Genomic DNA, 59,250 nt, shown 5'->3' with positions numbered 1-59,250 from the left:
CCTGAGGCCAGCCCCAAACCCAACTGACCTGCCTGCTCTTCCTTTGAAAATGTACACACTTCACGCCTCTGGGCCCTCCTGTTCCTCCCCACCCCACAGCATCCCTGTGGTGGGTTCCATCACTGGAACCCCAGGAGATGCCTCTGTGTGAAGACCAAGCCCTTGACAGCATGGGCGGCCAAGAAACCAGGGAGAAAGGATTCCTGGTCCCCTGACCCTGATGGGAACAGGTGGTTGGTGTAGCATCCTTTCGGTTTCTCTGCCCATTTAGCCATCCACCCACGCTCAAAATCCAAAGCACTGAAACCTGAGTTAACTGTTTTCTTCCCCAAGAGTCGCCAGTCAGCCAGACCTAGGAGGGGGCCAGAAAAGAAGCCCCGAGGTGGTCTTTGCTGCCTCTGAAGGGGAGGCCCCTGCTTTAGCGTTGGGCTTGATTCTCACCTCCCTTGGGCCTCAGTCCCCAATGCCCGGGGGTTAGCGTTTTCTGAGGTTGTCTGGTGCCAGCCCAGCTGTGCCCATGGACACATTTGGATGCCCTGGAGTCAGGGACAGTAACTCCAGAGGGGGCCAGATGGGGGCCTGTGGCTTCAGTTCAAATGCATATCCATCTGCCAGAGTCTCCACCAGTCAGGCCCTGGGGGGGCAATCCGAGGGGGCGTTTCTTGGACCCAAGAAAAATCTGCTCAGGCCACACCTGGGTTGCCTGCGATTTCAAAGAAGAAAGCCTGGGCCAGGGGTGTAGGAGGAACCTGCTGAACAGGTCCAGTTGGTGGGCGGCAGGTGTGGGCTCCCTGGGCGACAGGTCTCTCAGGGGTCTGGGCCTGGACCGTATCTACAGAGATCTGTGGGCTGTTGTTCACCGAGGCTGTGACCGGCTGACTGTGGTAGCCAAGCGGTGCCCCTGGCACCCCTAATGTGGCAGTTATCCCATGCAGATCCCCAGGTTATTAACAAACCTCCCCCCACACATACAGAGAACCCCTGGAGCAAGCATCTCCCCATCCCTGCGTGGATCTCGATGAATATGAGCAAACGGAGTCCAGACACAAAACCCTGTTGGTCCAGGTTGTCCTCCTCGGTGAGTTCTTGATGTCGGCAGTGACGGTCGGTGCCCCGGCTGGGCTCCAGTAGCTCCCCGCGCTCTACAGCCTCAAAGACCAGCTCAGCCCCGCATCGGGCGCTACTCCTGAGAGCCAGAGTTCGACCTGGTGACGCCTGCGCCGTGCGTCCCTCGGCCGACCATCTCCTGGCCCCACTCCCGGTGGCTGGACTCCTGCAGTCCACGGCCTTTGGTCTCGATGGGCAAAAAGCAGGAGGCCAGAGCAGCCAGGAGGCAGCAGCCACTGTAAACAGCCAGCGTCAGGTACACAGAAGATTCCAGCATCACCTGCAGGAGGGAGACGCCCGCTGGTGAGCGCATCCTTTCTGAAGCATAGGCTCCACAGACCATCAAGATGATATTGACAACGCCAGGCCCTCCTGTGAGCATTCTGTGTGACTGAACCGTCTAGTCCTCCCGACAGCAACATGAGGTAGCACTTCATCCTCACTTTACAGCGGGGAAAACTGAGGCTCAAAGAGGGTCAAGTCGCATCCCCAAGTTCATATGGATACTAAGGATGGGGCTGGGATTTGAACCCATTGAACTTGTGCTCAAAGACCAGCTCAGTCCCCCATCGGTCGCTACTCCTGAGAGCCAGAGTTGGACCTAGTGATGCCTGTGCTATGTGACCCTCGGCCGACCATCTCCTGGCCCCACTCTCGGTGGCTGACTCCTGCAGTCCGCGGCCTTTGGTCTTTATGGGCAAATCCACTGGGCTCAAGAGTCTATATTCTTTATAACTACACTCTCCTCTGGAGAGTCCCTCTGCCGACTTTATGGCACGGGGCAAATCACACAGCAGAGCTAAACCTCATTTCCTCATCTGCCGAATGGGCATAAGGGCAGTATCCACCTCGTAATGAGAGCATCACTCGGGAGCACTTTGGCACCATGTGGGCACACGGCGAGCTCTCAACCAATATTAGTTAGTAGTGACATACAATGGCCAAACCCTACAGCACAGGACAGAAATACTTGGCTAAAACACGTGCTGGAATTCTACTTATATGAAATATCCAGAATAGGTACATTTATACAGACAGAAGGCAGATTGGTGGTTAATGCTTATGGAGTTTTATTTGGGGTGATGAAAATGTTTTGGAACTGGATGGAGGTGGGGGGTGCACAACATTGTGAATGTGCTAAATGCCACTCAGTCGTTCACCTTAAAATGGTTAATTTTATGTTACATGACTTTTACCTCAATAAAAAAAAGTAAGGGGCTGGCCCAGTGGCGTAGCAGTTAAGTTCGCAAGCTCCACTTCGGTGGCCCAGGGTTCGCAGGTTCAGATCCCGGGCGCGGACCTACGCACCACTCATCAAGCTATGCAGTGGCGGCGTCCCATATAAAGTAGAGGAAGATGGGCATGGATGTTAGCCCAGGGCCAGTCTTCCTCAGCAAAAAGAGGAGGATTGGCAACGGATGTTAGCTCAGGGCTAATCTTTCTCACAAAAAAAAAAAAAATGATAAAAACAGAAAAAAATAAATTGGATATTAAAAAAAGACTGCAAAATAAGATTCTCTCATAATGGACAGAAATGCTTCAAGACACACAAAGAGCTGGCAATTCTGAAACTACATCTAATTATCAGAAATGGAGACTGGACCTTTGTTTCCCACTAAATCATGATGGCCTACTTGTTTTCATCCACGCTGTTTTGGGCCAAATCATATGACACTCCCCAGGATCTTCTGCACAGGCAAGACCTGGGTTTTTGTTTTGTTTTGTTTTGTTTTTGTGAGGAAGACCAGCCCTGAGCTAACATCCATGCCAATCCTCCTCTTTTTTTTGCTGAAGAAGACTGGCCCTGGGCTAACATCTGTGCCCATCTTCCTCTACTTTATATGGGATACCGCCACAGCATGGCCTGACAAGCCATTCGTTGGTGTGCGCCCGGGATCCGAACCTGCAAACCCCAGGCCGCTGAAGCGGAGCACGTGCACTTAACCGCTGTGCAACCAGGCCGGCCTCCAAGACCTGGGTTTGAGCCCAGCTCCTTGCCTTCCCAGCTGTGTGAACTTGGGCAAGTCCCTTTACCCTTCTGAGCCTGTTCTCTCATTAGCGAGCATTATGACTTCTTTCATAGGATGGGATGTTAGGAGAAAATGAGATAATGCACACAGAGGGCTCTGCAGAGGCTCAGCATATAGTAACTGCTCACCATGCGTTGGTTTTGTCATGCCCCCACTCTGGATTTGGGGGCGACCCCTACCTGAGCGATGAACGGAGTGATGAGAGCCCCCACTCTCGCCATGCCACTGCAGGTTCCTAGGCCCAGTGCGCGCGTCGCCGTGGGGTAGACCTGAAACACAGCCACCAACGTGGGCTTGAGAAAACGCAGATGCCTGCCTCTCCTCCAGCTCAGGAATCATGGGACCAATCCCCAAGGGCAGGCTTGAAGTTAGGGTGAATCCTGTGGGTGTTGGTGATCCCATTAAGAGGTGGGAGACCAGGGTGGGGATTCCCACCCCAAACGGGATAGGAAGTTCAACTGAGAAAGAGGGCAAGAGGCCAAGCCGTGGGTGGGAACCCAGTAAGGGGTTCCTCCCTGCCCTGGGTGGTCCCCAAAGACTCCACCAGGAGCTACTGCACTTTCGGATCCGGACACCGTTCTCCCCGCCACTTTTCATTAGCTCCCCTTGGAGCACTGGTCATGGACTTTCCAGGCGTTTCACAAAGAGAGAGACTGAAATGTTTACACAGCTTCTCAGTTCATACCCAGGAGTGGCCCCATGCCTAGCTCTCCCTTAGGCAAAGTGAGAAGGGACTGTGCATCTTCCAGGCCAGGGTAATCAAGAAGTGGGCATGTCTTCTCCACCTCCTTCCCCAGTCTGTGGGCTGGAAGGAGGACTTCGAGGCCCAGGGGCAGGGTTTCTCAACCTGGGTGCTATGGATGGTTTGGAATGGGTCATTCTTTGCAGTGCGGGGCTGTCCTGGGCATTGTCGGATGCTTAGCAGCATCCCTGGCCTCCACCCGCTAGATGCCAGTGGCACTCCTGTACCTGCCATTCCAGTGGTGACAACCCTAAACATCTCCTGACACTGCCAAATGACCTCTGGGGGCAAAATCACCCTTAGTTAATAATTACTGGATGAAGAAGTCGCAAGATGCAGGGATCTTGGGTTCTTGAGTCACTGTGGGGATAAAGTTCCACCAACCCTGAACACCCATATTGGACTGTTTCATAAATGAGAAACTCCTGTTGTGTCAACACATTCCATTAGGGGAGCTATTTGTTACAGCAGTCAGCATGCCTCTGACAAATACAGCGCTCAGTGCAGAAAGCTTGGACAGAATGAAAAGCATAAAGGGAAAAACAGAACTCATGCATGAGCCCAACACTCGGAGATAACCATTGCCACATCTGCACGTATATTCTTCTAGTTTTTTCTATGATTGCATTCAGATATATATTCATTCATTTATTTATTCGTTCAACAAATACTTTTTGAGTGCATACCATACGCATTTATATATGATATTTAATTCGCTTAGTGACACAAGTGATATATAAATATGAATTCCCCTTGTAAAAAATCACAACACCTAAATTCCATTTGATCCACTCCCTCTCTCAGGAAAATTCTCCCCATAGGACCCCACTACTAGGAAGTTTGGAACATATCCTCCCAGAGGTGTTCAAAAATATGTGTATAGAAAATATATAGCATTGTTTTGTAAAATATAAATGGTATCGTACCAGATACATCAGCCTGCAACCTGCTTTTTCCATTCAGCAATGTGTCTTAAACTCCTGTCCACATCAGTATATAGACATGTACCTCATTCTTTTTAACTGCTGTATTGTATTCCATAATGGATATTCCACAGTTTACAATTCAATAGAGATGGACAGACATTATAGTAAGTGTGTGTGCATTATACATATAACATAACTATATATTCTATTATATAATAATAGAATGTAACTGTATATTATATATAGTTAGGTATGTTAATATATCAAGAAATAATTAACACATTGATATTAATATATAACTAATATATTATGCATTAATATATATTAATATTATATTGAAAGATAACTATATATCATATATAATATAACTCAGCAATTATACTTCTCGAAATTCATTTTAAAGAAAGCACACGTGCCCAAGAATTTATAAAGCTGTTCATCTCAGCACTGTTTGTAATAATTGAAAAATTGGAAAACAATCTAAATATCACTTAGTAGGAGTTATATATTATATACACTATATAATATATGTATAATTTATCCACTTCAAAAAAATATATGTATATTATATACATATATATAACACATTATATATATTTAATTGCATATATATTATATATGTAATTATATACACTGTAATACAACATATGCAATTGCATATATATGCCATATATACATATATAATATATGTAATTATATATAGTATAATTGTGTGTGTGTATATATACATATGTAATTGCCTAGCCTATGGGTGGCACTCATTATAACTTTTTAAACTGGATGGGTGAATAAGGAGTGGGATCCTATTTTTGCCTTACTGTCATGGAGAATCTTAAGCAGAGACTGAAGTGGAATGGTACCAGGAATTCTCTCGTACCAAGCACAAGGCCCTTCGTCTGTCTCAGTCTCACCCTCTCACTTCCTTCCCCTCCTGAATTATACTGAAGCAAATCCCAGAGGTGATATAATTTCATCCACTAGATATTTCTGCACATGCTGCTTTGAAGACTTTTTTCCTCTTAGAAAAAGACTGTGGACACTTCCCATGTCCAGATTTGGTCTTCTACAATAGCAGGATTCTTAATGGCTGCACAGAATTCTCATTGGGATCAGGCATCATTTGTGTAACCAATTCTCATTGTTAAACGTAGCTAGTTGGATTAGTTTAAGCCAGGAGTCAGCGACCTTTTTCTTAAAGGGCCAGAGAGCAGATAATTCGGGCTTTGTGGGCCATAGGGTCTCTGGCAGCTACTCAGCCACTGTAACACAAAACCCTTTGTGGACAATGACAGCAGATGAGTGGGTGTGGTGTGTTCCAGTAAAGCTTTATTACTGAACACTGAAATTTGAATTTCCTATAATTTTCACATGTCAAGAAATCTCCTTCTTTCGATTTTGCTCTCAGTCATTTAAAAACACAGAAACAATTCTTAGCTCTTGGGCTGTACAGGAGCAGTGGCAGGTTGGATATGGCCTACCGGCCGTAGTTTGCTGAGTCCTGGGGAGTGCCATTGTAGACCTTGGGCCTCCCAGTCCTTGCAGGGCAGGCAGACTTCTTGTGTCTCCTCATGCCCTTCTGGGAGGCTCCAGGAATCGATTCACAAGTCTTTGTTGAGGAGACTCTAGGCCAGAGGCCACGAGGCAATTGAAGAGTAGGAGACCCAGGCCCTGCCCACCGGGAGCCTCCGTAAGAGTCGCCTTGGGGGACAGGCTATCTGGCAGGACTAAAATACCAGAGGGGCACAGACACTGAGGAGAAAAGGAAGTCAGGAGAGGGGGAGATCTGGGAGGGCTTCCCGGAGGAGGCAGGATTGGAGCTGGGCCTGGAAGGTGGGGTGGAGGGAGCAGAGTTCAGGATGATGACCTAGAGTGAGGGCTCTGGGGTGCCGTGCAGACCTGCGGGCATGAGGGACAATCTAGACCCACTCCTCCCCCTGATACAGCCTCTGGTACATAATATTTCTGCCTCCCTGTGCTCCTATCTAAAATAAGATGAAATAAAACACAATAAATACAAAATAAATAACTTAGAATCCCTGAGTGTGGGAAATGGACAAGCTCAGATGCTCCTGCGTGGAGTGTAAGTTGATGCAACATTTTAGAGGGTGGTTTTTCAATTTCTCTCAATGTTTGTAATGTTTATAGGCTTTAACTCAGCAATGCCATATCCTGATATTTATTCTAAAGGAAGCACACACGTGCACAAGAATATATAAGGCTGTTTACCTTGGCACTGTTTGTAACAATGAAAAGTTTGAAAATAACCCAAATATCCATTAGTAGGAGAATTGTTCTAAAATTATGATTTGTCTAGACTATACAATATAGAATAGTAAAGTATAGTATGTAATATATGTGTGTGTATAGATATATAGTATAATAAAGTACAGCATATATTATAAAGTATAGTATATTATATACAGTAGAGTATACAATATATATGTGTACATACATAGTATAATAAATTATAGTATATAATATATAGTATATATCCTATATAATAAAGTATAGTATATAATACATATAGTATATACACTATATAGTATAATACAGTATAGTATATGATATATAGTATATATACACTATATAGTATAGCAAAGTATAGTATATAATATATATAGTACATATACTATACTATAGTATACTATACATATAGTATATATGTAGTAGACGATATACTATATATGTGTATATATATACACTAGATATAGTATAGTAAAGTATAGTATATAATATATGTAGTATATATATGCTATACATAGTATAGTATATAGTGGAGGATAGTATATAACATATAGTGTGTGTGTGTGTATATATATATATATGCTACATAGTGTAGTATAGTATAGCAGCTGTTAAAAAGAACAAAGTAGATCCACATGTCCTGTGCTCATTGTCCTCCATCTTCCTGTCCAGAACCTCTCTCTCCCCTTCCCCACCTCATTCTCTGCCCTGGGGGCTGGCCTATGTGGATCACAAAGGGATCCTCGGCCCTCTGGCTTCTGGTTGGATTCAGCCAATGGGAAGCCCCAGTGGGAGATGGGCGGGAAGTGGGAGAGAGAGGCTGGGGTATTTACTCCCCTGCTCCTTCCCCTCCAGGTTGCCTCAGGCCACCTGTGTCCCTCAACTAAAGGTCACGGGTTATCTCTACACAGCTCTCTCCTGGGACCCTGTAACATCCCCCTCTCCTCGCCCCACTGGCCCTGGGTGGTAGCAGTGTCCCCAGCCACCTCCATCGGTTTCCCTAAGCCCTGCCCCAGACCATTGTAATTAGTCCCTTTATTAAACTCTTCCCAACTGCTCAGTTACCCAATTTGACACATGCACTAACATATATTAGTATATGCTGAGAAAAAACCTGGAAAAATACACACTTGAACAATTCAAGAAGGTTGTCTCTAGGAAGGGGGCATGTGGGGCCCTATAATTTTTGGTTCTATATTCTATAACATTTGGAACTTTTACATCAAACATAAGCTTTTATGAGCAGAAGAAAATGATTGAAAAATAGCCTGAAATAATGAAGAGCTTCACAGGCACCACTCAAATCCCAACAAAACCTTCATTCGGAGGGCCCAGGCTGGCATTTCTGGAGGCAGAGCTCCCTCCCTCCCTGCCCGGCTGCTCCCAGACACCCCTCCTACCTCAGGCGTGTACACATAGGCTGCCTGGAAGCCTCCAGAAATGAACGCTCTTGCAATGAAGAGTAGGAGAGTGAGCATGTTTCTGCAGAGAGAAGAAAAACAGATGAGCAGGTATTTTTTTTTTTTTTGTCAACTTGTTTCAGCAAAGTCCTATGTGCAGAATTTACACCCTAGAAATTGGCAAAGCCCACCCCGACCCGACACACATTCTTGCACACACATCCCAGCGCCCTCTCTAAAGGCCTGCTTTTATAGGTTTATCATTCCCCCAAGCTCCAGGCTGAGATGGAAACATCTGTGGCGCCCAGGTTGGGGAGCAGTGATATAAATAATCGAAGACCCAGACAGCACCTTGTAGGGGCAGGAATTGAGCCAGGAACCAGCTGAGCCAGGGAAAGTAAACTTCTATTCAGTATTTTTAGGATAATCCTGATCCCAAACCTTCTGTTCCATCGTTCCCATAAGTGTCTGAGAATGCCGACATTTCAGGGTCTAGGCTACGTCTCCAGACCTTCTACAGATTCCTCATCGGGTTTGGTCTGGGGCCTCTCAGAGGTCAAGAGAGGCACAGGCCACGTCCGCATTTTGAGGCTCTTGATAGATGGGAAAATGGAGAAATGCCAAAAGGGGATTACAAACAGGACCTTGAAATATCTCCATTGAACAAATGAGCACTTTTAACCCACACATAAATTAAACAGCTATATGGATGATCTCATTGGGAGATGACGTCCAAGTCTGAATGTGATGGTGTTGGAGCAAAGCCTGGACTAAACTGCCCTCCCACTTCCACCCCCATCAGAGGCCCCAACTCTGAGCCTGAGCTTTTGGTCAGTTATGAGGCAGCCAAGACCCCAGTCCCAGGGAGAGGCTGGGGGCACCCCTCAGATGACCCCCCGGGGGTATAATCCACAGCCTGCAGCCCCAAAGAGCCGCTGACCATGACCTGAGAAATAAGCCTGCTGGCCAGAGAGCTGGTTTCATGACCCACCTTCCAACACAGATAAACAGCAGGAGGCTGCAGAGGGAGAAGGTGACGAAGCACAGCGCCATGGTCTTCTTGCGGCCCAGGCGGTCGATGATCCACAGAGTCACAAGGACGCCTGGAAGGGAGCAGGGGCACCACGTAGGCAGCTTCTGACGTGGCTCCCAATGACCCCCACCTCTTGGTTTTCATACTCTGTATAGTCCCCTCCCCTTGAGAGCAGGCTGGACCTGTGACTCCCCTCTAATGACTATAATACAGCAAAAGTGGTGGGATGCCACTTCTGAGATGAGGCTATAAAAGACGGTGACTTGTGTCTTGCTGGCATTCTCCCTCCCCCTGGCTCTTCTCATGCACTTGCCGTGATGGAGAAGGCCATCTGGCAAGCAGCTAAAGGCGACCTCTAGCCAACAGCCAGCGAGGAACTGAGGCCCTCAGTCCAACGATCGTCGTGGAATCGAATACTGCCAGCAACCAAGAGAGTGAGTGTGGAAGCACATCCTGCCCCAGTTGAGCTTTCGGATGAGACTGCAGACCCTGGTCCAACACCTCCATTGCAGCCTTGTCGGATATGCTGATGCAGAGGACCCAGGTAAGCCACTCCCAGGTTCCTGACCCACAGAAACTGTGAGTCATAAATATGTGTTGTTTTAAGCCATTAGAATTGGGATAACTAATACAGGCACCAAGGGGGAGTGGCATTCACTGAATCCAGGCAGCAGACACCTGGAATGGGAGTCAGAAACACCTGGTTCTAAGGCTTCATCTTGCCTCTAACTTGCCATGTGGTCTTGGGCTAGTCTCTTGCCTTCTCTGAGCCTCAGTTGCTTCATCAGCAACACGGGACTAAATGAAAAGAACACTCCCTACCTCAATAGAGACAGTATGGTACAGTGCTTATTATTAATAAATATAATTAAATCTGGGCCAAGCACTTTTACATCTATTATCTTGTTTAATCATCACAACTATCCATAAAAAGAAAAAGATCATCACAACTACCCATAAAAGAAATGCTGTTAATAGCCTTGTTTTCCGGGCCAGCCCCAGTGGCCCAGTGGTTAAGTTCAGCGCGCTCTGCTTCGGCGGCCCGGGTTTAGGTCCCAGGCGTAGACCTACAGCACTCTGTTAGTGGCCATGCTGTGCTGGTGGCCCACATACTAAAAAATAGAGGAAGACTGACACAGATGTTAGCTCAGGGTGAATCTTCCTCAGCAAAAAAAAAAAAAAAAAAGTCTCGTTTTCCACATTTATTCAATCAATACAGTTCCTGCCTAGTGTGTGTCAGGAACTGTTCCAGGAGCTTGGGATGTGTCAGTGAACAGAAACAACAAAACAATAAATGTAATTAATAAGGAAGAAGAATCTGGGTTTCAGAAAGGGTACAGCATGGAAAGGATGAGTGCTTGAAGTCGTGGAAATGGTGTTGGCAATGCTGAGTCTAATTCCAGAGCCTTTAATCTTACCTACCAGGTTATGTGGGGAGAGGGTTTTAGACAGCAGACAGACAGTGTAATACAGGAGGGAAGACTCTGGGTCCTGGGGTGGGACCACAGGTCTTAGCTCTCCCAGCTGCAGGATGCTCAGTATCTTAGTTGGGTTTTCCCAGAAGCAGACTGTGGTACAAGGGTCCAAGGGCAAGGTGTTTACTTGGGAAGTCTTCCAAGGAAGCACCAGCAAGAGAGTGAGGAAGTGAAACGGGGAAGGGAAGCAACTAATAGTAGTGCATATCGGGCAGGTCACCACTGTGGGCAATGCTGCCGAATTCCACTGGGGGACTCCGGGAGCCAGTGTGGAATAGGCACCTTAGAATTCTCCTGCCTGATGGGCAAGGAAGCCGCGGTATTCATACACCATCTCCCACAGTTATCGTTTGAAGGCTCTTCCCAGGGGTTAACTCCCTGGCACTTGCAGCCACCTTGCCTGCTTTGAGATACTGAGGCTTACCATTCTTCCTGAGACAGCCCTCAGGCACGGAGATGCAGGTACTGGCAGCTGCAAGTTGCAGGACCAGTTTCTGCTACACCTCTCTGAGCCTCAGTTTCTTCAGCTGTAAAATGGGACTAATTATATTACTTCACAAGATTAAATGAGGCCATACTTGTAAAACATTTAGCACAGTGCCTGGTATACAGTAAGCACTCACTAAATACTAGATATTATTACTGTCATAATAACCATTATTCACTTTAAAGGAAAAAGATAGATCACTTTTGCTTTATGTGCCGGTTTGGATTTTTGACACCCCACTGATCCTTTCCGGTGTGACGGGCTGGTGCACAATTCTCCATGGGTCTCCTGTATTTCTGCACATCTAGTGAGCAGAGGCACTAGCTGCCCTTTTGTTCCAGACTATCATTTCCAGGCTGTTTGTATAGCAAACAGCCTTGGAAGATAGAGATACAGTCTCTTTCTAGAGCAAAAAGCAGGTCTATTTACTGTCTGAATTAATAAAGATGATGTCTTCCTCTGGGGCAAAAGCTGGGCAGATCCCTGGCAGCCCATTATAAAAAATTTGGGTTCCCAAAGCTTGAGACTCCTCAGCTGTGTTGCAAATCCACTGCATGTGTAGCATCCACCTGGGCCCTTCCTCATCATCCCCATGGAACTTGGGGGCCAGGGGAGCTGACGCTAATATACTGCTCATGCTGCTTCCTGTGCCGTGAGTAATAATCTTTTGTCTCTGACCCAGGAGTCTTGTGTCTTCTGCCAAGTATGGACGAAACTGGGCAGCTTAACGCGTCAGCCTTCAAGTAGATGACACTTCAGTCCCTTCACAGTTCTTGACAACTTGTAGCTAAGGATTTAAAAAAATTATCCCCAGCTCCCCTAGAAATGGGATTTGCTTCCAGGCAGCATCAGGTAGAGCCACCAGCTGAACAGCTGCCACGTCCTCAGGCTTCCCTGCCCCAGCCCCACCTTGCACAGGTCCCTTACCTGGGAACTCCGAGAGGGTGGTCCACAGCAGGTCCATGTAATCCTCCTCACTCAGGTACTCACAGGCCAGGCTGCATTTTGCCTCTACCACCTTCTTCCGGCTGGAGACTGGGAGCGGGAGACAGAGAGAAAGAGAGCAGCCATGCACAGAGCCTTGAATCACACCCTCCTGCTCCCCACACCTCCTTCCCTGGGTGTGAGTCAGCTGGGGTGCCACGAGAAGAGCCCAGACTCAGGAATCAGACAGACTTGGTTTGAATCCCAACCAGCAGTGCTACAGCACCATCTCTTGCAGCCCCAGTTTCCTCGTAAAACTGGGGCTAATCAAACCACTGGGCAAGGTGGTTGAGACAATGAAAGCAGGCTGTGCGTATGAATGTGCTTAGTTCAGAACTGGCACATACTAGGTGCTTTTGTGGCAGACAGACTCTGGGATGGCCCCAGTGATCCCCTGCCTATATTATCTGGCCCACATTACCTCCTTGACCCCACCTTCTCTTTCTGTCTCCCTTCACCTGCTCACTCTACTCCAGCCACACTGGTCTCCTTGCTGTTCCTTCAACAAGTAAAGTCCTGCCTCAGGACCTTTGCACCGACTGCTCCCTCTTCTTGGATTGCACTTTATCTATCCCCATGACTAATTTCTTCACCTCCTTCATGTCTTTCTTTAAATCTCATCTTCTCATTGAGGCCACCCTGACCATCCCATTCAAAACTTCAACCTACCCATGGTCCCTTGCCCTGCCCCATACTCCTGACTTCCCTTATCTTGTTCTACTACCTTTTTTGTCTCCCATATCATTTGTTAAGAAATAGTGTGAAAGGGTTGAAATGGGCAAAAATGTCTCGTCTAGTGCACCCTTATGTGTTATCACACCTTTCGTGATCTTTGAGCTATTTTACAGCTCTGCACATTATAGAATACTGACACTAATGCAAATGATTCTTATCCATTGAAAAGCAAACTGTAGCTGGTGGTGATATAGTTGATTATTGCCCTGTGCACACTGAGAAGTTTTGCCTCTGATTGTAAATCCATTTCAGCATTTCTGATTGCCTATAGACGTGAGTGTTTTGAATTCTCCTTTGAACCAGTTGCAGCCTCTTCCTGGTGTGAGTAGACAATTCTCCATGGGTCCCTCACATTTCTGCATGTTTTAGAAGCAGAAGCACTGACTGCCTTTGTTCTGGACCATCTTTTCAAGGACTTTTGTTTAGCACACAGCCTTGCAAGATAAAGAGTATGGAGCAAGGGTTTGCTTACGGCCTTCAAAGATACAGCATCTCCCTGCAGGGCCAAGGGCAGGCAGGCTTACTATCCAGTATAAAAGATCTGGGTGCCTTAACCTCGGGATCCTCTCTGGTCACACAACCCACTGCTTTTGAGGTGTCACCTGCCCTCTTCACATTGTCCAGTGGGAACTGGGGCTCGAGAAATTGATGTAAGAAAATGCTGATACTCTAGCTACTGCTATTACTGTGAGCAATAAAGTCCTTTGTCTCTGACCCAGGAGTGTTGTGTCTTCACAGACTGTCTGTAGAAACTGTGAAAGGCTAACTTGTTAGCTTACAAATAGGTACAATCTCAGACTTTTCACAGTTCTTAGCAACTGGTTCATTCATTAATTGATGAGTTAAATAAAATAAAGTCTTTGACATATATTCATTTTATATGTGTATGAGAGGCATGATATTACCTTTTCTTTGAAATTTTTCCTTTAATACACCTATCACCTTTGACAAGAGATTTTCACATATTGAAGTATATGGGGTAGCTATTCTGGTTTAAAACTGATTCAGATTGAACTAAAGAAGCCTGACTTATGGCCTATCAAACAGACATCTGCTTTAACCATTAAAGTGAAGAGTGCACTAAACATTATCTCAAAGTAAAAGAATGCACTCTTTTAAGATAAGAATGCATACTTCCCCTCCTACACACCAGCATCCAGCATCGGTAATGCCATATCAGTACTCCAGAAGATAACTTCCCCTGCCTGGACATCAGGGTCATGTTGACCTGCTAATTTGCAACTGAATACCTCTTGAAACTTTGATGAATATGTATCCTGGGTGTGTTTAATGTACATTCTTTATTCTAAAAAGGCATAAAACTGTACTGAAACCATGCTTCTCCCGAACGATTTCTTCCTTTGTGGAGACCGACTTTCCAGACTCTAGTCCTCAGCTTGGCTCAGGTGAAGGTCACCTTATCTCTCTTATCTACAGAACGGTGATTGATTATTTGCATTGGCATCTTTTAACACACCATAAAATTTCCTTACTTATTAGGCTATTTTCTCTCTCTCTTTTTCTCTCTCTCCACCAAAATGTAAGCTCACGGGGCAGGGATATTTGTCTTTTGTATCCTCTGATACATCCTGACAGCTGAACCAGTACCAGGCATGGAGAAAATACTTATTGAAGGAACGACTTGCCCAACATCACACAGTTACTTGCTGCCAGAACCCAGGCTCCCTGATGTCCAGCTGTGGGCTTTTCACAGTACCACTTTCCCACCCAGGTACAACAGAGAGCTTTTTGGTGTGTGTGAGGAAGATTAGCCCTGAGCTAACATCTGTTGCCAATCCTCTTCTTTTTGCTGAGGAAGATTGGCCCTGGGCTAACATCCATGCCCATCTTCCTCTATTTTATATGTGGGACGCTGCCACAGCATGGCTTGACAAGCGGTGCGTAGGTCTGCACCGGGGATCCGAACCCCCAAACCCCGGGCCACCGAAGCGGAGAGTGCGAACTTAACCACTACACCACCAGGCCGGCCCCCAAGAGAGAGCTTTTAACTGGGCTTGGCAAACTGTCACCTCTGGGCTAAATTTGGTCTCCTGCCTGTTTCTGCCTGGCCTCCATACTAAGAATGGTTTTTACGTTTTAAATGATTTTTAAAATCAAAAGAAGAATAGCATTTCATGACACAAAAATGATATGAAATTCAAATTTATGTTCATAGACAAGGTTTTACCGGAACAGAAGTAACGCTTGTTCCTTTCCATATTGTCCATAGCTGCTTTTCTGCTACAGTCGCAGAGCTGTGTGGCCCACCAAGCCTAAAATACTTACTATCTGGCCCTTTATAGAAAGTTCGCCAACCCCTGCTTTATAACATTCCACTGGGACCCCTGCTTTGCTTAAGCAGGCCCACTGTTAGGGGCATGCAATTTATGCTCAATCAATACCAAATCCCAAATTTACACTCGAGCTGCTTGCTCAGAGCAGTTTATTTAGACTCTCTCACACACACCCCACGCCCCAGTGAGATGTGACTCTGTTATCTTATTAAAGCCTTATGCCAATAAACAAAACTATTAACTAAGATTACAGAGGCTTAATATGAAAAAGATAATTGGGCAAATCCTGCAGACAAGCAAGAAATTGAACCCTGTATCCCCACCGCGGGTTCAATGCTAGGAATCTAGTGTTCTCTTAAAGACAGAATGGTTTGAAAGCCCAGACATCTACTTATAGGCTTTGCTTTTTATTTATTCCTTTTGTCCAGTGGTTCCCACCTCCAGCGGCACAATAGAATCACCTGGGGAGCTTTTACAACCCACTGATGCCTGGGCCCCACCCCCAGAGATGCTGATTAAATTGTTGTGGGCTTTGTTTAAATGGCACTGGCATCCTTGAAAAGCTTCCCCAGGTGATTCTGTTGTGTGGCCAGGGTTGAGATCCAACCCGGGTCTCAGACTTAATGTGCACCTGAGAATTGCTGCATGGGGTCACAGCCATCAAACTTGGCGCTGTACTTCATGGAGCTCTTTAGGGGACGTCAGATGTGACTCAGCTCTAACGTCAGTTCTATCAGGACAAGACTGTCCAGGTTTCTACAGAGTGCCTTGGAACCACAGCCCAGATCTCCGATGCTCAGATTGTGCAGAAACTTTCTCTCTGGAGTTTGTGGGGTAGAGTCACTGGAATTTGTGCAAGGCCAGGCCCTGTGAGGGCAGAACCTGGGGTGGGAGTGTGTGTATGACTGTGTGGGTTGGGAGTGGGGGTAGCCAACTGGTCGAGAAGTCTAGATACTCACGGCTGCAGACGTCTCCCGCCTGGAAGAGCTCAGTGGTGAGCAGAACTAATCCATAGTAAGAAAACGCATTGGAAAACCTGCGAGGAGGGAAGCACGAAAGGTGAAGAAATGATGAGGGAGGTGCAAGTCCCCTTTCCCCATCCCCTCGGGGACCAGTCTTTGGGCATCAGCCACACTGGGCCTCTGGGGGCTTTCCTGGGGCCCTCGAGCAGGAAGATGGCAGGTACAAAGCATGGCGATGTGATAAAGGGAAGTGATCCTGTGTCCTTTGAAAGACCAAGAACTGTATTATGTGACAGAGACATGCCACCCCCAAGGCTGTTTACTCAACTGGCAATTGAAGGGGAAAAAAGTTCGGGGGACCAAAATTTGGAAGAAAACAATCACTGTTGACATTTATCTGTCAGGGCTTCCGGGTCGAGGTGGTCAACTTGGATAGGGGAGAGGAGAGAGAAGCTTTCATAATATGTGAGACTGGGCTCCAGCTCTGCCCCAGCATTCCTGAGAGCTGAATCAACTCACCAAGCATTTATTAAACACCTGCTGTGTGCCCAGTACTAGTGTGGAGTCTGTAGACTTCACTAGAATTTCAGATCAGAATGACACAGTTAATTCCCGACTGTCCCAGGAACCAGAATACTCAAGTCTGTAGGACCAGAACATTCTCGTCCTGTAGTAGTTACATGGGAACTGGGTTATAATCAGACATCGATGATCAGTTTCCTTGGATTACAATACGTGCCGGCAAATTTAGTGATTTCTACAGTGCACTAAAATTAGTCTAACTCATTGCTTCAGTATTCAGGTAGTGTCCGCCAACAAAATCACGGGCACTCAAAGATAAAGATTCTGTCCTCACCCCACCCTCTCTGCTCTCTCTTCAGAAATCTTGCAGGCTCCACACTTGTACTGGGCACACAGCTGGTGTTTAATAAATGCTTGGTGAGTTGATTCAGCTCTCAAGAATGCAGAGGCCTAGCTGGAGGCCAGTTTTGTACGTGTTATCAGAGCTTTTCCCTCCTCTTCCCTGCCATTGGCCACTTTCAGGACACCCTTCTGCTGATTAGCACCTCCGCTTAAAGGTGAATGGAAAAAGCGAGAACTGGTTAAAAGAGAACATAAAGCCTTAGCCAGGCCAGTTTTGTGCAATGTTCATGCTGCGTACACGATTTGGTAGAAAGAGTTCAAAAAATAGCTGAAATTTGACTCCCTGCAAATGGCCCCCCTCCGGCCACTGCCAACGGCTATTTAAGAAAAGTCGAACAGGATCGGATCTGGAAGTTCTAAGGATCCCCTTGTTGACCTAATCAATGGGTCCCAAAATAGGGGCCCTGTGCCACTGGTGGTACCCAAGGCAATATGGGCGGAGAGGGGGACTGAATACAGCAAAAAGATTAAATCTCATTGTGAAAAAAAATTCCCTTGTAAGTTTCCTTTTGATTATTTTGATTACATTCCAGTCTCACTTATATGCTAATGAGTCAACAGCTCTCTCTCTCTCTCTCTCTCTCTCTCTCTCTCTTAAATACAGTGGCTCAGTGCCTTGGCAAACCATCAATCCAGCTACTTTTTACTGACATTATCTTTAAGACTGCCTTTTATCTATGGCCTGAAATTAAGATTTTTTTCCTTCAAAGCAGACATAAAATTTCCTTTTAAAAGACATTTATCTGAGTAAAAAGTGAGTCAAATTAAAGAAAAAAAACTAAGGAAATAATAATAGAAGTGATCCCTGGATAAAACAGAAGTCAGGAAAGTGATGCTCAAACCTCTGAATTATGCAAATGCTGTCTGAGATTAGAGTTCTCTGTATTTTGAGTTAAAACAAAACCCTAAACAGAGCACGGTGGAAGGGAATCAAAGGGTCAGTAAATAGTTCTTACCATATAAACCACAGCAACAAGGTTGTCCATCTAAAATGGGGCGTGAAAAGGTCCCTCATTTTGCCTCGGTCTTCCTGTTTCAAGACAAAGGCGTGCTGTTTACTCTCCTCCCCTCCAGAAGTGTGGGCACAGGCTGGTGGTCTGAGACCAGTGGACAGCCACGGCTTGAGGGGAGGATTCTGGTGGGCTGGACACTCGGGCTACAGAACCCAGGACTCAAATCCACAGCACTCAGCCCCCAAGCCCAGCAAGGCTGATTTGGCCCTTCCAGCCAGGACTCAGCAATGTCCAGAGGCTTGATTCCCAAAGGATGGAGACATTCCACACCCCCCACCCCCAACCTGGAATCCTGGAGCTGGGAAGCAGACTCCTTAGGCTTGGCCCCTCTGTGGCCTCTCAGGTAGTCCCATGGACCCAGAGAGCAGAAAACCAGTCCAAGTGGTGTCCAACCATTTCACAGCCACTCCCACCCAAAGCCTGCTCTAGGCCAAGGTGACAAAAATCAGTATGATGTAAATCAATTCACCAATAGTCAATTTGCCAAAAGATTGGTTAGCTAAATGACCCATTTTCTAATTTCATATAATTTACTAATTTATCAAATCTTTGCTTTACAAAGTTCTTTTTAAAAATACATGTTCTATGGGGCCAGCCCAGTGGCGTAGTGGTTAAGTTCTCGAGCTCCGCTTTGGGGGCCCGGGGTCCAGGGGTTCCGATCCCAGGCACAGACCAACACACCACGCATCAAGCTATGCTACGGTGGTGTCCCACATACAAAACAGAGGAGGATTGGCACAGTGTTAGCTCAGAGCTAATCTTCCTCAGCAAAAAGAGGAAGAGTGGCAACAGATGTTAGCTCAGGGAGAATCTTCCTCAGCGAAAAAAAAAAATCTCTCTCTATATATGTATTCTATGACTGTGATTATATTCTTCTTAGATATGCTTAATGAACATATTTTTCTTAGTAGTTTGAGAAATTCTGTTATTTAAACATGCTAAAAGTTAAAAAAACAAGATTATGGGTTATAGGTGATTTAGTCTTCTATGAGTATTGTCTTCATGAATAAAAATATTTTTGTAGTATATTCTTGTATAAAAAGATACTTAATATTAATTAATGAATATTAATTATTAATTATCAATATTCATTAATTATGTTTATTGATATATTTGAGAATGTTTGTATTTATTGAATATATTTTGGAATAAATTCATTACTATATTTAGGAATAGATTCATTAATATATAGAAATATGTATTAATAATAGAAATAATATATAATAATAGAAAGAATAGCTTAATGAATAGATTATTAACATATACATAGGAAAAATATATTCCTATTTAATAATTCCTGGGGCCAGCCTGGTGGTGTAGTGATTGGGTTTGTGCGCTCCACTTCAGAAGCCCGGTGTTTGCAGGTTTGGATCCCCTGGCACGGACCTACACACCACTTACCAAGCCATGCTGTGGCAGCGTCCCATATATAAAGTTGAGGAAGATGGGCACAGATGTTAGCCCAGGGCCAGTCTTCCTCAGCAAAAAAGACGAGGATGGGCAACAGATGTTAGCTCAGGGCTAATCTTCCTCACCAAAAAAAAAAAAATTTCTTAAAACACGTTTTCAGTAAATTGATACACTGCTGAAGTTAATTGAGGAAAATTGACTTTTGGGGAACTGGTCTGCTTCTGGAAAGCCCTTCTCTCCACTTTTTGCTTGTCTGAGGATTCACCACCTCCTTGGAGCCTTCCTGGACATCCTAGGGGAAATGAGCTCTCTCTCCATGGGTCTCCATGCGCCGGCCTGCGTCTGCTCGGCACCTGCCCCAGTGACCGCCATGGAAAAACAGCCCCTGCTGCAGAGACGAACCAGGGGCAGCAGCTCCTTTCCAAAGCAGAGTCCCCAGCTGGAGCCTTCACCCTCGCCGCTCTCACTTGGGACACATTTGAAAACACTGCACACCTTCTCCAGCCAGAGCATGTTCACACAGGAGCAGGGGGCGGGGTGGGGCGGGGAAACACGAGTCTCACCCCAGACGCAACTAAATGAGCCTCCTGCACCCCAGGCTCCTTGGGGTGGCCCCTGCCGCTCCCCTGCGGTTCCCAAAGTGGATCCGGGGTATGTCTCCTGGCCTCCGTGTTGTCAGACCTTGCCAAACACCTCCTCTCAACCTGGTGAAATTGCGTTCAGCTCTTTTTGCATAATATAGAAACAATCAGAAATATAATTTTATTTTAAAAGATAATTGCCTTGTAGCACCTGTTGTTTGCTAAATCTATCACGTTTCTCCATGCCGCTGGGACGCTTCCTGAGAGCAGGGACTACAGCCTCTAGTCTGGATCCCCGCTCTCCACGTGCCACCCACCTGCGCCCGCGGTAGGTCTGGTAAATTTTCCACGTGGTAGGTTCCCCGATGGTGTTACCACGGGGAGTGAAGCACCATCCATAAGGACGTCTACACAGGCGCGGTTTAGCTCCCTGCATCTAAGCCTACCGCGGCACTTGCTAACGTGGTTTCACCGTCCAGCCACTGCCGATCCATCACATTTGCTAATCAGACATCATCTGATCCGAAAGGTGAAACCGACGCAGGAGTAGTTACGGGATCCATTAGCGACATGACATTTCTCCAATCGCTGGCTAAACTCGCCAGGTGGCACTTTTAGGACATGGCAGTGAAAACACAGGGACTGGAGTTGCCAAATCCCCTCGCAGGTCCTGCGCGCTGCGCCCCCACCCGCTCCACGCACCCCAGGAGCACACAAACACGCATGCGCACGCCGCAGGTCCCGCCAGGCGCTGACCTGTCTGGAGACGATGAGTTTCCCCAGCGGCATGGGCGCTCCGTTTTCTGTCGCTATCCTCTTTAGGGTGGCGATGGCCTTTTCCTGGTTGCCAGACAGCACATCGTACCTCGCACTCTCCGGCAGCCACTGTGGGGACAGGAGACCCAGGCGTGGCTGGTTAGGGTGGAGGGGAACCCTGGGTCCCAGCCACGCACTCTCATCTGTGTGTGGAGTCTTTAAGGATAGAGGCTCTGGAACCCCAGGCCTGGCTTCAAATCCTGGCTCTGCCGTTGATTATATTGGCTGTGTGCCCTCGAGCAATTGCTTGACCTCTCTGTGCCTCCATTTCCTCATCCATCAAATGGGGACAATAATAGATCCTACCTCTTAGAGTTGTTGAGAGGATTGAATGAGATAATCCAGACAAAGTGCTTAGCACAGTGCCTGGAATGGGTTAGTGTCGTTATTATTGTTGCCGTTGCTATTACTATTATTTGGTGCTGCTTCAGAGTTCCAGATGAAGGTTGGATTTAATTAAGACTGCCACTCTCACCATCATCGGAAATCTCACCCCCATCTCTCAAGAAATTATACCTCACCTGTGTTCACCATCATCTTGCAAACTCAGTTTGAGACAGAAAGAAATCAGAAAGACCTTTAAGCCTAATAGAGTCCCAACCTCAAGTGACTAGATAAAAATATTTCTGTAAAACAAAGCAACAGCAATCCATGAAACAGCAGGTATGTTAGAGAGAGCGTGAGACTTGGAGTCAGAAGATCTGGTTCAAATTAGTTCTGTTGTTTATTTGCTGTGTGGCCTTTGATAAGTCAATCAACCTCTCTGGGCCTCAGTTTCCTCATTAGTAAAATGAGAATGTAGCAGATATTGCTAATGTCCATTAAAACTCGTGCTTCTCTTTCCATAGTATAAAGTCATCCTTGAATATGGCTGCCCAGCCAGGAACTACATTTCCCAGCCCTCCTTGCATCTAGGCAGGGCCATGTGATATGCTTTCACCAATGGCATATGAGCAAAATATTCCTGGCCAAGGTATTTAAGAAGTGAGTGTGCATCTCCATCCACCCTTCCACAGTCTGTTTGTAGAAGACTCCAGGGCCCTAGAGCATGGCAGAGCTACCAGCTGGAAGGAACCTTGGTCTGGAATCACACTTGCCAAACAGGAGCACCCGTTCTGGACTGTTATTTGAGTGAGAAATAAACTATTGTGTTAAGTTACTGAATGTGCGGGCTTCATTTGTTATAGCAGCTGGTGTCATCCTAACTAATATGGGGTTCATTATAATCCTACCTCATGTGGTATTGGGAGGAATAAATATGATAATGCATGTAACAAGACTAGTATGGAGCCTGCTACTCAGTTATGCTCAGTAATTATCAATACTTATGGCCCTTACCAGGAATGATTAGGTTCTTTACCATAGATGAGACCTACCCACCTACAGGTTTATTTGGGGGCCCACTGGCTATAAAGTGTTTCAGTTATGTGGTCTACACATGAAATGATAAGTGTGTGCTATGATCTTGCTGGGGGATGTAGTTTATGCAGAACTAAGATGGAGAGATTGTTTGAGCTCCTTGGTCCAGCCATGCCTGAAGCTAGCTGTTTAATCCTCTGTCATGTGTCCATCTCTCTTTTAATCAAGCCAGTTTGAATTGGGGTTTTGTCACTTGCAATGTAAGAGTCCCAACTATTCCAAATACAGTCACCTTAAGTGCAGATCTTGCAGTGGTGGGGCCAAGGTATTCCCCTATCTCCCGTTATCTCCCTAAAGAACATCCCAGCAGTGTCTGTCTGGAGGAAACCCAACACCTCATACTGGGCCTACCCCAGGCCCTGTTCTTTTGTCTCATTTCCTGATTTAACAAAATAATCTTAAAAAAGGGGGCTTTGGTGCCCTCCTGCAAAAATATAGTGAACAGCAAAGGGCAAGTAGCAAAGGCTGAGATCTCGTAAAGGATACCTACAAAACACAGGACGGCAAAGAGGAGGAGCGGGACAGCCGAGAGGATGAGCAGCCAACGCCAGCCCAGGCTGGGCATCACAAACACAGCCAGGATGACCTCGAACACTGTCCCGATGGCCCAGAAGACCTGGCGTGGGAGAATGGGCGTCAGTGATGGGGGCAGCATGGTCAACACACGAGCAATTCCAGGGCGATTGTAGACGAGGCTATCGATGCGGATGGGGGTCCCTGGGGTTGGCAAGGTCAGAATGGCCATCACTTTTCCTGTGGTCCACATGGTTGGGCCAGAGCCTCCATGTGGTCCATCTCCCGAGGGTGCCATCCACACTGTATAATATTTGTGTGGCGCCCCCTGGAGTGTGCAATGTAGCAGCTCTGGTTAAGGAGATCAATATGATCAATACTGTGTGAGGTCAATATGGTAGTGGACGCACTGGTTTTTGTCTGCTGACACCCATCTCCCTTGCCCAACAGTGCCCCTGTATCCTTGATCAGAATTGCCTCTTCCCTGCTGGGCTGAGTAGCTTCTGTTTGCCTCTCCGAGTCACTCTCCATCCTTTTCCGCCTTGCTTTTTGTATGTACCATATCCACAGGTTCCCTGTCCTCCGGCTTCCCACTGCGTGCAGCCAATGGGAAGCCCCACAGGAGATGAGAGGCAGGGAGGAAGGAAAGAGAGATTCAGGAGCTTATTCCTCTGGCCCCCTCTCTGCAGGGTGGTCGTGGGCTGGCTGCGTCCCTCAGGTGAAGGTCACAGCTCCCGTCCGCCAGCCCTGCCATTCAACTCTCTCTCTCTGGGCTGCTAATTACTTCTGCCCCTTGCCGCTTCAGGCCTGGGATGCTAACTCTCCTGCAGGCCAAAAAAGGATAGCGCCTTTTTATGAGACTCTCTTCAAATTATCCTGATTTGGGCATGCTGTTTCCTGCCTCACCCTGAATCTACAACTATTGTCCATTTCAAAACATGGTCCTTCAGCTACCCCAACAGTTCTGGGAGCCCCCAAGAGCCTTCCTTAAATGTCCTTTTGCTTAAATTGACCACAGTCAATTTCTGTTGCTGACAATCAAAACGTCTAACTGGTACAGAACTGGCCAATCAGAATGGACGCTGGACACCGGTCATACACCCCCTCCAATGTGCCCGGAGTTAACTCCTTAGTAGCTGGATCATGGGAAGTTCTAGGGTGTCCTAAGAGAGGACGGGGTGTCAGGTGATGAAGGCAAGTCAGGGTTCAGGATCAGCTGGCACAGATAGATACATTTGAATATTTAGATACCTGGTTCATCCACATCAGTGTGGACCAGCTGACTACCATCCTGATTGGTCAGGGGTGGATGCAGTCAGGAGGGTGAAAATGGGATGTGGGGTCACTGTGATCAATATCGGCATGGTGATTAGAGAGTTCAGTGGTATCACAGTCACCACTGTGGACCTCAGTGTCCGGCAGGGACAAATGAACATTACTGCCGCTGTATGGAGGAGGGGCCTTTGGGCAGCTATGTATTTGCCCCGAGATCTTCCAGACCATGGTTGGAAAATGGGTCTCAGGACCCTGGCAGAAGGAGGGCTTGAGAGGGACTGGCTGGACCAAGAGAGTTTTCAGGCAGCGTTTAGGCCACAGAGGGGGCCACTGACGGAGATCTCACACAAGACATGAGGGAGCCTGGGGGTAAACAAGGCTGGAGGGTGATGATGTGGGTGGGGACAGGAGTTCAATCCACTCAGGTTGCACCATTCAGCGCCAACTCTCAGAAAAAAGCCACTTCCAGTTCAAGAAAAGCATACCATCCACTTGCTACCATTTGTTTTAAGGGACAGTAGATTGAATTTTCTTGTCCATTGAAGAATTTGTCCATATTGCAAAACAACTGTCAGAATCGACGCAGCTGATCCATCTAAGTCTTTGCACACTGAGTCTGTTATATTTTTCTTAAATTCCCTTTTCCTTGCCCTGTGGCCCAAGACACTGGAGAATCTCCTGCTCAGAGAATGAGCATTCTCCAGAAACCCAGCCCACCTTCCTTACCTCAATCAGCAAAATGCACTTAGCTCTGGCTTTCATGGGAAGGAACTCAGCGTACAGCGTCACTCTGGGAAAGCAAAGAGACAGAAGAGGGGTTAAGGTCAGGACTGAGTGGGGACATTGCTACGGTTTTCTGAATTTCTAGGCCAACATTCCTCCAAGGGTGGTCTGTGGACCACTCACATCAGGATTTCAGGGGATGATGGCTAAATATGCAGATCCCCAGGCCCCAACCCAGACTTTCAGAAACAGACTCTCAGGGGTGGGGCCCCGACATCTGCACTTAACTAACTCCCCATATGATTCTCAAATTTACTAACTACTGCCATTGAGCCTTCCCTACAACCCAGTGAATCTAGGCGAAAATACGGTGGTGGTTGGATGGGCAACTTCACTCTAGAACAGTTCCTCAGGTTTTCCCTATCACTTAGTCCCGAATAGTCTTAGAGGACCGGCTTTCATTCTGTTGGATGCCCCTCATCCTAGGTCCATCTGAGGTCTCCTTGTGACCAGACTCAGCCATGTTTTCTTGGCAGAAACCCTACAGATATGATGCTGAACGCTTCCCAATAGGGGACATGATGTCAATCCATCCCATCACTGGTGATGTTAACTTTCATCACCTGATCACGTTGTCTGACAGACACACCCTAACATTATCATTTTTCTCTTTGAGATTAATGAGTACTTTGTGGGGGAGCATTCAGAGATTATGCCAATATCCTGTTCCCCACAGAACCTCTACTCATCAGCGTTAGCATCCCATCCATTGACTATTTCTGCCTGAATCAACCACCACTATGATGGCAACATACGGTATTTTTTATTTCCATAATTCCTTCTACATTTATTAGTTGACATTCTACTGTAAGGAAGGACTTTCCCTTCTTCTCCCCTTAATCTGTCTATCTATCCATTCATTTAGTCAGTACGGACTTGTGGATTCCTATTTTGTTCAATGGGTTGTAATCCATTACTGCCCTTATTCTTTTGATGCTCAGACTGTCCCAGATCTGGCCAGTGAGAGCCCTTTTAAGCTGATTCCTACGTCTGTGTGACATGTGTCCATCATTCCTTGAGCTCTTTCTTACTTTCTGGCATGAGAAGATGTCCAGGCTCACCTTGTACTTTCATTGCCCCAGCGATGGAGTCAGCCATTTTTCTAAGATGTCCTGGTTCCTTTTGGCAGAGGATGGTATTTAGAAACCAAGATCTGGGTGCTCAGTGTGCTCATTGCTACGAGGGTTGTCATTGCTTTGAGGCCCTCAGAGGGCTAGCTAGCTATTTATCCTCCCTCTCTGTCTCTCCGTTTCTCTCTCTCTCTCCACACAACACCATACATCTATACCTATTTCTATATCCATCTGTGTACACGTATTTAAAAAAAACAATGAGTTCACACTGATACTTTCAATTCCAGTCCAACACCTTAGGATTCTTTCTAACCTTCCCAATTTCCATGTTTGTAATTCTGTTCTCCAACATTGAGAAATCTGTGTCTCATTCTCCTCAATATATTTACATATCTGCTCAGTTTACTCGCTTGCTGAATGTAACCCATGTCTTGACCATCGTGCTTCCATGCCCCCTCCCCTCCCTTTCACTTCCTCAGCCTTCGGGCAGGCTGGGAAGAGAAGGAAGCTTTTCACCTGCTCCCCCATGTTGCCTTCCATTTAACTAGGAAGAGGAGCCTTCTCCTTCCCCTCTTCTCCCACCTAAGCCAGCCATCACGCTACTAGATGGCCTCTTGTTACTCTCCTAGCTCCTCATAAGGGAAGTGGGGTAGAGGGGGGCTAATTTCCATGAACCCTTTGGAGGCAGATGGTGCTGGTAACCCACCTGGACCTCCCAGGACCCCTTTGCTAGGTCACTTTGCCTACCTCCCTGCTGCTGCTAACGGCCCAGACCCGCAACTCTCTCTGAGGACTGCTCTTGAGCCACAGAGTACCTGAGAGTTATGCCCCTTCTCCAGAGGGCAGGCTGCAGACCAGTGCGTGGGTATAAAGACCACTCCCTGCCTCAAGGTGGGAAGACCCCGTGGAACAAGGAGCACTCCTGAGCTCCCGCTGGGATCAGGCTGAGTCTAGACTTCACCTGAAACCACATCCTTGTCTAACTTCTTCCCTTCATCTTGCTTGCCTCTTTTACACTTTTATAGGTGCCTCCTGAGAGCATTGCCCGAATAAATCACTGTCCAAGAATCTCTGCCTCAGTCTCTGTCTGCGTCTATGGAACCCAACCTCTGACACCTTTCCCTGCAGAGCATCTAACATTTTCAAAGTTGGCCCCAGCAACACTATTGAGATTTAGAAATAGTTCTATCACCGGGAAAAGTCCGTCTTAGGGTTAGGATAAAAGGCACCTCTGTCCAGAGAAGGAAGAATTCTCAGGATACTCAGAGGAAAGGCTGGGGCTTTGGTAGTTCAGATATATTCTATTGAGAGAAAAGTGTGAAGAAAAGGTCAATGTCATCTAGTCTTACTTCACAGTGTATTTTAGTACATTCCCACTCTCTGTCTTAGTCTTGTCTTTATCTCTCTCTTTTTTTGATCTCTTTCTCTATTTGAACCCCTAGGTGAGATCATACTCAAGAATTTTGAACCCTATTTTTATTTGATTTATAAATAAGTATTTTCATGCCATTTTAAATCACCTTGCACACATATATTCCATCATAAGCATGAACCATACTTTCCTTAGTAATAGCTACCTTTTATTGAGAACCTCCTGTGTGCCAACACTCTTCTAGATGTTTTACATGGATTATCTCACTCAATAAACATTGAAAGTCAATGGGGTAGGTAATTATAATTCCCATTGTGTGTATGTATGTATCTTTAATACATTTTCATCTCTCTATCTATCTGTGTCAGATAAGTTGTTCGTTGACCAGGATTACACAGCTAGTAAGTTAATAAGTAGAAAAGCAACAATTTTAACCCAAGTCTGTCTATATTATGCAGCCCATCAGTCACTTCCCTACGTGGATGGTTTCACAATTATAAACGATACTTCAATAAACATCTTTAGGCTGTAATCTTTGTCTTCATGTGTCTCCTTAGGATTCATTCCAGTGAGTAGAATTTGAGTCAAAGGGTAGGCATGTTTTTAAGGCTTTTGATCTATATTACCAAAGTGGCTCTCAAAAATTTGTTCTAATTTATATTCCTACAAGCACCTGTCTCGACAAACACCATTAGGAATTTCATTAACTAAACTCTGAGAATGGGAACCAAGATTACAGCGGCTGCAAAAGATTACAATGATTACTGTGAACGCTTTCTTTGAAATTGCATTCTATTCTCCAGATGGTGCGCTTATATGATTTTTAAAAATCAATAATAATAAATGAGAAGCTTTTACCTTTCCCTCACCAAATTAAAGTCAAACTACTAAGCATGCGGGCCGGCCCCGTGGCTTAGTGGTTAAGTGCGCGTGCTCCGCTGCTGGCGGCCCGGGTTCGGATCCTGGGCGTGCACCGATACACTGCTTCTCCGGCCATGCTGGGGCCGCGTCCCACATACAGCAACTAGAAGGATGTGCAGCTATGACATACAACTATCTACTGGGGCTTTGTGGAAAAAAAGGAGAAGGATTGGCAGTGGATGTTAGCTCAGAGCCGGTCTTCCTCAGCAAAAAGAGGAGGATTAGCACGGATGTTAGCTCAGGGCTGATCTTCCTCACACACACACACAAAAAAACTACTAAGCATGCAAAAATGTGCAGTAGCATATTCTAAGGGCAAAGCTATTCCCGTCCTTAGATGTCAAGGATTTGTTTTTATAATGAACCTATAGCGTGCAGTCTTTTTTTTAGTTACTGAATTAATACCTGATGTAGCAATATATAAATATACAAAGTATATGATGATCTTTTCTCTTCCTCATAACCTCTGCTTCCATTCCTCTCTCCAACAGCCATTATTACCGGCAGTTTGCTCTGCAAACTTCCAGCCCCTTCTCCATGTAAATAAATAAATTTAAACAACATACTATGTTTCTTTTTTCTTCCCTTCCCTCCCCTTCTTCCCTTCCTCCCTCTCTCCCTCCCTCCCTGCTCCCCTCCCTTCTCCTCTCCCTCCCTCTGTGTCAGGATCTGCTTCCAATAAGACAATCTGGAAATCTTTCCATATTAATACACGTAGATCTGCCACATTATTTTTTAACAGCTGCAACCCTGTTGATGAATACTTAGATTGTTTTCAATTCCTTGGTTTTGCAACCTATGCCACAAGAAACATCTTTTCCTGTATCTATTGTGCCCCACATTTGACCATCATTTATAGCAGTTTATTATGAGAACGAGCTATTTGATCTTCATCCAAAGTATGGTGGTTATTACAATCACACTGAAGAACAAAAGAATGAGCAATGAAAATAGCAATGCCAAGAAGCGGCTGATATTGGCATAAAAAAATTCCCGCTGCAACTGATTGCATTGACAGCGCTTGGCAATTAGAGATTCGCCATTTGGATCACATGCTTGGAAAGAAATGACCTGTGATCTCCATCTGGCATTTCTGCTTGGTCTTTGGGGGAAAGAGCAATGCCAAGGACAGGTTTGTGAGCTAGCTCCTTAGACACCAATCTGAAGAACCTTCTGAGGCAGGTTTCAAGGTAGAACAGGTGGGCAGCTCCCTGGGGTATTAATCTTTAAGAGTGGCTAAAACACAGCTAGGGTGCCGGCTAAGGCAGGTCTGCATCTCAGGCGCCTAGGTAAGGGATGTTTCTGCTGAAGTACACAGCGCCCTCTACTGGAAATAATAAATGATCTGCCCCAGTGCCAACACGTATCTTGTATATTTTTGCGAGGCCACGTGTGCAATTAGAGGTGATTATCATTTTTTTGGTGCTTATTTGCATTTCTTAAATTTTCTAAAGCAAAAATGTATTGTTTGTAGTGATAAAAATAAAGTTACACTTAAGTCCTTTGCTTGAATTAAAGTTTCTTCCTTCTTGATGCTCCTCCTAGACAGAAAATGTAATTGTTCGGTATCCTAAATGTGATTCCTCTTCCCTGTCTTAATTAAAGGAACTAAAACCTGCTTGGAACCACCAGTTATACATTCCCAGAATCATCTCCAAATCAGTACCAGGGGCCCAGTGGACGTTAATGATTTACCAGGACCTTCTGACTCTAGAAGCTCAGAACGCTTTCACGATATTTGCTCGAGCATAAGAGCTTTGGCGTTAGACAGACCTGGACTTGACCCCAGTTTCTCCATGTGGTGGATGGTTTGCACAAGTTGCCCACTATTTTCTCTCCCTGTATTGATGCTCCCTTGCAATGTGACTGCAGCTCACTCCATCAGAGTCCATTTCCCCAGCCCTTGAATCTGGGTCTGGTGACTTGCTTTGATCAATAGAATGTTTTAGTGATATTGTGCCGGTTCCAAACTTGGGCCTCAAGAGGCTTTCTGGCTTCTGCTTGCTCTCTTGGACCCCTGCCCGGGTGCCTTAGGACCAGGGGCCCGGGGCTAGCCTCCTGGAGGGTGAGAGGCTTGTGCAGCGTGGACGAGTCTGTGTGGCCATGCTAGACTAGCCAGTTGACTCAGGACACACGAGCAAGCCCCGCCGAGACCAGAACAGCCAAACTGTCAATCTGCAGAATCATGAGTTAAATAAATCATTGTTTTAAGCCGTAGGTGTCGGGGTGGTTTGTTACAAAGCAAAAGGTAGCTCCACACTCCGCTTAATAACCATCTGACCCTAAGCAAGTCACTTACGATCTCTGAGCCTGTTTTCTCATCTGTAAAATGAGGATGATAAGGTGCTTCAAAGGACAAGACAAGGTAGTGTGAAGAGAGCACTCAGCATAGTACCTAGCACTCGGTGAGCACTCAATTGACATTATTATTATCGTCATCACTATTAATAATATTATTTTTGTTGTTTTCACCAGAACCCATGTGAACCCCTACTTTTGGGGAAGGAAGAGAGGAAGAGAAGGAGGGACATAGAAAGGCACAATCAGGGCAGACAGGTGGGCTCCTTATTTATATAATTTGTATTTATACTAAAAATTCAGAGTACCTTATAAGGACTTCCGCTTGTTGAGTTTTTAAAAATTATACAGCAAAAGCTTATTCATTTGCGAGGTGGTGCAGTTGGGTACAGCTATTCTAAATGAATGGAAACTCTTAGTTACATAAAAATATCTTCAACTAAATGTTTCCAAATAATGAACTTAGGGGAGCTATTTTTATAACTAGAGCGGAACATCGCATAATTAAGACATGAGTGTTTTTACGTAAACGGCTGGAGTGGAAGCGCTGGGAAGCCAGGGGCTCTCTTGGGTGGTGAAATATTCTTTCTGTAATTTTGTTTGTGGTTTGTATCTGCTCTCCTTGTGGACAAAAGAGCTATAGAGTGGAGTAGGTGAGAGAATTTGTTGGGAGGGTCAAGTGATGTTTAATCCTCCGCTCTGCGGTTTACTGGCTGTGTGATCTTGGGTGTGTTACTTTACTTCTTTAAAGCCTCAGTTTTCTTACCTGTCAAATGGAGATAATATCTATGTCCTCAGGTTTTGTGAGTTTTAAAATGGTCATGTGTATAAAGTGCCTGGAATGTAGTAACAGCTCAATAAACAGACAGAAGGGCTGTGATAGTGTTCAAGAAATGAATAGCTAAGTGGGAAGGCACGACATTTTGAGTGTGGGAGTATGGAGCAGGCAGGCCAGCTGAGGACCCTCACGACATGAGGGTGGGGGAAAAAGGCCCTCTCGGCTGCTCTGCATCCTTTATTTTATTCTTCTGGTGTCCTGTCCTCTCTCCCTGAAGATCTCTCCCCTTTGCAGTTTTAAGAGGTGGTTTTTCTCTGCTCTAGTTACTCTGTCATTGCAATCCCATCCGCTTACAATTTTCCAGAGGTTCCTCAAAATATCTGGTCCTCTGATGGCACCCACTTCTTGCTTTCCAGCACTGTTAGAGATTTATCCTATTTCTTATAGCTTTTATGTCATTTCCAGAAAATTTGGAGGAAGAAGCAGAACATAGCACTTGTCATTCCACTACCTCGAACAAGAATCACTGTGGACATCCTGAATACTTAGCCCCTTTTCCTTCCCTCCTATGGGAAGAAACTCCAGGTGGCTGTTTGGAACGGTCGTCTACCTGAGCATCCCTGGGAAAGGAACTTGATATGTACTTGCGTGAGTGCATTCCTTCCGGCCACTGGGGGGAACCTGCCCCCTAGTCAATGAACGGCTCATGAATGGGGCAGTGGCTGCGTCGGCAGGAATTCCTGGAGTTGGGCCAGAAGTGGAGCGCGTTGACCACAAGCCCCAGATTTATGGGCCTGGCTTAATGGTCTCTGCTCAGGCCCCGGCGGTTTTTCTGCCTCTCCCAGATCCAGGAGTAGACGTCAAATGCTTACTCTGCAGAGTAAGCAGATCAATGATCGAGGGAGGGAAGCGCTGAGAACTGACAGCCACTCGCTGTCCTTCCAGCCTCTAAGTGGCAGTATGAGCCTGGAGATTTGTTCCTGTGTTAAACCCATGTGGTCACATCCCTGCCCCTCCCCACTTGTCCCTGCCACAATTACACGCTGAGTCCATCGTCCATCACACGGGCACCTGAGCTTCTTACCAGAGCCTTCAGCAGACCAGGTGCGTGATAATGTTTGTTGAGTGCTCTGCCAGGCACTATCCTGGGCACTTTACATGCGTTGTCATTTAATACTCTAAGTGACCTCAAGAGGAGGGTATATTATCATCCCCATTTTAGAGATGAAACACTGAGGTGTAGAAAGGTTTAGTGACTTGCCTAAGGTCACACAGGTATTAGGTGACAGAGTCAGGATTGGAACCCAGGTAATCTGGTTCCAGAGCCTATGATCTAACCACACTGCTTCTAGATCCCCTCTCCCGGTCTTCCCCAGTCGTGACACTCGATAGGCTCAAGAGGTCCATCACTGAACTATTAACCCTCAGAGGGCAGGGACTACCGTGGTGCAACGCCCAGACCCTCACCCACCAAGGCCAATCTTGCTATTTCTCCTGCCAGAGAGCCAATCTGCCTGCAACAGAGACCAACACAGAGACCCCAGGATAAAGCCATCCCGTGTCATTGGTGGCAAGTTATTTACATGGGACGCCTGCCATTTTGGAAGGAGCAGTGATTCATTTTGACCGGAATAGGCACATATTCTAGGGATTGGTTTGCCTTTCCTGCCCACAGGGTCTCAGCCAGCACCATTTTCCCAGGGCTTTCAGGATATTTGACCCATTGACACAGGATCCTGTAGGACAGTGCACAGGACCAAGGGGGCCAAGATATAACAAAGGAGATGCAGCAGTGGGCACACGACCATGGAAGCCACTGGTCCTATCACACACCATGCTACCCTGCAGCTGCTGGCCTGAGGGAGTGATGGAACAGCCTTTTGAAGGTCCTGTGGAGGTGATGCCCTGTGAGGAAGGGGTACTGTCTTCCAGGACACAATATACCCTTAAATCAATGACCATTATATGGTGCTGTGTAGAAAGAACATACGGGTCTGGAAATCAAAGGGATGAAGTAGGATATGTCATCATTCCCAGTGACCCATGTGGGGGAATGTGTATTTCCTCCATCCTGCAACTTCTAAGCCCTGTGTGTCTAGAGGTCCTGGTTCCCAGAGAGGGCATGCTTCCGCCAGGAGACACAGCAAGGTCTCATTAGACATTAAGCAACACCTGCCACATAGTGACTTTGGGTTCCTTGTGTCAAGACATGAGCAGGCAAGAAAGAGAGTCAGCATTCTGTCCAAGGAATTGATCCTGAGCGTCAGGAAGTGGTAGGGCTCTGTATCTAATGGGGCACCAAAGTGATACACTGGACATCTCTCGGTAGTCCCCTGCCCAATTTTGGTGTTAAATGGACAAGCAGCAGCAATGGCCTGAGAAGGGCACGGTGACCAGAGACCCTCAGGCATGGAATCTGGGTCACCCCATCAGGTGAACCTTCTAGATCAGCAGAAGTGCTAGCCAAAGGAGGGGGAATCTAGAATGGGAGCAGAGGAGGGAGCTACTAGGCTTCGGTTGTAGCCATGAGGCCAGCACCAATAGCAGGGGCTGCACTTTGTCTCACTAGCCATCTTCTCATAAGCCTTTTTCTGGAAAAAGACCAACCAGAATCCTGGAGAAGCTGTTCCCAGATGAGGTGGACTTATCACATGAAGCAAGTGCATCCAAGAGGTGTAAGGGGTGGACTGCGGCGGGTGCTGTGATGCTCCACCTGGACTCATCCTTCAGGACTGAGGCGCATACCGTCCTGGAATGAGCAGGAGTGTTACCTGCTAAGAGCTCATAATTGAGTCCCCTGAGGGAATGGCCTTGACCAAAAGTAGCCGCCTTGCCCAAGGTCATGCTCGCTCCTTGAGGGCAGCCCACATCCAATGTGGCTGATGTGAGGGTACAAAGGTCCGGCCCCCATGCCTCAATCTGGAACAGTTCCAAAGGGCCATCCCAGCTTCTGAACCCCTACGAGATCAGCTGAGGCCTCCATTGCAATTGGTTCACAACTCGACTTCTCCGTCTCCCCATTCATGCTTTTCTCACTCCCTTACAGGTGGTCATTCCCAAAACCACTGGCACACAAATCTCTATCTCAGAGTCTGTTTCCCAGGATCCCAACCTGTCACAGGGACCACGTCTGCTTTGCTCACTGCCATATCCCCAACACCTAGCACAGACCTGTGCCATAGTAGGTGCTCAAGAAATATTGGTTGACTATTGGTTGAATGAAGAAATTAGAAGTGAACTACCAGTTCCTCATGCAAAATTTCCATAAATTATTGCAATAGGATTCCTCACCTCCAAGTCATCCTACCCGCCATCGCCAGATTAATACTTCTAAAATACCTCTCCTGCTCAAGAACTCTCAGTGGCTCCCCACTGCCTGTAGACAATCCCTTTGGCCTGGCATTCAAGGCCTTTAACAAGTTTGCTCTGGTCTGTCTGTCCAACCTCAGCTTTCAATTCTCACATATCTCAGCCCGACAAGCTAGCCAAACTGGACCATTGGCCTTCCTCAGACTTAGCTACAGCTTCCTCTTTTCCTGCAGATCCCTTCCTGTGAAATATCCTACATCTTTCCCATCCCCCTCTGGGTCTTTCCAAATCCCTCACATCCTTAATAGCAAGGCAGTAAAAAGCAGTGGTTTGAGCCCAAGCTCTGGAGTTTGAGGATCTGGGTTGAGATTCCAGCTCTGCCTCTTTCTAGCTGTGTGGCCTAGGGCAAGTTACTTTACCTCTCTGTGCCTCAGTTTCTCTATCTGTAAAATGGGGTTAATAATAGAATTTACCTCATTGGGAAATTTTGGGGACTAAATAAAATAATCGGGGTTAATTGTTTAGAACAATATTTAGTGTTCACTAAGAGGCAAGTAAAGTCATCATCTGCCAATCTCTGCCTTACGATTCACCAGTCTCCCAGGAGAGACTGACATCTTCCTACAACTCCGACTTCTCTCAGTACCCTACCAATAGCAACAACAAAGTAACCCCCAACTCGCATACGGCAGGCCAGCCCCATCCGCTCCCCTTGTGCTCAGGTTAGAAGTGGGTGAGAGGCAGCATGCACGGTGGGTAAGAGCACAGATGTTGTAGGCAGACAAACTCGGGTTCTTAGTTCCACCTACACACTGAGTGACTCGGGCAAATGACGTCACCCACTGAGTCTCATTGGAGAATTGCAATAATTTGATAACACATACCTCCTGGGGATGCTATGATGTGTCAAAGGGAAATGTTCCATCAACGCTAGATCTATTATTTTTATTTCACATTTACGATTTTCCAGCTCTTGTGTTGCTTTTGCTGTTGTTCATCATTACAACACTGATAACGATGCTATTCCCTGGCTACCTCCTAGCTCCTTGATACCAGAAGCCCTGGCGTAACCATCTTTGCATCCCTCTGAGGCCATGAACACAGTTGACTGGCTGCCTGGCTGGATGACCAGAGCTGGGGATTTACTTACGACTGGGGGACCCCTCCGATCCCAAAGCCCACCAGGCCCCGGAGCACCAGGATCCAGCTGTACACGGGCGCAAAAGCACTGAGGACGCCGTAGTAGAGAGTCCAGAGCACGCTGATCTTCAGCCCCTGCAGAGAAGGAAGATGCCAGGTCACAGGCTTCTCAGCACCGCCCGGTCACATGGCCCCTGCACTTGTGTGAAGTCACCCATAAGGTCACATTCAAGGCTAACCCACACAGCCAAGGGGATCCCAGGGGTTCTCTGTATGGGTGGTGCCAACCCTGGGGGGGGGGTGTGCGGGAAAACTGCAGGGCAGTCTTGGTTGTCCCAATGATTGGCATCTAATAGACAGAGCCCAGAGGTGTTAGGTGACCCACAATGCATGAGACCCAATAAAGGCTTGTTCTGCGTCCTGCACCATCTCGAACTGAACCTCCAACTCGACTGTCATGCAGCTGAAAACTCGGTTTATGATTATCTGCACCTAGACTTGCACCTGACTTGACATATAAATGGATTTGGGAGGGGTATAGTTTAAATATACACTTAATTTTTCAGGAATGCAACTTCCAGGTAAATCAAAAGAAAACTGTACTTTGTTTTATCTAGAACTTTACAAAATTGTTCATCATTTCAGAAAACCATGTTGCCAATGGCAACGCTGCGTGTGGTGTTTGAGTCACTGAGGGAGCTTCAATATCCATCTGCATTCCCAGGGCTTCTGTGTGGATCTGTGAATAGACTGACTGAACCTTATTTCAAAATGTCAAATATATAGAAAAAATATCACAAATATTCCGTTAAATCCAAACTTGTTTATAATCGGGGCAAATATTAACTACTTCCTTTTTTATTTAGGCAGAGTTGTGTGTGAATATTTGCATACTGAAAATAAATCTTGTTTTATGAATTACCTCCTTTTAAAATTCCCCATATCATAGTTAGGGCGTTAGAATTGATTCCCTTTTTAAATTACATGAGTGGCTAGGTTATTTTATCTTTAAAATTATTTCTGGGTAATGAGGGGCATTATTAAAAATTTTTGTAACTTTTTTTTTAAACAAAGGGGACATTGTATTTGAGGGGGTTGAGAACCACCGTGGGATGCAGTGCTGGCAAGACAATCATGGTGCATATTCTTGGACTGTTAATTACCCTTAGAGATTGAGAAAAAATTAAGGGGAGGGCAGGCCCCAAGCATAGTGGTTAAGTTCAGCGTGCTGTGCTTTGGTGGCCCGAGTTCATCGGTTCAGATCCCAGTCTTGAATCAGAAACAGGACATCGTTAGCAGCACACCACTTGTCAGGCATGCTGTGGCAGCGACCCACATATAAAGTGGAGGAAGATTGGCACAGATATTAGCTCAGGGCTAATCTTCCCCAGGAAAAGAGAAAAATTAAGGGGGAACATAATCACAACCAACCCCAGACGTATTATGGAATAGAACGCCAATTTTAGGTGAATTTCAGACTGCAACATGAGGTCCGGGCACCTCTCTCTGCAGCAACCCAGCCAGATCTCCAGGCCTGAGTTCACTCTCCAGCCCCCCTGGGGCCATTTCATGGGAAAAGTGTGAAGCATATGATTTTAGCTCTAAAATCTTAAACTGAATTAAAAGGACTAGAGAGGAAATTCGGAGGTCTACCAGATGATGTTGGATCTTTTGGAAAATGATTTTAGGTGGTACAGAGAACATTTTAAATAACTTTGCATCACATTGCAAGAAAGTTATTTATTTTTCATTTGGATCTTCTTTCTTCTGATTATGTCCAAGAGAAAGTATCCATGTGGTGCTAGTCGGTCTTTAACACCCTTTTTTTATTTTCCTGAGGAAGATTGGCCCTGAGCTAACATTTGTGCCAATCTTCCTCTATTTTGTATATGGGTTGCTGCCACAGCTTGGCCCCTGAGGAGTGTAGGTCCACGCCCAGGAACTGAACCCGGGTCACCAAAGTGGAGTGCACTGAACTTAACCACTAGGCCACGGGGCTGGCCTCTAACACCTTTTTAAAACACCTGTTAATCTCTCTTTTTAACAGAGAGGGCAGTGGGTAACCATAACCAGCTAGAATTTGATAACATTGTACTGTTTTCATTGTATTTATTTTTGCAGACATTTCCTACTAAGGGCAATTGTTACTGATATCTCATTTAAGATTGTCTATAAAGTTTCCTTTTCCAAAACCATGCATTGAAAGTTAAAAAAAAAAAAAGTCGATATAAAGAAAGATATTAAGTATACAAGAGAATAAGACACAGGAATTTTTCAAGTCTAGGAAAATCTGGATCTATTGCAATAATAATCAAGCAACATTTCTGCAGCCCCAAACCTATAACTATGAAATTGGTACCTGCCACACATATACTTAATTCCTTTCTTTTGGCTTAAGCTAACTTCGTAGAGATTTTCTTCCTTGGAACCCAAGGAGTCTTGAATCAGAAACAGGACATTGTTAGCAGCAGAGAAAATAAAAGCAAAGAAGGCAACAGGGCAGGAGGAAAGGAGAGGGGAGAGGAGAGGGCGCCCAGGCTGGGGCAGAGGAGCTAAGCCTCCCTCGAGGGGCTGCCTGAGAGCTGTGTTAGCCCAGTGAGGTCACCGGGTGACTGCATGCCGGGCGGCAAAAGCAGGCATGCTGACCTGTCCTGTTGGGTCACAGCAGATCGCAGCTGGCTCTGCATTTGCCCGCTGATGCCAGGGCATTCCAGCTGCCCTGAACATGAGGACTCAGCAATCATTTGTAAGTACTGTCATGGCTATTGCAAAGGCGTGGACACTGCCAGCAAGCCCCATCCAAGCACTGCTCGGGGACTCTGCAGAAATGTCCTCTGGGCTTCTCATTAGCTACGCTGGTCATTCTGCCTAACATCTGTTCTGCCTGTAAGATTGTTAGCCCCTCCCTCCTTCCTTTCCTTCCTTCTTTCCTTCCATATTTATCTATTGAGCATCCCCTGTATGCCAGGCTCTAGAGATAGATGCAGACATTATACATTCATTAATTTGCTCATTCAACAATAAGCATGTATTGAGTGCCTGCTGTATGCCAGACATTAGAGTACTCACATATATTTTCATTCTTTCATTCAATGTACTTGTATTGAACATCTTCTGTGTGCCCAGCACTACAGGCACTGATATATATCATTCATTCATTCACTCATTTGTTCACTCCGCATGTATTGAGCACCAGTTGTGTGCCTGGCAGTTGAAGTACTAATATATATTATTCCTTCATTCACCCATTCACTATGCATGTATTGAATGCCTGCTGTTTGCTAGGCACCCGGCTTTGTCCTGGGCTACAGCAGGCAACACGACAGCCAAAGTCTCTGACTTCATGGAGCTTTCATTTGCGTTTTTAAATCGCTGTCACATCGTTACACCGGCTCCCCATAGCGGCCTGTGGAATGAAGTTATTTTCATTTCCACTTTATAAATCAGCACAGTGAGGGTCAAAGTAGATGAGTGATTTGTTTAGGATCAGCTAAGGCAGAACTGGAGCCAGGATTTCCAACCCCAAATGCTGTACTTTGAATGAGCCACTCCCCTCCTCTAGGGCCTTTGATGGCTCCCCATTACCACAAGGCAGGTGTAATGCAGCAAGGTCAGGTGGGCCTGGCTGAATGGAAGAGGATTTGCCCTTGTCAGCCTCTACTCAGCTGTAGCCAGAATTTACCATCACAGAAAGTGGATCCCAGGCTGCCAGATAACTCAGTTAAAAAAAAAAAAACAACCATAACTTTTCATTTTTATGCAAAATACGTCATTTTTGAAATGGAGCCAACTGATTTAAAATCCTGTAAAGCATTGTGTGGGATAAATAAGACACATCCGTGGGCCACATTTGGCTCATGGCTCACCAGTTTGCAACCTGTAGCCTGGTAAGCTCTTGCTCCGAGAAGCTGAAAGTCTTGCTGCCTCTTGGGTGCCGGGCCTGCAACCCCAAGAGGAGCAGGCCAGCATCATCACCACGAGGCTCACTCGGTCACCCTCGGGGCTGGCTGACTCAACCCCTTGGAATTCTCCAATCAAGCTCAAGTACAAGGAAAACAGTCACAGGGCAAGGAGACCCAGGATCTTCAAAATATTGAAATGAGAGGCCTAATGCCTGCCAGCCACCTCCTTTGCCTCCTTAGAGACAACATGGGCCTGTAGCCATTGAACCTGATAGTGACCAGACCATCTTCTGAAATTTCTTTTCCTTGAGTTCCAACCGATAACAGTTACCATGGACTGCGGGCTAGCCATGCAACAGTAAATACTGTTCTGAGTGCATAACATACATTTTCTTATTAAATCTTCCAACAGCCCTATGAGCTCCTACTGTTATCAACTCTATTGTGCAGATGGGGAAACTGAGGCTCAGAGAGGGGAAGCAACTTGCCCAAGGTTACCTCGCTCCACAGGGGGGCACTGGGATATGAACCCAATATCCCAATGTGCATTTCCACCCCTACAAGGCCCACACACCCACAGATGCCCTTCCTTTCTGTGGCTGCCACAAGTTCCCAGGCTGTAGAAACTTCTGTAGGAATCAAAGTGGCCCACTGAGTCCTAACCCCATATGTAGTTCCCCCGCAAAGTTAGGCAGTGGATACCCTCACAGAAACCTCCCAGCTGGGCCGAGGCAGATCAAGGAGCTAAGAGGAGATTCTCCATGCTTGCAAAGCTTGCCGGCCGCCCAGCTCGCCCGCTGCTCCTGGAGGAGTTCTGGGGAAGCTTTATATTTAGAGCCTGATCCATCCTCCCTGCGGTCGGGCCAGAATTCCATGCTGGGACGAGGAGGCTCTGCAATCTGTGGGCACTTTCTCTCCTCGCTCTCCGGTCACACCAGCTGTGGAATTTAGCAAGGTGGGCTAGAGAGCTAGAACATTCTATAGGCAGCCCCCAAGCTTCATCTATTTGGGATGGATGAATGTCCTACTAATCAACTGAATTCTGGCAGATAATTCAGTTATGTTCCCCAGCAGCCAAGGTCAGCGTGAAGGATGTGGACTCTGGAGCCAGACACACCACATTTTCATACTGGCATTGCCATTTATTGGCACCATGGGTTTGGCAAATGTTAGGAATAAAAATCGACATTTCTGAAAAGCTTCCTCTGTGCCAGGAGCTTTCTGTACAAGGGCTCATTTACTCCTCATAACAGCCCAACAAGAGAGACTATTATTATCCCATATACAGACGAGGAAACTGAGGCACAGAGAGGTTGAGTAACTCGCCCAAGGTCACGCAGCCGATCAGTGGAGGAGCTGGGATTTGAACCCGAGCAGTCTGGCCTCAGAGCCCATGCTTTTCACAATGACATTATGTTAATATTTCATTTGTCCAAATGAGCCCTTTAGGTAAATACTGGAATGAGGCTGGAGGGCTCCCAGGTGACGTGCTAAGACGAAGAAGAAGGAACTCCTCACAATATGGCAACTTGGCATCGTCTGCACATTCACTCCGGAGCCTGGTCCCTCAGCCTCGGCACCATTCACATTTTGGACCTGGCAGTTCTCCGTGGTGTGGACTGTGCTGTGGACTTTGGGTCATGGAGCAGAATCTCTGACCAGTACCCACTGGATGCCAGTAGCACCCCTTCCCTGAGTTGTGAGAACCAAAAATATCTCCAGACATTGCTGAGTGGCCCCTGGAAAGGGGGAGGCAAAATCTGTCCACCTCCACTCCCCTGAGAACTACGGTTCTAGAAGGTGCCAAAATGTGTTTAGAATTCACAAGATTCAGTATATGGCATGACTGAAAACCTATCTATGAATCTTTTTAACATCCAAGCTATAGCTTTCTCTTCTGAGGCCCGTTATAACCAGGAAGACATCTAATATTCTACAGGGCTACCTCCTGGGAACACCGTGGGAACTACTGACATCCGTGGCAGAATAAACACACTCTTCCAAGGAAAGTCAGGATCCTAAGCTAATGACCTTTGTGGACTTTCTAGGTAAACAAAGAACATGAGTCAGTGGCTCATCCAGAGAGGACGAGAGAGCGGCAGAAAGTGGAAACAAGGAGATTCTGATTCTCATCCACCCAGCTCCATCACTCAAGAACTATTATTGAGTGCCTGCTATAAGGCAGGTGCTGTGTCAGGCTCCGGGTCCGCCTCAGTGCACAAAACAGGCACAGCCCCTCCCCTCGTGCAGTTTACTAAATGCGCCTGGCCACCCTCCTGTCCCACACCCATGGCAGACATCACTAATCAATCACAGCACTGTCCCAGTGAGCCTTCTGACTCCTCAAATCCCTGTGCCTGACATCCCCTACTAAATGATAAGACCAGACACAAGGGACAAAATCCCACTTGCCTTTTAGTTTTGGGAACTCAATAGATGGCAGCTAATATGTAATCCAACCTGCTCTGATATAAGTAAGAAAACAGAGGCCCAAGAGGGGGGATCACTTGCGTTAGCCACCCAGTGGCAGATCCAGGCCCCAAATTAAGGTATTTTCCCTCCATCTCCCCCTGTATTCCTCATGGCTTCATGGTTCAGCAGTTGGATAATTTGGGGCATAGTCAAGTTCCTCATTGTGGGTTCCTGCATTTTTTGTGCATGTTTGCCTCAAGAACAAGGACATAAAAAATATTTTTAGGGCCGGCCCGGTGCCGTAGTGGTTAAGTTTGTGCACTCTGCTTCAGCGGCTCAAGGTTCGTGGGTTTGGATCCTGGGTGTGGACCTATGCACTGCTATCAAGCCATGCTGTGGCAGGCATCCCACATAAAGTAGAGGAAGATGGGCACGGATGTTAGCCCAGGGCCAGTCTCCCTCAGTAAAACGAGGAGGATTGGCAACAGATGTTAGCTCAGGGCTAATCTTCCTTACCAAAAAAAAAAAATGTTTTCAGCCAGAAACAGTGAAACAAGTTGTCCACCCCCACGCCCAGTCTGCTCAGGAAGAAGCCATGTTAAGTAAGACCTTAGAAGAGCTTTTTCCTTTGATTATTTTAAAGGCCTGAAGATTACTGTTAGGTCAGCCTCAGACAGCCACAGGCTTACAGTTCCTTTAACTGCTGCCAGCTCCACAAGAAATGGCTCTGTTTTATTTTAAAAGGTGCTTCTCCTTCCTCCTCCCTCCCTCCTTCCCTTTTTCCTTCCTTCATTCCTCCCTTCCTTCCATCCTTCCTTCCTTCCTTCCTTTCATCCGTACTTCCTCCCTCTCTCAGACTCTTGCTCCAGGCCAGAAAATCTCGCCCACGAGAAAATCTTTCTTCCAACCAGAAAATCGCTACAGCAGTGACTCACAGCCTCCAGAAACAGGAAGTGGGTGGGAGGTGGATGGGGGCAGAGCCCAGAGAGGGGCCCCCTGAGGACGAGAGTAATCCCCTCTCCGGCTCACAGGAAGGAAGAAACACCTTCTGTTTTCCTTGCGAGGCCTGGAGAGGCCTTTCCATCTGACCTCTGCAACCACTAAACCCAACCAAGACCCTCTGGGCCTTGGTGGCTGCAGTCAGTTTCCCAACCTTGCCTCCTCTGGCCCTGCCACAGCCTCTTCTTGGCAGTTTTATTAGTCAACGTCTCCCAGGTGTCCTGGCCCACGTGTTTCCTGTCCAGTCACAGTAGCTGGAGTCTACTTCCTGCCCAGCACTGTTCAAACATTCCTTCATTTATCGAGCCAACATATATTTATTTATCGAGCATCTACAGATTCAAGCCACTGGGTATCATGGTTAAGACGGGTCTAGACTTAGAAAGAGTGAGACCTGGCTCTGGGTGGCCTGGGGCAAGCTGCCCGCTCTCTGTGCCTCAGTTTTCTCTTCTGTGAAATCAGAGTAATAATAGTACCTACTTCGATGGTTTTGATGGCGGCTGGGTGAGCTAATGCACGGATCATGCCTGGTATAGTGCCTGCCATACAAGGCACTGTTTCGTTTTCAGTCCGTGGCTTACTGGTTGTGGTGGACCTCTCCTGTTCCCTACCCAGCCTCCCTATCTCCCTTCTTCCCTCCTAACGGGATTCTAAGTTTGTTTAGATATCCACCCCACTCCTAGCTCCAAGAGTATATGTTTATTAGTCTAAGCCAATAGTTCTCAAAGTGTGGTCCCCAGACCAGAAGCATCCGCATCACCTGGGAACTTGTTAGAAACGCCATCATTGCAATGGCAGCTCACGTGTGTCCTGTGCCTATGATGCACGTGGCATCGTACAAAGCCATTCACACCCATGACCTTGAGTAACCCTCCATTGGAGATTCTCCAATGTCGAACCCTCCAATGTTATTTTCTTCTTTATATTATGAGGAAATTGACGCTCAGAGAGGTCAATTCACTTGCCCAAGGTCACACAGCCAGGAGTGGCAGATCTGGGACTGAACTCAGGTCCACCTGACTTCAGAGCCCAAGCACATAAGCATGACACCCCCCTGCCTCTGGAGAAACTGCAGGCTGATGAGGAGAGTCCACGAAAGAGAACAGCAAAGCCGTCAGGGAGTGCCATAGCTCCGAATGTGTGCTGCTGGAGCGGCAGATCTTCCTGAGCCAGGCACGCAGCCAGGTGAAACTTGCCCGGATCTATACAGCTCTTTTCTCCCATAAGGCCCAAGTTCATAGTTTAGAGGACTGTAGCTTCACACACTGAAAGGATCAAAGAGTCCAAGTGCAGCCCGGTGAAGCAAGAGCAACATAAAATACAAAGGGGACTGTCCAAGCCATGAGATAACAAACAAATAAAACAGGAAGACCTCAATGCAATTCCAGTCCTGTAAGTTCCCTTCTTGTTTGCAAATCCATTTCACGTCATATCTTAGGCTGGGCTTCCCCCAAAGCAGACCTGAGACAAAGATTCTAGTACAAATGGTTTATTTAGGTGGTGATCCCAGGAGGGGTAGAGAAGGCAGGCAATCCACAGTGCCTTAATGAGCAGGTCCCCACGTTGGGCCCTGGACCTCAGTCCTGCTGGATTAAAAGACGATCCACTGCAGGGCAAGAAAGCTGATGTCTTTCTCTACCACCAGTGGACTGCCCCCAACCTCGTGTAAGGGAATGATGAGTGTCAAGGGGACAAGGGTGGGCACCCCAGCATCTTCTACACTCAGATATGCACATGCTTGGGCCCCAATGGGAATGTGGGATTTCAAGAGTCCATAGTGGCCTCAGAGCAATGTCTTCCCCCTGCTTGTCAATCCAGCTCCTCATCAGGCCTCCCAAGTGCTCACGCAGCACTTGTTTTGCTACTTGTGAATGTCATCATGGAGACAGCCCAGGGGACATGTGCTTAGGGGAGGTCGCCTTACTGTTTTCCTGCCGTACTGGTCTGAGATGTTTCCCCAGAGGGTGGAGCTGGACATCATGCCGACAAAGACCACCTGTGGGCAGAAAGACAGTTCCTGTTAGACAGTGACCTAGAGCATCTCAGAGAAAGGGACCCACAGATTGAACCTGTGGTGTCACATCCTTGTAATAATAACAAGCCAGCATTCGCTGAGATCCTAAGTTGCAAACACGATCCTAAGTGCTTCATGTTACTGTTTAAGCTTCACAACCATCCTGTGGGGTGGATGCTATGAGTATCCCAATTTTACAGATGAGGAAACTGAGACTCAGAGAGGGGAGGTGACTTGGCCAGGTGACACAGGTGTAAGTGGGGCAGCCTGGGCTGGAATCAGGCAGTCTGACTACAGAGTTGCCTTTTACCAATTTCTCACCATATCAAAGAAAAGTCTTGCCCTATTGCTAAGAAAATATCAAAGGTTGCAAGGTAGAGTTGGAAGGATATGAGAAACAGGAGACAGGGGGTTGAGATGCAAACTATAAGCTATTAGGAAGAGAAGGCATTCATTAACCCTCAACTTCCCTGTGGACTCTTTCCCGAGAACAGGTTAGGGGTCTCACCTGTTCGCTGCCCCACTCTCCCTTTCTCGACCAGCTCTCCCTCACTTCTCTACCCCTGTCTACCAGTGCACCTCACAGTGCATTGCTTTGAGGTTAAGCCCTCCAGGATGATGTCCTTCAAAAGGGACACCAATGACAGTTACACATCTTTTTGCAAGTCATCTCGTTTCCAATTCCTTTTTATTATTTTTAACCAAATTGAAGGAGAGCCTAATCAAGCTGTCAGCAATTAGATCACTAAAAATAATTTTCCACAAGCGACTGCTGTGTGCACTTTGGTGGGTAACTTGGAAGTTGTTGAAAAAATCAAGAGGTGTTAGTTTGTTGAATTATAACAAAACTGCTTCAGTTCCCCTAAAACTTTTTATATGTGAACAAAGCTTTTCATAGTCACATCCATTCAGTAAAAATGAAAAAAGGTGAATAGAATTAATGCTGAACCCTGACTCATTTTGGCGATGAATAATCATTCAAGAATACATGACATAATTGGGAACCACTTCATACCACTCATTAAGGGTCCATTCTGATAAAATTTACTTATGTTTAACAATTACTTACCAAAATTAATTGTATGTTGTTGTTTTGATCTATAGAGTAATACTAAAAATTATAATGATAACTTGGTGCAGGAGAAAATTTTTAATACTGACAGACTTATCTCAGGAAATGAAAAACAATAATTTAAAATTTATCTACTTAGTCCCAGAAAATTATGATGGGGTGATGAATGAAATACTTCCAAGCATAGGAGAACATTACATTTAGATAAAAGTTTATGGAGAAATGGAATGGAAATACCAGTTCAAGATGAAAACAAGATAGTGCAAAATTTTCAAATTCTTCTGAAGGGCTTATTCATGTTATTTTAAACAGAGGTTGGTAGGTATCAGACAAGTATTTCATTTCCACTGGACATATTTTAAAAAGCAATATGAAATTTTATTTAAATTTTTTATATTTCAATACACTGGAAATTATGTAATCTGCAACCTACAATTTAAAAACATTTAATGTCAATTTTAAAACCTGGGGCTTGCAGAATTCTTTTCTAGATTACCCAGAACAAGTGTTGAAGATTACTGTCTTGGGGTAAGATGTTGCCTTAGTCATGTGCTAAGTGATATCCTTGCATCCTGAGACAGTTAATCATCTCCCCAAACACGCATTTTCCCCATTCTCTCTCCTGCTAAGGGAGAGATTTAGGTACATCGGAGCACTAGTGCTATATCACAGTAATTACGGTAATCTCTCATGGTAATTACGGTAATCTCGCACAGGATTTCCTGTGACAATAATGACCGTCTGTCTTATCCTCTATATGGACGTTATGTAGTTAAAGCAACTCCTGCAGTGGTCTAACTTTTCTACAGCAAACTTGGCCACGGAACTTCATGGCTTTACCTGTTCCACCAGTTCAGAACTGATACCCTAAGGAAGGAGGCCAGGCCAGAGGCTGGGAGCAGGGGCTCTGAGTCTGCAGACCTCAATTTCCATTCTGCCTCTGCCTCTTACAGGCTGTGTGAGCTTGGGTGAGTCATTGAACCTCTCTGAACCTTGATTTCTCATCTGTAGAAATGGAAGTAATAATAGCACCTCTTTCACAGGGTTGAGAGGGTTAAAGAGGTAATGTATGCAAAACTCTTAGCACAGGGCCTGGCACGCAATGAGTGAATGAGTGCCCAATTAATGGTGGCTGTCTTGAACCAATGACAAGAGACCAGAAAGGCCGGGCATTGCAAAAACACAGACCCGTGGTTATTCTTTAGGGGGTACCGGTGAGGATGAGGAATAGAATAAAGAAGTGCTGTTTACTCACCCCTACCGTGTGCTGGGCACTGTACGCATCCTGTTGTCCACAGCCAGAAAAACAGGCATTACCACCCCCGTTTTGCTGGTGATGAAATAGAGCCATAAAGTGCCTCACCCAAGGCCACACATCTACGAGGTGACTAAACCACATACACACAGGTGTATGTGCCTGTGAAACTCCTCCCATGGAGCTGCACGACATTTTGCTAACACCAGACCAGGCCTGGTTGCTGAAGGCACTCAGACCATCCCAGACCAGTTATCCACAGAAAAACAGCATTTCGGGAGGTGTTCCTAGTTAGCAATGACTGCCACTAGCTAGGCTGTGTGACCTTTCGTGAAGCACCTCTCTGTGCTTCATTTTCCTTAGCTAATAATAGTACCTACCTCATAGGGTTGTGAGGATTAAAGAGCACAACGTATACTATGCATACGTTGCATAAAAGCTAATTGACAATAGCTTTTGTGAAGATCATTATTATTAGTCTCTTATCCAGCCTGGCCATTCTCTTCTCATTTAGAAGGTTGCAGCTGAACTCCCTCTAACAAAAATTGAGGGTTCTGCCTGACTCTCCTTCAAGTCCTAATTCAGGGAGCAGCAGCTCCCTACTGTTTATTGAACATCTACTCTGGGTCAGGCATTATGTTGTTTCCAGTCCTCAAATCACCCTCATGTAGGAGGAATTGGCATCTCCTTTGTGCCATCAAGAAAAGTGAGGCTTATAAGGTTTAAGTGACATGGCCAGGTGGGTTCCAACTTCTCAGCAACTGAGCAGGATGTCTGGGCCCCCCAGGTAGCTGGACCGCCGGATGGAGTAGAGCTGGCTGCAAACCTGCCAGGATATGTGGGGTGGGGAGGGGGGGCGAAGAAAGCGGGGGTCACAGAGTTTTCATCTGGGGCTTAAATCTTTTCTGCTGAGCCCTTGGCAGCAGCAGGAGGAGGGGGACACCCCACAGAACACCCCAGGGGACCAGAACTGTACACAACAGGAAAGAGCTGCCGGGCTGCCTACCGAGGTCAGCAACGCAACCTGCCAGCTGGGAAGGCGCCACTCGCAGTGCAGCTGTGGCGCGAGGATGCTCAGGATCATCATTTCCATGGCATCGGCCATCTGCAGGGAGAAAGCAAACATCGTGAGGCCAGGATGCTGCCCGGTGCTGGGGACGGTTGGGCCCTCGCCAAGTCTACGACCCCAGAGAGAGCATGTGGAAACCCCCTCTTCTCCCGCCTGCCGGGCACCCCACCACACATCAAAACACACCGAATGCTCCAGTAGTTACAACAGTATGGTACCAGGCAGGAATTGACAAATAGGCATTTACATTCTTTGTGTGTGTGTGTGTGTGTGTGTGTGTGTGTGTGTGTGTGTGTGTGTTTCCATGTTTAAAAAAATAGGGGCACTCCATGAAGGACGTGGGAAAACATCATATTTCTAAGATCTGAGAAAAACATTTTTATGGAGGTCAAGAGGCAATGATCTTTTCTCTTTACTCAATTAGAGTTTGTCTTTGGTTTATAGGTCATTGTTCATGTAGAATTGTTGGAATATTGACCTTTTAATATATTAAAACATACTAGAAGCTCCAGTAATCAAACATCGCAGTACCTTTATGGGACTAGACGGACAGAACAACGAGACAGAAATGAGATCCCAGAAGGAGACCCTTGTGGCCATGGGAATGTGATGGATGATATAGGCGGCCTTTCAAATTCGTGGGGAAAATGATGTGGGGAAATTGACTATCTATTTGGAAAAATACGTAGTAAGGTCACCACCTCACACTATTCACAAAAATCCATTTCAGTTGTATTGAAAGTCTATGTATGTTATTTGCTGTAGGTAGATTAGGAAATTTTAGCAAGAGATCATGAGCCTCTTGAAGCAGAAGACACTTTGTGTGTGTGTGTGTATGAGGAAGATTGGCCCTGAGCTAACATCTCCCAATCCTCCTCTTTTTTTTCCTGAGGAAGACTGGCCCTGAGCTAACATCCGTGCCCATCTTCCTCTACTTTATATGGGACACCGCCACAGCATGGCTTGACAAGCAAAACGTCGGTGCGCACCTGGGATCCGAACAGGAAAACCCCGGGCCGCCGCAGCAGAGCACGCGCACTTAACCGCTTGCGCCACTGGGCCGGCCCCAGAAGACACATTTTTATCTGTGCATGTTTGTCTAGGAGAGCTCCAGAGATGACATCACAATCTCATAGTAGCCCTGAGCCCCAGAGAGTTGAGAACCACTTAATTAGCCAGAAGATTCAACTTCTGCTTGAGGGCAATTGACAACCACACCCAACTCCCCCCAGCACAGACCTTCATTATCACCAGGGTCACCCAACATCAACTTTGTTGATTCAACCAAAGACTCTATGTGGAAGGAACTGTGTCCTTCCTTGTAGACCATGGAAACCCCGTTGAGCAGCATGATGGGGGTTCCTTGGAGACTGAATGCGAGATCCCTGCCCCCAGAAATACTTGCCCAAGCCAAGCCGGTGAGAACAGACAGCTTCCATTGAAATTTTCCAAACCCAATGGCTTCCACCGCATCTTCCACCATGAAAGTATCTGGGAAGGAGAAAGGGGGAAGGTAGGAAGGAATCAGCGCATCTTGGAGTAGTCCTAGTGTGGGGGTGTCTGGGAGGTCCCCAGCCAAGATCATTAAAGGCAGCACATTCTGCTTCTAGAACGTAGCCTAGAAACACACTCCAGCAAGTGTGAAGAGATATCTTGCTATAAAGACCACTGCAACACTGTTTACAAAAAGAAAACTGGGAAACCCAGAATGTCTAGCAACAGGAAATTGGTTAAATAAATTTTATATATTATATATAAATTTTTATATATCCACATCATGAAATATAGCTCAACTGTAAAGAATGTGCAGATATAGAAAGATGCATATAGTATATTATTAATTAATTTTTTAAAACAAAACAAGATGGACCAGGAGAAGTAAGATTAAGTGGCCACAGGGTCATCTTAGGGGACAGGACTCACTTTCCTACTTTGTACATTTCTGTAGTGTCTGAATGCTTTCCAAATGAACACGTGTTATTTGTATGCTCAGAAAAAAAAAGGATCTAATTTACAAGCTATTAAGTGTTTTGAAAAATACTAAAAGACTAAATACAGTGTGGTATGGTGGATTGGTTCCTGTAACAGCACTGCTGGAAAAACTGGTAAAATCTGAATAAAGTCTGGGATTTAGTAAATAGTATTGCACCAGTGTTCATTTCTTAGTTTTGACAAATGTACCGTGGTTAGGTAAGATATTAACATTAGGGGAAGCTGCATGAAGGGTATATGGGAACTCCCTGTACTACTTTTGCAAATTTTCTGTACTTCTAAAACGATTCCAAAATAAAAAGTTAAATAAAAAATAAAAATACTGAAGGAGCAGGCTGGGTGGCCCTTCTGTAGGCTGCTTCTGAGGATCTCATCAGCCCCCGACGGGAGTTGTCTTCTCTTTGGAATTTCAATCACGGGTCTCTTATGTCAATCAGAATTTTCTCCAGAAGTGTGAGCTGGTGTTTATCACACCAGCAAGCTCTGGTTTCTTCCAGCAAAAATATTGAGGAGAAAGCAGAATGAACCCTATAACAGCATTGATAATAAGAATAGTAATAATAGTACAATGGTGGTTTCATTGAGTGCTCACCATGTGCCAGGCACTGCACTAAGAGCTTGATGTGTACCATCTCATTTTGTCCCTGTCACAACTGTTAGTTAAGGCCCAGTCCTAGCCCCATTTTACAGACGAGGACATGGACTTGCCCAGTGTCACATAGCCGGCACTCTGTCGGTCTGGGCGTTGAGCCCAGATCAGCCTGAGAGTAAAGCCACTGCTCTAACCACCGCCTCGCATCCCTCCAGTCATCGCCTCCTTAGATCTGCCAACAACAGACCCTGAGTTCAAGTCATGAATCCTCTCTCATGTTGGGAGTCTGGAGCCGTTCAGGGATGCACGGAATGTTTTCATCCATCAGCATCACGTGGCGAGGGGAGACTGAGACCAGGTCCCACAGCACTGCCTCATGTCTCTTGTCTGACGAGCTCTGCTCAGAGGCAATACAAGGTCATGGCTAAGAATGTGGGCTCTGGGGGCCGGCCCAGTGGCATAGTGGTTAAGTTCGCACATTCTGCTTCAGCGGCCCAGGATTCGTGGGTTTGGATCCTGGACCGGACCTACTCACGGCTCATCAAGCCATGCTGAGGCAGCGTCCCACATAGAGGAGCTAGAAGGACCTACAACTAGGATATACAACTATGTACTGGGGCTTTGGGGAGAAAAAAGAAAAAAAAGAGGAAGATTGGCAACAGATATTAGCTCAGGGCCAATCTGCCTCAAAAGAAACAAAAAAAAGAATGTGGGCTCTGAGGTCAGATTGCCTGAGTGTAAATCCAGCTTGGCTAATTTCTAGCTGTGTGGCCCTGGGCAAGATACTTAACCTTTCTGTGCTTCAGTTTCCTCTTCTGCAAAATGGGGAAGATGATTGTAAGAGTTCCAATTGGAACTGTTGTGAGGATTAAATGGGTAATACGAGTAAAGTGCTTAGGACACTGCCTGGCACAGAGTAAATTCTCAGCCAATGTCAGCGGCTCCCTTCACTATTGTCATCATCACCACCACCACCATCATCACCATCACCATCATTACACTATCGTCATCACTGTCACCACCATCGCCATCATTATCACCAACACCCTCATCACGATTATCATCATCACCACCATCATCACCGTCATCATCATTATCATCACCATTGTCTTCACCACCATCATCACCACTGCCATCATTACACTATCACCATCACCACCATCATCATCACTATCACCATCACCACCATCATCACCATCACCATCATCATCATCACCATCACCATCATCATCACTATCACCATCATCACCATCACCATCTTCATCATCATCATCATCACCACCATCATCATCATCATCACCACCATCATCATCACCATCATCACCATCATCATCATCACCGTCATCATCATCACCATCATCACCACCATCACCATCACCATCATCATCATCACCATCATCATCATTATCACCATCATAATCACCATCACCATCATCACTGCCATCACCATCACCATCACCATCACTATCATTATCATCATCACCATCATCATTGTTGCTCCCATCCTCAGTCAAATGCTATGCAATGAAGCTGACTGGCAGGGATTGTGATGTTACCTTGCCTATTGAAGTAAGCCACGTAGGTCCAGCCCACACTTCCAGTGTCACCCCTAGGCCCTCTGGGCCCTCCTACCTGCCCCTTCACGACATCCCTCTGAGAGCACCACCTGGGGAGGCAACCCTGACACCTCAGAGCCCCTGACTGTGGCCCAGGCTAATGCTCCAACTGCAGGGCCCCCTCACCGTCAGTGGGATTGGCAAACTCCTTGGGCACAGCTGCCCCATCGTCCAGCTCAACAGCCTCTAGGCCCGCGCGGACGCCTTCAATCTGGACCTCATGCTCTCCCGAAGCCGTGTCATCCTCTGACCTTGCACTCTCGCCCGTGCGACGGAATTTCACCACCCTAGAGGACAGAGCAAATCTGGTCATGATGGCTAGAACTCCCCCTCGATGGCCTTGCTGCACAGCTATTGCACCCGAGACAGGTGAAAGGCTTTTTCTTGTGGTCTGGAGAGTTAAATAGGTAGGGGGTTGGCATTTCTATTGAGTTGGACTGTAGGGGGTGACAACTTCAAGAGTTATGTATTAGGGCTGCTACACACAGTTGTACAGGTTGGACGCTGCACAAATCCAGGGGAACCCTATTTCACATGGCAGGCTATGTAAATGAGGATATCTTTGTTCTAGACCTGAATACTATTTGGAAGAATGTGTGTTTCAGAATTTAGACTCACCTCTCTGTAACAGAAGTAACAATTTGATCACCTAAGGGTTACATTATGCCCACAAAATGTTGCCCACACAGTATTTTTTTTAGTGGATGCCAAAGTTTTTTTTAGTTTTTGTGTGTGTGTGTGTGTGTGAGGAAGATTAGCCCTGAGCTAACATCCGATGCCAATCCCTCTCTTTTTTGCTGAGCAAGATTGGCCCCTGGACTAACATCCATGCCCATCTTCCTCTACTTTATATGGGACACCGCCACAGCATGGCCTGACAAGCAGTGCGTCAGTGCGCGCCCCTGATCCGAACCTGTGAACCCCGGGCTGCTACAGCGGAGTGCACGCGCTTAACCGCTATGCCAGTGGGCTGGCCCCCCAAAATTGGAAGAATTCACATTAAAAACCAGATTCCTGATGTCTCTTAAAAAGGGACACATTCCATCTGGGGCCCACATTTCTCTAAGGGAACAGTGAGGCTAGATCTGGGCAGTGTGCCCCCGTAGATGGGACACACACTCCATAGCCTCCTCTTCTCCAAGTTACTCCCAGCCCTGAGGCTCTTCTGCCACTTACCCTTACACCTGCTCTGCGTTCCTCTCCCTTGGCACTTTGCTCCATTTGTCTAGTCCCGTAGGCACTTGGGTCTGAGATCCCACGGACTCCATCCATTCTCCATGCAATATCTTCCTTCTAATAACGCTGTTTCTTGTTACTCTGGGAAACCCCTTGGTTCCTCTGAGCAGCAATTTCTTCATCTGGGACTCAGAGGCAAAATGACCCGTCTCCTTCCAACTTCCTCACCCTCAACACAAAACTCCTGCTGTCTGCCAGCCCTGTGGTGAGTTTTGGGGTCACGACAGTGAGGGGACAGATCTGTCCCTGCCCTCCCAGTCTCACAGGAGAGAGCCATATTGAATGAGTAATGCCCATTTCTATCAGGGCATTGAAAAAAGAAGTCTGAGCAGTCACGGTCATGAATATGTGGGTGACTGGAGGGCAAATTTGGGCAATGTTTGAAAAGGTAAAAGGGGGGAAATTTCTAAATAAAAGATGATGCTCTTATCAGTATTATTATTTTAATTAACTATTGCATTAGTTCATATATTTCACCAAAGAATAACTGGTGCTCTGGCATAGAAAGGGTGCATCTTCAGGCTTCAGAAGCATGGGGACCACGCCCTGCTTGTGAAGTTGGGGAAGAAAAAAGACAAATGAAATGATGTGAAACACCACTCGCTGGCAAGGTGGGCTTGGAAAGTTGGAGCTGTCAAGCTTCTCTTGGGCTAGAAATGTGGGGCCGAGCACAGAGCACAGGGTCGGCCGGCAGGCTGGCTGGGGTTGGAGCCTGGAGCTAACCCTCCATCCGTCTATCACCACCACCACCAACGCCCAGTAGCATCAAGGTTGTGCTCTCTGCCTCATGCTAGATGTTGTTTTCCATGCACTTGATCCGTACAACAGTTCTATGAGGTTGGTAGTATTATCACCATTTTACAGACAAGAAAACCGAGGCCCCAGAAGTCACGTGACTTGCCCACAGTCACACAGCTAGAGACGCGTGGAGCCAGGGTTCGCCTTCAAGTCTGTCTGATCAAAACCTTGTGTTCCTGGTCAAAGACAGGATATTCTCCCTCCCAGCCCTTCCACTCACCCCCACTTACTCTAATATTTTTCATAAAAATGTTTTATTCTGAAATAGTCAAAGCATATAAAATTATATACATAACAGTGAGACAAATAGCTTTGCTCCTACTGTCTGGCTTAAGGACCAAACTCTACTATTGGTTGCACCCCACGAAATTGCCAACATTCAACAACAATTCAATTGAAGGCCCCGTGTCCTCTTCCCCATCCTCATAGGCAACACTCTTCCTTGATCAGGGGTCTTTATATGCATCAGTATTTGATTTCATCCTCACAATAACCCTGAGAGATGGGAGCTATTTCATCCCCACTGGAGAAGATATACAGATAGTCTCTGAGCCTCAGTTTACCCATAAATTGGGTGTAATAATTGTGTCATAGGTCAGGTTCCCTAGAGGCAGAGCCTAAGATGGGATTCTTTTTTTTTCAATTGTGGTAAAATATACATAATATAAAATTTGACATTTTAACCATTTTTAATTGTAGAGTTCTGTGGCATTAATACATTTACAATGTTGTGTAACCATCACCATCTATTTCCAGAACCTTTTCATCTTCCCAAACTGAAACTCTATACCCATTAAACACTAACTCCCCATCCTGCATTTCTCCCAGCCGTGGCAACCACCATTCTGCTTTCTGTCTCTATGGATTTGACTACTCTAGGGACCTCATATAAGCAGAACTACAGGGTACTTGGCCTTCTGTGACTGGCTTATTTCACTCAGCATAATGTCCTCAAGGTTCATCCATGTTGTAGCAGATGTCAGAATTTCCTTCCTTTTTAAAACTAAATAATATTCCATTGTATATATATACACCACAATTATTTATCCATTCATCCGTTGAGGGACATTTGGGTTGCTTCCCCCTTTTGGCTATTGTGAATAACGCTGCCACGAACATGGATGTACACATATCTGTTTGAGTCCCTGCTTTCAATTCTTTTGGATACATACCCAGAAGCGGAATATCTGGATCATATGGTAATTCTACGTTTAATTTTTTGAGGAAACTCCATACTGTTTTCCACAGCAGCTGCACCATTCTACATTCCCAGCAGCAATGAACAAGGGTTCCAATTTTTCTACATCCTTGCTAACACTTATTATTTTCCATTTTTTGATAATACCTATCTCAAGGCATGTGGAATGCTATCTCATTGTGGTTTTGATTTGCGTTTCCCAAATATTGAACATCTTTTCATGTGTTTATTGGCCATTTGTATATCTTCTTTGGGAAATGTCCATTCAAGCCCTTTGTCTATTTTTTAGTCAGGTTGTCTGGGTTATTTTTGTTGTTGTAGAAGTTCTTTGCATATTCTGGATATCAATCCCTTATCAGATATATGATTTGCAACTATTTTCTCCCATTCTGTGGGCTGCCATTTCACCCCGTTGATTGTGTCCGCTGATGCACAGAAGTTTTTAATTTTGATAGAGTCCAACTTACCTATTTTTACCTTTTGCCTGTGCTTTTGTGTCATGTCCAAGAAATTATTGCCAAAGCCAATGTCATGAATCTTTTCCCCTGTATTTTCTTCTAAGAGCTTTACAGGTTTAGGTCTTTGATCCATTTTGAGTTAGTTTTTGTACATGGTGTTGTATTGGTAAGGGTCCAACTTCATTCTTTGCGTGTGGATATCCAGTTTTCCCAGCATCATTTGTTAAAAAGACTGTCCTTTCCCCATTGAATGGTCTTGGCTCCCTCATCAAAAATCATTTGATCGTATATGCGAGGGTTTATTTCTGGGCTCTCTAGTCTATTCCATTGGTCTATATATCTTTCCTTAAGCCAGAACCACGCTGTTTTCATTGCTGTAGCTTTGCAGTAAGTTTTGAAATCAGGAAGTGTGAGACCTCCAATTTTGTTCTTATTTTTCAAGATTGTGTTGGCTATTCGGGGTCCCTGGAGATTCCATATGAATTTTATGATGGATTTTTCTATTTCTACAAAAATGAGATGAAGATTCTTGTGCAAGTGATTTATTGAGGAAGTACTCTCAAGAGAAACCCATCGGGAAGGGAGGGAAGGAGGACAAGGCAGGGGGAATGAGGTTTCTGCTGAAATCTGACCCCACGGAGGACTCTGGAGCGTGAATTGTCCCACCCAGAGGTCTGCGGGCTGCGCTCAGATCAGTCATTCAGTGGCACCCCACCCAGGAGTGAAGGGTATGACGTCCCAGGCATGCCCAGGTGAGGCGGCTCCCCCCAGCCAAGGGCAGTTCCCTAGAGGAGACTGCAGCTGGGAGCTGTGAGCAGCCAACACTGGTGGCAGTTGGTGGATGCACCAGCCTGGTTAAGGGGGTCCGGGACGGGCACCAATGTATCTGCTACAAATAAGCCCCTCCAGAGTCATTATGCAAACAACTTTTAAAGCCTTGTACAAATGTGAGGGATTAATCATTGAATTCCTCTCCCTCAAACTTTTTAGATAATAGCCTTCAAACCACACAGCTATTTCTTGAGCACTTGCTGTATGCTAAGAGCTATGCTGAAAGCCTTTTACATAATCTCCTGTTACCCTGATAATCAACCTATGAATTAGGGACTGTTATTATCCCCACTTTACGGATGAGGAAACAAATGAAGTTAAGGCACTTACCCAAGGTCACACAGCTTGAAGGAGCTGAGGCTTCAGCCTGGCTGTCTTTGGTATTAGAGCCCTGGATCCTAATCACTGGGCATCACTCCCTCACCCCAGCATTCACATGTGTCTGGGGAATGAAGATGAGGCCTGAACTGAGCTGGCCTGTGTGGGTGGGCTTGCCAGACAGTGGCAAATGGTGTGTTCCGGAGCAGGAATCCAAAGACACGGCTCAGTTGCAGCCGGGCTGACAGCTCTTCAGGGTGTCACATTTGTGCAGGGGTTGGTGGACTGGATGGAGCCTCAGAACCCCCACGGGGCCAGTCACAACACAAGTGTCTGGGCCCCGCTCCCAGAGGGTCTGATCCAGAAGGTCTCAGCTGGGGACTGAGATTTTATATTTCTAGCACGTTCCCAGATGGTGCTGATGTTGCTGATCCGGGGGCTGATTTAGTACATCAGAGTCAGACAGATGGTTCTGCTGTCCCCCCATCCACTCCTCATCAGGAAGCAGCCATGCTAAGGGATGGAGCCCCTACATTGTTGGCTGAGCTGGGGACCCTCCTCGTCCGAGAGGCCCAGAACCCCATGACACAGGACTCAAGACAATCGCCCCTGCAGTCTGGAGCTGGGACGTCCCTTGCAGCCGGAAGGCAGGTGTCACCTGGGAGCAAAGGCCGGGAGCCAGACTGCCTTAGGCCCGAAAATCTGGTTGGAAGTTGGGATCTGGGGCTTCGCTTAAGTGGCACTTGCCCAGCAAGAACATCGTTTTATTGAGAGTGTGTATGTATTTGGAGTAACTTTGGGGGGATGCTGGTGGAGATTACAGGAGTGTTCCAAAACCACTGGTGTGCCCATAAACTGAATCTCAAATAAAATCCCCAAACCATACCGATGTTTGGCATTTGTGGATATCCGTGGGGTGAATACTCCCACTATGACCAATTTCAAGCTATCAAGGGCTAAAGAACAGGCTCCTAAAACTCCTGAATGTTTAACAATCAATCTGCTCTCCAGAGCTGGTATGAGCAGTCTTTTTTTTTTTTTTTTGTGAGCAAGATCAGCCCTGAGCTAACATCTGCCAATCCTCCTCTTTTTGCTGAGGAAGACTGGCCCTGGGCTAACATCTATGCCCATCTTCCTCTACTTTATATGGGACACCGCCACAGCATGGCTTGACAAGTGATGCGTTGGTGCGCGCCCGGGATCCGAACCCGCGAACCCCGGGCTGCCGCAGCGGGGCGCACGCACTTAACCGCTTGCGCCACCGGGCTGGCCCCTAGTGTGAGCCATCTTAGCACACCACTGTAAAATCCTCAAACCACTGACCCGTGCCCAACACAGACGAACCTTGAAACATTATGTGAGTGAACAAACTGGTCACAAAAGGTCACATATTGTATGATTCCATTTATGTGAAGTATCCAGAATAGACAACTTCAGAAAGAGA

General features: G+C 46.4%; 1 protein-coding gene across 1 annotated transcript; it reads right to left on the bottom strand.

The window, feature by feature from the left end:
• Positions 1–969: 969 nt before the first annotated feature.
• Positions 970–53,280, bottom strand: SVOP (SV2 related protein). Its single transcript, XM_058531091.1, has 15 exons — positions 53,094–53,280; positions 50,173–50,258; positions 48,705–48,803; positions 45,282–45,353; positions 36,055–36,179; positions 25,097–25,160; positions 23,073–23,198; positions 21,104–21,232; positions 18,300–18,373; positions 16,417–16,493; positions 12,372–12,479; positions 9,441–9,552; positions 8,450–8,531; positions 3,317–3,406; positions 970–1,387 (listed from the first exon to the last, which is right to left on the bottom strand). The coding sequence occupies exons 1-15, from the start codon at positions 53,278–53,280 to the stop codon at positions 1,181–1,183; spliced, it is 1,638 nt and encodes a 545-aa protein (XP_058387074.1). The 3' UTR covers positions 970–1,180.
• Positions 53,281–59,250: the final 5,970 nt, after the last annotated feature.

The sequence above is a fragment of the Diceros bicornis genome, chromosome 35 (genome assembly GCF_020826845.1).
Source record: "Diceros bicornis minor isolate mBicDic1 chromosome 35, mDicBic1.mat.cur, whole genome shotgun sequence".
NCBI lineage: Eukaryota > Metazoa > Chordata > Mammalia > Perissodactyla > Rhinocerotidae > Diceros > Diceros bicornis.
This window is presented reverse-complemented; position numbering and strand designations above follow the sequence as displayed.

What these genes read in the sequence shown, in the direction of transcription:
- SVOP (XM_058531091.1), bottom strand. Translation starts at nt 53,280, where the DNA reads ATGACCAGATTTGCTCTGTCCTCTAGGGTGGTGAAATTCCGTCGCACG. An exon ending in ATCGGAGGGGTCCCCCAGTC is followed by an intron (nt 25,161 to 36,054) that starts GTAAGTAAATCC and finishes TTGCTTTCCCAG; the next exon opens with AGTGACGCTGTACGCTGAGT. An exon ending in CACCCTCTCGGAGTTCCCAG is followed by an intron (nt 9,553 to 12,371) that starts GTAAGGGACCTG and finishes GCTCCCTTCCAG; the next exon opens with GCGTCCTTGTGACTCTGTGG.